The sequence below is a fragment of the Muscardinus avellanarius genome (assembly GCF_963383645.1).
Source record: "Muscardinus avellanarius genome assembly, chromosome: 6".
In the NCBI taxonomy this organism is placed as follows: Eukaryota; Metazoa; Chordata; class Mammalia; order Rodentia; family Gliridae; genus Muscardinus; species Muscardinus avellanarius.
Window position 1 is genome coordinate 44,439,204 of NC_137791.1, and position 72,089 is coordinate 44,511,292.

Consider the following 72,089-nt stretch of genomic DNA (forward strand, 5'->3'; position numbering starts at 1 on the left):
AGAGGATTTTAGTGGAGAAAGAACAAGGAAAGGAGTAATGTTCTTTGGCACCTCTTTAGCAAGCTCACTAGTGAAATCTCAGTTCCAGGGCTTGTCACCAATGAATGAAGAGCTGCAGGAAAATATATCTTTCTCAGGTTGAATTAAAAAAAAAACAGTCAAAAGGTAATACTTCATCTTTCTGATCGTTTTACACAAACTTTGGTCCACTTCTTCACTTCCCAGTCTGTTCTCCTGAAGTAAAAACAGAGCTATACCTTTGGTTACAGCATGGAATTCTTTTGGTGTGAGAGTTGGTACCTCTGTATGGCTCCTCAGGTCGATTTCTCATTATCCTCACCAATCTTCTGGACCCGTGAGTACTTTTTGCACGATGACTTGAAGCAGCCAGGAGGCCAAGACAACGGCCAGGAGAAGCAGCAAGGAATTGAGCCTTGTACATTTTTCTCAAAAAAATAAAAGATGGGGAACCACCATGCTCGAGACAAGAAATTAGTCTGTGACGAGACCTTCAAGTTCTGCAAAGGTTAGGAAAAAAGTGAAATGAGACATCTGTCAAGAGTTACCCTGCCTGTTTCTTAAGTAATTGAACATTTACTGCAACAGAGGAAGCAGAATCCTTCTCCTGAGGCAGTAGCTGCTGTCCTGTCTTTTCCTAACTGCTGTGACTCTGGTCCTTCCATGCCACAGCACCTTTCCCTCCCTGAGGTTCATGCCATTTCTTCTTCCTGCAATTCCAGTAGCAAGAGAGCCTCGGAAAGGACATGAGAGGTGCTCAGGATTAATGGTTTACAGGTAGGTAAGTGGTGAGCTTTCATGGCCAAGCAAGAGTGAGGGGAGAGCTGAGAATGCCGAAGAGATTCAAGAGGAAGGATAAAAATGTTGGCTTAGTGGTGTACAGAGATATCTAGAGGGAAATGTTAAAAAGGTGGATGAGAATGGAGTATTGTAGTTTGCAGGCAGCCTCAGCTAGTAAGGCTCTCTGCAATTCAGTAAGACCCTGTTTCAAAATAAAGAACAAAAAAAAAAAAAATAAGCTGGGCGTGGTGGTGGACACTTGTAATCCCAGCATTTGGGAGGCTGAGACAAGAGGGTCTCAGTTCGTGGACAGCCTCAGCTACTTAGTGAGGCCTTTAAAACTCAGTGAGACCCTGTTTCAAAATAAGGAATAAAAAATAGGAGTAGGGGTGTAGCCCAGAGGTGGAATGCCCCTGGGTTCAATATCCCCAGTACAAAAGAAAAGAAAAGAAAAGAAAAGAAAAGAAAAGAAAAGAAAAGAAAAGAAAAGAAGAGAAGGGTGGAACCAGGAGGTTGCAGAATAGAAAACAAAACAAGAAATAAAGGAATCCATGGAAAGGCCAAATACCAGAAGGTACCAAGAGATGGATGTAGACCCTTCCTGAATGACATATTAATTGGTCACAAATTTTCCAAACATTATATGCACCATACAACAAGGCAAAGTATTCAAAGATACGTAAGTCATGATACATAGGTCAACTCTAGTATACCGAGGTAACAAATGGAGGCTGGAAAAACAGAAGGGGAGGAGTAGGTCTACCCTGGGACCAGAGGAAGAAGATTTAGAGAAGGCTTCTAAGAAGTGGTGGAATTTGAGCAAGCTCTGCAAGAATGAATGGATGAAAGAAGGAAAGGTCATCAGGGGAAAGGAAGAAGCAGAAATAAAGATGGAAGGATAGGAGGGGAGGGCACCGTCGTCACCCATAGATGTACCAACTCCAGTGATTTCTAAGATTTTTATTATGCCTGATTTTTAAAAATAGCTGCCATCTTTTTCTCAATAGTAATTATTGAGGATAGGGAGCATGTCTTACCACTATACCACAATACTACCAAGAAGGTTCCTACACTTTAATTTAGTACATGTATTTCTTCAATTCCAGTATAAATTAGCTAAATGAGTAAAACATTGTGTTCTGGAATTATAGCTCATTTTTATCCATACATGGCATTTATATTTGTGAAGTTCTTCATTTTTGCTTTATTTTCAGAAGGAGTAATAGCTCTAATTTTAAGCAAACTGTTTAAACCACATGTCTAGATGGGTGTGATGGCACATGCTTGTAATCCCAGCACTTGGGAGGCTAAGACAGGAGGATTGCACAGGTTCAAAGCCAGCATCAGCTACTTAAGTGAGGCTCTCAGCAACTTACTAAGACCCTGTTTCCAAATAAAGTATAAAATAGGTCTGCAAGTATAGCCTGCCTGGGTTCCACCCCCAGTACCACCCCCCACAAAAAAATTAAACCACATGTCTGCCAACATAATACTGAATGGGGAAAAACTCCAATAATTTTCTCTACAAGGATGCCCACTATCACCACTCCTTTTCAATTTAGTCATCAAAACTCTTGCCACAGCAATAAAACGAGAGAAGAAAAATCAATGAAATTCAAATAGGAAGAGAGGAGTTAAAACCATCCTTATTTGCAGATGACACAATCCTTTATCTAGAAGACCCAAAGCACTCCACCAGAAGACTACTGGAGCTGATTAACCAATTCAGCAAAGTTGCAGGATACAAAATCAATCTAAAGAAATCAGTGGCTTTTCTTTATGCCAACAGTGAATCCACAATGAAAGAAAATAATTCCATTCACTATAACGCTAAAACCAATAAAATACCTAGGAATAAACCTACCCAAAGATGTAAAATACCTCTACAAGAAAACTATAAAACATAAAGAAACTGAAGAAGACCTTGGAAGATAGAAAGATCTCCCTTGCTCATAGATAGGCAGAATAAATATCATCAAAATGGCCATTCTGCCAAAAGTGATCTACAGATTCAATGCAATTCCTATCAAAATACCAATGACATTCTTCATGGACCTATAAAATCAGTCATGAATTTTATATGGAGAAAGAAAAGACCCAGAATAGCCAAAGCAACCCTCAGCAATAAGAACCAGACAGGAGGCATCACAATCCCTGACTTCAAATTATACTATAGAGCAATAGTAGTAAAAACAGCATGGTATTGACACAACAACAGGCATACAGACCAATGGAACAGAATAGAAGATACAGAAACAAACCCACACACCTATAGGCAATTGATCGTTGACAAAGGGGCCAAACTCAAATGCTAGAGAAAAGAAAGCCTTTTCAACAAATGGTGTTGGGAGAACTGGCTATCCATTTGTAGAAAGATGGAACTAAATCCTTACCTCTCACCATGCACAGGAATCAACTTGAGATGAATCAAAGACTTAGAAATTAGACCAGAGACTGTGAAGTTATTAGAGGATGGCATAGGCTCAACACTACAACATATAGGCACAGGCAGTAACTTTCTCAGCAAGACCTCCTAAGCACAGGAAATTAAAGTAAGAATTAACAAGTGTGATGGCATCAAATTAAAAAGTTTCTGCTCTTTAAGAACCATCAAGAACCTAAAGAAAAAGCCTACAGAATGGGAGAAGATCTTTACCAGCCACCACTCTGATAGAGGCCTAATATTCAGAATATACAAAGAGCTCAAAAGACTCTACACTAGCAAAACAAATAACTCAATCAAGAAATGGGCAACTGAACTGAAAAGACACTTCACAAAAGAAGAGATACAAATGGCCAATAGATACATGAAAAGATGTTCAATATCATTAGGCATTAGGGAGATGCAAATCAAAACTATGCTGAGATTCCATCTAACCCCAATCAGGGTGGCAAGCATAAAGAAATCAAATAACAAATTCTGGTGAGGATGCGGGGAAAGAGGAACTCTTTTACACTGTTGGTGGGAGTGCAAACTAGTTCATCTGCTATGGAGATCAGAGTGGAGATTCCTTACAAAACTGGGAATGGATCCACCATATTCCAAAGGGGTTGTAAACAGAGAACTACTGTAACATATGCATACCAATGTTCATAGTAGCACAATTTGTAATAGCCAAAATATGGAACCATCAAAGATGTGTGAATTCCAAACTTATGGGAAATATACACAATGGAATTCTACTCAGTTATAAAGAAGAAGAAAATCATGTCATTCGCAAGAAGATGGAAGACCTGGAGAACATTATGTTAAGTGAGATCAGCCAAGCACAGAAAAAGGACCTATGTTTTTCTCTAATATGCCCAAACTAGAGAGTATTAGAAATACCAGAGGGACTCCAGATAATGGAGGGGAAACCTCAGCAAAGCTAGAATGGAAGGATAGGAGAGGAAGAAGGCTGAGGTTGATTAAAGGAGGAGCTATATCCGAATATGTGTAAAAGTATGAAAGTAGCCTAGTTAACCTAGACACTCATTGTTGGGAGGGAGGGAGGGAAGGGAAGCGGTGGGGGGAAGAGGGCACCAAGCACAGTCTGAATGTATGCCATTTTCAATATGTTCCACATAAAAATAAAAATAAATAAAATGCCAAAAAATACAATCCAAAACAAACAAACAAAAAAAACACACATGTCTGCTGGTAACAATAGTTATTCACATGAAGCTACCTCAAACTCCAGTGTGATAAAGGGTCCTCTGAACTTACAGAAATCACTCAACAATCCTAACTCTCACCTTTTCATTGGCCATCGAGTGGTACCACCAAAACAGCCGTGTTGTGATATAGTAAGCAATGATCACATCGACAGTGTAGTGCTCGTGTGCTGCAAGGATGCAGATGATCCCGGCTGCACTCAGCAGCCAGCAGATGAGATGATACCACCAGAAGTGACGAGGTGAATCTGTGCAGCAGAGAAACCACAGTTAACGAGAATCCCACAGCCACATTTCCTCCACTTACACTTACTGTAACCCAGGGCCTCGCTATGCCCAAGAAACGCTCTATCGGTGAGTTACACCCACAGCCCCCAAGGATTAATTTAATAATTGCTATCTCCCCTAATGACCTTGAGTGGAATAATCCCAGATCAAGAAGTTACTGGAAGCCAGGCATGGTGGCGCACGCTTGTAATCCCCGCGCTTGGGAGGCGGAGACAGGAGGATCGCGCTGGTTCGAAGCCAGCCTCGCTGGCTTAAGAGACTCTGTTTCCACATAAAAATGTTAAAAAAAATAGGTCTGGGAGTGTAGTCCGTGGGAGTGTATCCCGGAGGTAGAAGGGCTTCCAGGAACCCCAGTACCACCAAAAAAAAACAAACAAAACAACAACAACAAAAAAAAAACAACAAGAAGTTACTGGAAGGAGAAAACTGATAACCTCCAATGAGTCACTATGAACTGCCTGGGATTTGCTCAGGTAGGAAGGGGGGTAGTTATTCACTTTGGGAGCTGCTGGTAACAATAGGTATTCTAGGCCAGCCATGCCCACTGCTAATAAACAGTTTAATAAAGAAGAGAACAGAATCGCTTAGCAGGTTGGCTGAAATTGGTCCATACTAGCTTATAAGTGACCCCATGTAAAAGAGAAAGAGCAGGAGTCAAGAGAGAAGGTACTTGTTTATGAAAATAAGGGGAAACATCATGGCACATGCCTATAATCCCAGTACCTGGGAGGCTAAGATAGGAGTAAGTAAATTTGAGGCCAGCATGTCAGTAACTTAGTGAGATTATCTCAAAATAATAAAAAAAAAGGTCTAGGGATTTATCTCAGTGGTAGAGTGCTCTGGGTTTAGTCACCAATAATGCCAAAAAAAAAGGGGAGGGTTTACAAAATAAAAAAGCAGGGGTAATTTTAGGTTAAACTTTAAATTCATTTTTGTTTTTCCAGGTATATATTGTGGGGGTGGGGATGGGACAGTGGCAAGCAATGTTTGACTCTGGGCACTGTGAAGCACTCCCTGTGAAAATCGTAGAATTCTTGCTGTTCACTTTTAGATTTTTAGCCTTCCTGGTGAGGCCATTTAAAAGTTCATTCTATTGATCAACTGTAAGAAGGAAACACAGCATTCATGTGGTTAAACAGGGTGGGGAAAATTTAGGGTCTTTTCACACAAGTGTAAATGACACGTACAGCTGGAACCAGTTCATCTCTAATTACTTAGTCATATGTTTTTTTCTCCTATTTTAAAGCTTTATTAACTCACAGTAAAAGTTTATTCAATGAATTGAAATTTATTTTATATTTACTTTATAGTGATGAGGTAGGATAGAAGAAATAAAGAAAAGAGACATGAAGGAAGGAAATAAAATTTGAATCCAAAAGTCCTGCATCCTTTTCCAGGCCTGTCATTCCCAGGCCTGTCACTCCAAATTCTTGAAAAATCAGTTAAGTCTTGAAATTAGCATGTCATGGTGGTACATGCTTGTATCCCAGTACTTGGGAGGCTGGGATTACAAGGAGAATCAAAAGTTCATGGCCAGCCTTAGCTACTGAGTGAGGCCTCCATAACTTAGCAAGATCCTATTTCAAAACAATTACCAAAAAATAGAGCTGGGGGTATAATAGCTCAGTGGTAGAATGCCCTAAGGCTCAATCCCAATTAACTAACTCTCTAACACTCACACTCACTCTCTCTCTCTCTCTCTCTCTCTCTCTCTCTCTCTCTCTCTCTCTCACACACACACACACACACACACACACACACACCTTGAAGTTAGCCAAAAGTCCACTCACCTGTGATAATTATTTTCTGCACTATTAATCCCATCACCCAACAAATAGTTCCCTGGGATAGTTTCTCTCATTGCTCTCTGGTCTTCAGTCCACAGGTTCTTTACTCTGACATGCAACTCTTCACCTCTTAGAAAAATTCCTTATGAAACTGGGCATGGGTGTGATGACACACACTTGTAATCCCAGTACTAGGGAGGCTGAGACAGGAAGAATGCAGGTTTGCAACCAGCTTCAGGTTCTTAGTGAGGCCCTCTGCAACTTAGTGTGACCCCATTTCAAAATAAAGAATAAAAATAGGGCTGGGGGTGTAGCTTGGAGGTAGACTGTCCCTGGGTTAAATCCCCAGTACCACACAAAAAAATTCTTTATGATCCTCAGATTAAAGAGAAGATCCTACAAACCAAAGTACCTCTGGTTTAGAAAATGACTGATCTTGTGTATAGATGGAACTTCCCTGGGCAAAAGTTGGGAGTTAGGGCAACAACATATATCTGCAGAAACACTAACAAGGTATTAGAGATGTAGTGATCACATGCAAAGAAGAAACCATTGCCTAATGTTGGTACAGAGACAGATTTAGCACACACACACACCCCTCAATAGCACAGAGTGAGTGTGTGAAAATAAGGAAAAGATGTAGAAAGCTCTCTGGCTTCGCTGTCAAGGACAACCAAGGACTCACACTTAGCAAAACACATTATGATTAATGAAAGGCCAAGAGGAAAGGTACAGCACCTCTGGCTGCAGTTCTGTGCAGACTCCCCGTCTACGTGTTCAGGGAAGAGAGCGGAGGTGAACCTCTAACACTGGTATGGTGCACCATGGACCAAAAGACGGAGGTCCATGCTGACCAATGCTGCAAATACGGATGAAGAAGCAGCGCCATTTTAAAAGGACTTGGAAGTCACGAGCACAGTGGGACCAAGCCTTGGAAACGTCTACCAGTAGATATGCTACTCTGCTAACCCAAGCACAGTGCTTGGGGTAAGTGAGTAAAACTGCATTCCTTCAGTAAGAGCTACTAGAAAACAACAAGATTTTGTATAATGAGGAATGAGAATATAAATATAGAAAGAGATTTTAATTTCATGCCTCTATGTTTCTTCTTAAGAAGAAAATGATCAATACTGGCCAAATTTTCCATCAGGCCGCCTAGCAAAGCAGGGGTGGCCAGAAAGCAGTGACACTGGAATAAAGCATGATATATAAGTGGCTTAAAGAATGTGACACTCAGAGGAATTATTTGGAATCATGGAATGGAAGTGTCAGACAAATAACCCAAAGGCCATTTACATTTAGCTTAAGAATGTGCCACTTCTTTAATGTTTAGGTTTTTAATCCTGATGTTAAGATAGCTTTTCATACCTTGAGAAGTACTAACCAAGCCAGGAGGTGTTTGAGAAGTATGATAAGTGCTAGAGAGAACACACACACACAGACATGGAGTCTTTACATCTGACTGACTCTTTCATAGCCATTAATCCCAACAATAGATTAAGGGCTCCTATCCATTTCAGGGCCTGGGGACCCTTCCACTACAGCAATCAATTCCATAGAAGTGGGCTATTACTTACATTCTTTGATGAATAAATATGTAAGTGTCAGCACAACTGTGTGACCGCTGAAGAGGAAGTCTCCGCACAAGATGTGTGACCCAGTTATGGACAATCCACCACCAGAAATCAACCGTAGGATCCGTTGTATTTTTGCCTGAGAGTCTCCATTGAGCTGAATGACACAAGAAAATTTGGAATAAGAATTACAAGATGATAAAAGCCATGTTTCTGCCTAACTGTGCCACCCAGAAGGGACACCAGGTTGTGATTCTTTTCCTTTTGATCTAAAAAGCCAAAAAGAATACAAGGGGAAGGTCCTCAAACTAGGTTCTAATCATTGTATTGGCCAGTTTTATTGACGTTTAAATTATTCAAAATGTTACTAATAATATGTTTTGGCGGTGTTGTGTCCTTGGGCAAAGCTTTTAAAAATATTAATAACCAATGACTTCACCACAGCTATGCACTAAAAAGCACATCAAAGCTACTTTCTTTCCTTTTTTCAGAAGGAAGTGAGGTTTTGGATAGCTAATGTTTGATTTAGTTGCATACCACATCACTAATATGCTCAGTACTTTGTACCTTGTGTTAAGTGGGCAACCTTGAGTGTCCATACAGCTGCATTAATGTCTGATCGAAACATTAAGGTTAAAAAAAGGAGCTGCAACACATTGGGTCATTTTAAGTATGTTTGAAAATGACAGCTTATAAGGATGTATTGGCAGATTTAAAAATGAGTAGCTTTGATTGGGAAAAACAGCCCCACAGAACCTGTATTGTGGCAGGGGGTAAGAAGCTAGGTCCCTTGGCCAAGGACATTGTACAGAAGCCCCTAGAAATCACTATGACAGCATAGGAAACAATGATGAACTAAGGCAGGAATTTCAGGCAGTGGTTAAAAGTTCATATCCTGTTGCTGGTATGGTGGTACAGCACTTGAGAGACTGGGTCAGAAGGATCACAAGTTGGAGGCCAGCCTCAGCACCTTAACCAGACCCTGTTTCAGATAAAAAGAAAAAAGGGCTGGAGGTATAGCTTGGAGGTAGAATACCCCTGGGTAAAATCCCCAGTACAAAAAACAAAACCAAAACAGTTTATACCATTTAATATTTAAACATAAAGAAAGGCCATATGGTCAAAATAGAAATTAGTAAAAATGGAAAACTGGAGTACAAAAATGCTTGGGGGTGGGGGCTGGGTGGAAGGTCAGTCTACTACAGAGCAAATGGACTTAGAAAACCAAATAATGGTACTCAAGAGATCGAGAAACAGTGTTGATGGAAGAAGTACAGAAGGACCATTGTCGACTATTCACCTGGAACCTGGAGGACAGGTGAATGACATGCTGCCTTTTGTACTCCAGGAAGATCCTTCTGAGAAACTGAACCCTGGAGCATGGCCGGCCCAGCCACCACAGTGGTTAGGCTGGTGGTGTGAACATAGTTGTGTCTTGTCACAGCTGTGTGTGTGGTAGTGAAGGAAAGTAAAACGTGTGTAGTGAAGGAAAGACAAACGTGTGCAGACGGATGGGGAGAGAGGCCAAAAATAGAGAAATTAAGTCAGTTCCCAAAGCAGGCAGAAAACCACCCGAATCAGGGCAATAAGAAACTGGGTCAAGATTCCTTGCCTAAAACATCCTTCTCAGGTAGCTAAAAATGTCCTGATTAAAATCATCTCCTGGATCTAGAAAGCCTTGTAAAAAGGCGAACAATCATGACTGCTTCGCAGTTAAGGATGAGGCACTGCATAGAAAAGGACACAAAATAAAACCAGAGACAGGCTGAGAAATGCCACTTAAGGCTTCAAAGAAACACTGCCTTCTCCGAGAGCTGGCAGACCAGTGACAGGCTCACTTCAGGCACAGCTCAGAAACAGCAGACCGCACACCACAAAATGATGAGACAGGCCCTTGACATCGAGGACAGAATCAAGCCATGCGCTTTATCAGATTGGCTAGGTCCTTCAAGAATTTCTTGTGATAAAGTTGGTACAAACAACTGTCAGCACAGGGATCAAATAAAAAGGTACATACACTCTGTTCAACCACTGTGTTCCCACTTAGAAAGGACATTGTAGTCTTCATTTCTAAACCATAACATGATTTTTCTCCACTCACCCATCACAACTCTTATTTTCTTTTTCCTTTATTATGTAACTGGGGGTTGAACTTTCAGGCATTCTGCCACTTAGCTACACTCTCTGTCTTAAAATTTTTTAGTTTGAAACACAGTCTCACTAAGTTGCTGAGGGTATTCTTGAAGCTGCGATCCTCCTGTCTCAACTTCCTAAGTACTAGATGTGTGCCACCACGCTCAGCTTCTCTTTTTGTTTCTTAATTCCTCAATCTTGTTTCTGCTAATCTAAATAATCTGATCATGCAGAGTATAAATGTTAAATAGAACTTCGGAAAGAGAAAGGAGTGTAGGAAGAGAATTGGGGAAGGAAGAGACCAATGAGTGTTTGGACAGATAGACTTTTTCCTTCTAATTCTATTCCAGTTCACTGGGGTCTTTCCATCACATATCACATAAGATTAATTTCTTTCTTTTGGACACAAATCTATGCAGTTACTGGATATGGAATTGAAGATGTATTAACCTAAGTGGGAAAGCATCAATCAAAGCAGACAGGGGCTTCAGTATTTATAAGCATTCCTCTAACTGTGACCTCCTTACACCATGTCCCACCAAAATAAATCAGACACAAGAGAGCCTAGTGTGGTCAAACAAGAAACCTTACCTCTGCGCTGTCCCTTCTCTTAAGAGAAAAGGTCCTTGGCCATCTATGCTCAGGAAAGAGCTGGCCACAGAAAATTTTCTCAGGGAAGAGAATGCCACTATCCCAGCCAAACATTCTTGGATGTGACAAAATGATTTAGAAAAACTAACTCATCTCATGTAATCATTTTATAATAACTGGGCCAAAATTTGCCTAAATAAACACTGAGGGACCCAAATCTTCTGACTTCAAACTAAAGCTTGGGTAGCTAGTTGAAGCACACTCTGACCTAAGGATTCAAAGTGAGCTGCAGGACAGACGGGGGGGACTGGAAGCCACAGATTTCAGGGTGATGAGTCTTGTGGTGACAGCGGATGGGTGGCAGGCTGTATGTGGCATCAGTTACCAGCTCAACACCCTCTACAGCGAGCGGTTTCAGTACCCGAGGCTCTGTCATTGCTCACCATAAAGTGGAAACTTACAAATCACATGCTTTCTGGACAAGGGAATGAAGCCTAACCACCACACTCTAAGCACCCTCCACACCAGCAGATGGACCAGACTGGGACACAGTTCTGACCCAGATTCCATAGCACTATATCTCTCTAGTCAGACACAGTGATCAGGGTTTGTTTTACGGAACTAGGCTCCTGGCACCTGCAGCCTGCCCTTGCTTCGGGAAGAATGCTGATAAGTGAACATGGCAGACGATTAGTTGGTTCAGGAAGTTTCTATCATGAGTGTCTGTGGCTCATTATTCCATGGCATGGTTACTGATGTGGCTTCTGAAAATTGTACCTTTTCTACAGAGGACAATCTTTAATCTGCTTTCTTTCTGTAATCATAGCAATTCATCCCTGCAAACCTCGCCCAGTACTAGGTTTGCCTTCCTTGCTGTGGCCATATCTCCAAGTACCACACTGCACTATCCCATTAGAAGTGTTTGTTGTGCCTCTGAACTCCTCCCGTGCCTTAAATTAGCTTCACTAAAAAAAATCAGCCAGTGTTTAAATTAAATATGTACACTGGTTTGGTTTAATTACAGACACTTTCTGCTTTGATGGCTTTAGAAAATTATGGCTCCTCTAAACCATGCCTATATTTGGTAAGGGAGATTGCTGGCTTCTTCAAAACAACTCTATTTTTTTCTTTACCTAGGACATCTGCTTAGTGTTCAGTAAAATATGACGTTAGACTTCATTCTCTTGTCTAGAAAGCACATGATTTGTAAGTTTCCACTTTATAAACCAGGTGTACAAGGATCCAAGATGATGAACAGCTCTCTCACAAACAGACTACAGGCAGAAACTGATTCCCTAGGCCATTTTCAACAGCCATCCTCATACTATGTCTCAGCAAAAGGCTACTCTGTCTTTTCAACTGTTAAAACCTTTAGGATCATCTATTATTTTTTTCTGTCAAACCCATCCTATTATACCTCCTTGAAAATATATCCTGACTTGAATGACTGCTGATCATTTCCATGGTCACCTCCAAGGTTTAAGTTTCCACCAAGGGCCCCAAGGTCCTCAGGAAGCTGTGGCCTGTACCACTGGCCCCAAATCCTCCCTCTTCCTTCAACCCAGGCAACTAAGATATTCTCTTGGCTGGAGCTCTTATCTCATCCATGTGGCTCACTCCTTTGCTTGGTTCCTGCCCAATGCTTTCTTAACTAAAGAGGCCTTTCCTGGACTCTATAAAATAGATCTCTACTCTCATACTGCTCTTCATGGGACAGTTGCTTGACCCATCACCACGTGATACATTGTTGCTTATTTATTATGTCTTCCCTCATTAGAACATAAACTCCAGAGGAGGGACTTTGTTTTGTTTACTACAGTGCCTGATATATAAGCTCAATACTTATAGAATGAATGCATGGATATGTAAGTAAATAGTTAAAAAGCAGAAAGTTGCTAGTCATGGTGATGTACACTTATAATCCCAGTACTTGAGAGGCTGAGGCAGGAGAAGTGCAGGTTTGAGACCAGCCTCAGCAACATAGTGAGTCTGCCAGCAACCTAGCAAGTCCTTGTTGCAAAAAAATAAAAGGGCTGGGGGTATAGTTCAGAAGTAGAATGCCCCAGGATCAATTTTTAGTACCATCCTCCCCCAAAAAACTCTAAGTCAAATGATAGAATTTTCAGTTAGCAGAAAATTAAATTTTTATATACAAAGATGTACTTTTCTTACTGAACATGTTTTAATTTCTCCCCTCAAATCTAAAGAAAAAGAAAACATGTTAGATTTTGGTCGCACCTATGGAAGTATACATATGAATACATAACAAAGTGGGTATTCAGTGACTATTTTCTTAATTTCTAAGTGGGGTTTGGGAGATGCTTACCTTTGGAGCACACTGGAAGTGCATTCCAGGCACAGGGAGAGTAGTGACATACATTGTAATACAGCGATACAAGTATAAAGTTCCAATGATAAAAAAGAATCTGCGCCCTACGATTGACCTGCAGGAGAAAAGGGATGGGGGAAAAGAAGTTTACTAGTTGGTTTTTGTTCCTTGTACAATATAAAAGTGTTTAAGAGGTTAAAGAACAATTAGGGTAGAAGAGCATTAATAAACAAAGCACAGTTTCAGAGTTTATAGGCTTAACTGTGAGCTGTAATGTCATCATGGATACCATGGTTCTATGGCAAGATGGCACTTCCTCCAGAAATGAAGACTGACTTGTGTGGGCACTGCAATAATTTTAGGTGATCCAAGGCCCAAGAAATAAGTGTGTATGGAGTAGGGAAATTAGAGTAGACTAAAAATCTACATAATCCTCTCTCTCCAAAATGCTACTCTTTGCCAGGAAATTCAGTGCATATCTCAATTGATTCACTGATTAATAAATTCCTCTCAAGGATATAACAAAGGTATAAGCAACCCATGTTCACAGAGTAATTAACTAATGAACCAGATGATATTACATAATTGGACACACAGGGAAATGTGACAGTCCATCAAACCCAAGTTATATAAACAAGGTTTATTTCATTTCATTTTATTTTATTTTTTGGTGGTACTGGAGGTGGAACCCAGAGGCTTTCTACCTCCGGGCTATACTCCCAGACCTATTTTATATTTTATTTGGAAACAGGGTCTCACTAAGTTGCTGAGAGCCTCATTAAGTAGCTGAGGCTGGCTTCGAACCCGTGTGGTCCTCCTGTCTCAGCCTCCCAAGTGCAGGGATTACAAGTGTGCGCCACCACACCCAGCTAAACAAGGTTTATTTAAGGACCATTCAAAGGTATTTTGAGTTTGGGCATGAATTATGTTCCCTAATGATTTTCAGAGAATTACATTTTGATAATGTCCAAAGTACTCCTGTACAATTAAGGACATTTAATATTGAAGCTGAAGGCAGATTGAATCGCTCATTTCATCCAATATTGATCAAAACATGAAAAAATGCATAGAATTTTCCCTTTTTTGACCAAGACTATACTCCTGTTCATTTCAGTATAGTTCACAATTACCAAGAAATGAAAACAACCTAAGAGTCCACTGATGAGAAAATGTAGTATGTGTACATAATGGAATACTATTCAGTCAAAAAAAGTATGAAATCTTATCATTTCTGACAACATGGATGGAACTGAAGATCACGTTAGGTGAAATAAACCAGGCATAGAAAGATAATACCACATGATCTCATTTAAATGTGAAATTTGCCGGGCGTGGTGGTGCATGCTTATAATACCTGCGCTTGGAAGGTGGAGACAGGAGGATCGCGCAGGTTTGAAGCCAGCCTCGCTGGCTTATGAGACCCTGTTTCCAAATAAAAATATAAAATAGGTCTGGGAGTATAGCCCAGAGGTAGAAGGGTTTCCAGGAACCCCAGTACCAACAACAAAAATAAATAAATAAACGTGAAATTTGTTTAATTTATTTAATTTTTTTTTTTGCAGGTCTGGGGATGGAACCCAGGGGCATTTGACCTCCGAGCTATACCCCCTGCCCTATTTTTTATTCTTTATTTTGAAACAGGGTCTCACTAAGTTGCAGAGGGCCTCACTAAGTAGCTGAGGCTTTCCATGAACCATGATCCTCCAGTCTCAGCCTCCTGAATGCTGGAATTACAAGCGTGTACCACCATGCCCGGCTAAACGTGAAATTTTAAAAAGTTGATATCATAAAAGCTTGGAGTAGAATGGTGGTTACCAGAGGCTGGGGAGAATAGGCAAGTGGTAGGGATGTGGAATGTCTGATCCATGGGTACTAAAAGTTAGATAGAAGCAAGAAGTTCTGGAGTGCTGCTGCGCAGTAGAATGACTAGATAATGATAATATGGCACATATTTCAGAAACTCTTGAAGAAAAGATTTTAAGTATTTCCACTATTAAGAAATCATAAGTGTTTGAAGAGGCAGGTATATTTAACCTGATTTGAAAATTATATAATGCACTGAAACATCACATGGTGCCCCACCAATATGTGCAATTTTTGGATAGGGGCATCCTACCTCCAAGCTAAACCCCCCCATATATATATATATATACATTTTTTTGTGTGGTACTGGGGTTCCTGGAAGCCCTTCGACCTCTGGGCTACCTATTTTATTTTTGGAAACAGGGTCTCTTAAGCCAGCGCAGCTGGCTTCGAACCTGCGCGATCCTCCTGTCTCTACCTCCCAAGCGCGGGGATTACAAGCGTGCGCCACCACGCCTGGCACCTTTTTATATTTTTGAAGTGGGGTCTTGCTAAGTTGCCTGAGGGTCTCCCTAAATTGTTGATGCTTGCCTTGACAGCAAGATCTTCCTGTCTCAGCCTCCTACATGCTGGGATTATAAGTGTGCACCATCATGTGCAGCTAATACATACAATTTTTTAATGTATCAGTTAAAATAAATTAAAAATTAGGCCAGAAAATAAAATACCAAAAAACCCCAGGATTCCTTTTCCACTTTATAGTTTTGGGGAAGATAGTTGTCTTGACTCGTCCCCTGAATCACTGGTCTCAGGCTGTGGTTCCTGATGGTTGACTTTTGAACACATTGCCTGTCAAAGGTAGAGGGCTCTGCCCAGGATGTGACTGCCTCGTGGACATCAGGGGACTAAAAGTCCTCTCTTCCAGCCCAAGGCAATAATCCCTTTTCTTAACAATTGTTAGTTGGGTCCATTAGCTCGGATATTGGGAATGCAAAAAACAAGTGGGATTCCATAAACCCTCTAGGACTGCTAGCTGTACCTTCTCCAGAATGTAAGACATGGGATGCCATGCCTCCCATGCTCAGAGCTCTCAGGCCTTCCAAACTAGCACTGATCAAAGGCGTCTAGAATAACATGGCAGTTTATTCCAAGACTGTGGTTCTAACATAGTTTAAGGTCTAATTCAAGTAACCACTGAGATTTCTAATTTAAAGAATTGTGTACAACTATGTATTTTAGCTGCCTGTTAACAGTAGCTATTTTAAGAATATTTCAGGGTTTCTGGGGTCAAAAATAAATAAATAAATAAACAAACAAATAAATAAATGGAATACCACATAGACTGGTGGTAAAATACTTTCATCTGAAAGTATTTCTTTATTCCAAGGCTTGCTATCCCAGCTCTGCTATTTCCGTGTTGAAAAGAAACAGATAATCAATATTGCTGTCTCTCCACATAAGAGAAAGGCAATTCACCCTCTGATTGAACCCCAGGCCCAAAAGGAGTGTTGTGCTGAATTGTGCTCCATGCTGTTGGTCAAGGAATAAGCAGAAATTACTATGAGCCAGTTGTATTCATTGCAGCACTCTGATCTAAGCTGTAGTAGGAACGGAAAACTAATGTAGGTGAAATGTACACTCTGCAGCCTTATTTAGAAAGAAAGAACTACTGCTGATGACTTTCCCTCATGACTTTGAAAGGTGATTTTGAGAGGGGAGGGAGAGGGAGAAGGAGAAGAGAGGGAGCAAGGGAGAGAGGGGGAGAAGGAGGAAGAGAGAGCGAGCTAGTGAGTGCACATCATGCAGTAAGTCAGCAAAGACTCTATTTCAAAATAAAAAATAAAAGTGGCTGGGTGTGTGACTCAAAGGTAGAATGTCACTGGGTGCAATCCCCAGTAGTGCGTGTGTGTGTGTGTGCACGCATCACACACACACACACACACACACACACACACACACACACCCCAGAGAGAGAGAGAGAGAGAGAGAGAGAGAGAGAGAGAGAGAGAGAGAGAGAGAGAAAGAGAGGGAGAGGGAGAGAACGAACACGAACAAGAACACAAGAACAAAGTAGGATTTCTTACTTAGCTGGGATACTCAAAACAAGCTCTGAGAATTATTCCACTAGTACTAAACAAACCATAATGTCCAGTAGTTCTACTTCAAAAATAAAAGGGCAAACTGGTGTGATTTATGACTGGAACAGTAAATATAAAAATGTGTGACCCAGGGATGTGCTCAGGAGTTGTGAAAAGGTGAAACCTAAGTCACATGGAGAGCCTGTTAATAACATCTAGAAATCAAATGAACTGACAACTCTACTTCAGGGTGGTGTCCATCTATTCACCAGACCATGGGAAATGTCTCTTTTCAACACGTATATGATAAAACTTTGCTGCAAACTAAAGGAGAAAGCAAACATCTGTGGGCCAAGCTGTCTGTTTATATTCAGTGTGTCAATTTCAGACAATAAAAAGAAAAACATCAACTTTGCACAAATATATTCTTTGCTTTTTAGCATAAAGTATGCCATAACAAGTGTAGAAGGAATTCACATCTCCTCAGCAAAAGACAACTGATAGCTTTTACTTAGACATATTAAGGAAACAGTTTCATTACAGAAAATGCTTAAGAATAGCTTCAATTTGTAGAATAAGTTTCCCAAACTGCAAAGCTGTATATGGGAAAGTCTTTGACAAAGACAGTCTGAATTCCTCTAATCACAAAGCAACAACTCACTGGAAAAATAATGCAGCACAAATTCTCTCTTCTATAAATGATCTTGTAAGCATTTGAAATCTTATTTGAAATCTTATTGGACTTTGAATCTCCAAGCTGTATCAACCAACTTAGCATATATTTTTAAAGCTTCACATTATGGGTGGTATTTTCATCAAACTCCTATTTTAGTTACTCAATTATTAGACTCCTAGTAGAAAGCAAACATCTGACACCTGAGATGAAAGGGAGAATTGAAGGTCCTTTGTTTATAATGGACCAGAAGTCAGAATTCAGAGAAGCAGAAATAACCACTCTGAAGCTATGTCCAATTTTAGGTTCTTCAAAGCAAAAAACCAAAAACAAACCTGGTTTACTACTTTCTGATTCCTACTGTTCCAAAACATGGGTAGGGTGGCTGGACCCAGTTGACCATGAGCTCTTTTGTGGAGGCCAAGGGGAAACCAGAAGGCAAATTTATTTTAGAAATCTAAAACCCAAGCCACAGAGACCCAGTTCTAAATTGTTTCCTAAAAAAAACCACTGGTAACTGGATGGCCAATAAGAGGGGGAAAAAATTAAAACACGAGAACTTTTGAAGAAAGGCAAACCTCAAAGCAGGCCACTGAGGGTAGGCCCATACAGTCATCTCATTATGAGTTAGGGAGGAAAGTTTCTGAGCCTACTCCTTTCCCTGCTTGTCAAGAGCTTGAAATAACACAAGCATGAGAAATGCATACCACTATTTTCCAACCTCCTGGGTTTATCATACAAATGCAATAGCGCCAGGGAGCTAGAAATCAGGAACCATGCCTTAAATTCATAAACTCTGAGTACCCACAACAGAAATGTTCACTTGCTATTTTCATATATAGTTGCTCAATAAACACAGAATAGTGACTGGCTGTATTCACTGTACTAGACCTACTTTAATCAGATGTCTGGGTATGACAAATTTATTAGAAAAAAAACAAGAAAGGCAATTTAAATTACATATCTATTCATCAAAACAAAACCAACAGCCACCCAATAAAACCAACCTACTTACTTGTATCTCAGAAACAGCCATTGGGTGATCCATAATCCAACTAGTATAATCCCATTTATTTCTGATACAGAAAATGCCCATTTCACCCGATCGATGTAATCAAAGAACTTGTCTGGAAGAGGAGGGCTGAGCTCCTTGGGAGGGACCCTCTCATGCACGACTGTGATCATGACAGTTGTCAAGACGAGGTTGAAAAGCGCGTACACAAAGGCGATGCCTGTCTTCCACCACTCCAGGGGGAACTTGTTCCTGGAGTCCGTGGGCATAGCAATCTGGATATAGTCCGGGTACTTCTTGGTGCCCTTGCGCAGCCCATTGGGTAAACTCTTAGGTTTTCCACTGCCATTTTTGTTTTCTTCTTCAACAGGCTCGGCGGGTCTCGTGTATGTGTTTGTAGCATCACTGGTTTGATTTTCCAGATGTTCTTCAAGTTTCGCGGTCTCTATGATATCCATTGTTCCCAGTCTTCAGATCAAAAATATTGAGTTCTTGTTCTTTGTAGAAACTTCTTTTAATCTTTCTATTTCCAAGACCAACATTGACTCTTATCACTGACGGAGACAATGGCCATCTGGCTAGTGCTGTGTCTGTACATCCACCACTGTGCCTTCACCACGGCCACAAAAGAAAGCCAGTTCTCCTTCCCTCCAAAAGATGTTACTTCTCACCTAAAATCAAAACAAAACTATGTTCAGAAAATAAGCTCATCCAATTACCAAATTTCCAAAACAAAAAATTCTCAAAATAAGGAAACAAATACCAATGCCATTTGCTTTAGAAAGATATTGTCAGAACATAGTTAATACTGCTGAGGCTGGATTTATTTACAAAATATTGAATTGTTTAATCATGAAGCTATTATCTGATTTTGAGCTGATGTCAGTATAAACAGAAACATTTTAACAATCAATTCCCTTTACATTTCTTTAAATATAAGACAGGCCCCAGCATTGCAAATACTCTGATAGTATTACTTGTTGCTAACCATGAAGTCATAATTAGCTAGAATCTGCCCAGAGATCACATCATTCTTTCCTAAGGCTGAATGTTTTCTATGAATCTTAAAGAAATGAAAACTCTGGCCATGTGCAGTGGCACATGCCTATAATCCCAATATTTGGGAGGCTGAGACAGAAAGACTGTAAGTCTGAAGGCCAGCATCAACAAATTAATAGGCCCCTTAGAAACTTAGTGAGATCTTGTTTCAAAGTAAAAAATAATAATAATAATAAATAAAATGAAAAGGAGCTGGGCATGGTGGCCTACAGCTTGTAATCCCAGTACTTGGGAAGCTGAGACAGGCTCTCACAGGCTCAAGGCCAGCCTAAGCTACTTAGAGAGATCCTCTGCAACTTAGTGAGATCCTGTTTCAAAATAGAGAATAAAAAAATAGGGCTGGGGTTGTAGCTTGGAGGTAGATTGCCCCTGGGTTCAATCCCCAGTACTGGAAAAGAAGGGGGGTTGCTGAGTAGGTAGCTGGGAGGTAGAATGCCCAGGGTTCAATCCCCAATACCAAAACCAAAAAAGGTTTTAAAAAAAAGGGGAGCAGCATTGGCCCTCAAAACAATTTAGTGAAAAGATACAGGAAACCTTTCTTTAGGTGTCATCCAGAAAACAAGTAAACTTTGAAGAATAAAATAATTGACAATGACTGTCATAGTAAATTAAAAACTAACAATATTTTGACACAACCATGATAGTTTCTACCAAACAGCAGAAACTAGAATCCAGAGGAGCGGCCTGGGGCACTTACCCAAGGTGACAACAAGGGGACAGGGACTCACACCTGAGCTGCACAGGTCCCGGGAGGAGCACAGACTTCTGGAGGACTGAGCTCCATCACCGCCTCTCTTATAGGAGGCAGCAACAGAGGCCCAGCTGTTCTCAATCTAGGCTAGCAGCACTTTAGTCAACAGATCTGCCACCCGAAGAGGCTTTCAAACCTTGTAATTAGCCCACGCCCTGAGTACACTGCAGGACTATGGCAGAATCCTTTGAATTCTAAAGGCTCCCCTTTCAGGGTAATTTCGGGAAAAATAAAAAGGAGGAAAAACTCAACATTAGTGACAGCTAAACCTTTATTTAATGAAAGAAAAAGAAAAATCATTCAAAGGGCACAGTTACCACATATAAATAGTATTTGTTTACAAGTATGGGTGGCAAATAGATCAATTACAAGTGCTCCTGTGCACCCAGGTACCCCAGTACTCAGGAATATGTGGGCAACATAAAAAGTAGTTTAAAAAAATGCCCCAGAACAAAATCCCTCAACATTCAGCCAAAGAGCTTGTAGTCCAACTGAAGATAAAGACCAAAGCAACAGGCTGTTGGAGAATAATGAATGGCACATTTGTCGAGGGAAGGCCAGGCCCAAACACATCTCTAGATGAAAATGTAGGTTTAGCTGGGCATGGTGGTACCTGCCTATAGTCCTAGCTATTTGGGAGGCCAACGTGGGCAACTCAGTGAGGCCCTGTCACAAAATTTAAAAAATGAAAAGGGCTAGGGATGTTGCTCAGTGGAAGAGCTAACCCTGGGTTTAATGCCCAGTACTTAAAACAAAAAGATAGGATGTTCTGGCCCCCTGACAAAAGGTGTCGCATCTTAGAAAGCAACAGCATAAGAGAGAAAGAGGAGACAAACCTGGTCGAGGGGTGTTACTAACTTACAACATCTTGCCTGCCTCTTGCCCCTTTGAAATTTCCTAGCCATTGATAGATTAAAGCAGGATGTGAAATCCCAGCTCTCCCTCTCTCTCTGGCCTAGCACATATCTCTGTGGTGCCCTCATACAATGATGTGGGAAGAATAAGTATAATCAAGAGGTGCCTTGGGAAGATATTTTCAACACAAAGCCTGCACTCCACACACTCCTCCTTCTAACGGAGGTGTTGGAGCACCAGCCAGGCCATGTCCTCTGGCTTCACACCAGCTCTCGCCCAGCCAGTAACCAAATTCTCTTCAACTTCAATACTCCACATTCACTCCTAGTCCAGTGTTCATGTGTGAGAGAAGTTTGTGATTGAAACCCTGATCCGTTCATAAACATGCAGGTGGATTTTTATCAGAGAGCCATCTAGTTCTAGAACACAGAATGTGGAACAGAAGAAAGTCCAATTAAGTCACCTTGTTTATTTACTTTTTTGTGAGGAAGTACTGAGGGACCCATCTCAGGGGATGACTGAAATAATTAATTGTGGAGAGCTTTGTGCCCCTGGGAGCAGCGGCACTCCGAGTACAATGTCTATTTATCGTCATTAGTGGTAGGACTGATATTTTCCTTGGGATTTCATTAAGAAGATTAAAGATACGCAGCACATTTGTCTTGTGTCAGACTGTCTTGGGACTCAATATTTACCATCAAAATGATGATTGCAACATACTCATTCCTAAAGTCATTCTTCCCCAGCAGTGCCTGGGAAAGTAACAAAAGCTACACTAGCTCCTCTCGATGGATGGCAGTTCCAGGAGTTCACTGGTCTCGCTTACTATGCTGGAGCAAGGAGCAAACACTGAGCATCCCACCTCCTCGGTACAGGCTCCTCTTACTTCTGAAAGTAAATGCACAACACTGACATTTTTAGTACATGAACATTGTTTTGTCAGTGTTATTTTTTAGACCAACATGTGATAGATTCCAAGGATGTAAGGAAGATTTAAAATTTACTATGGTCAGGAAGTGACCATAGTAAGCTATCTTACAAACATATGTAAAAAGAAAGGATTGATTCTCTTGAATGAAGCCAAAGGGCCTTTGGCAAAATTCAACATCCACTTCATTTTGTGGGGAAACCTATTCAGAAGTAGGAGTAGAAGTATGCAGAACTACCGGGTGTGGTGGCACATGCTTGTAATTTCCAGTTCTTGGGAGGATGAGACATGAGGCTCACAGGTTCATGGCCAGCCTCAGCTACTCAGTGAGGGCCTCCACAACTTAGTGAAACCCTGTTTCAAAATAAAGAATAAATAATAGGGTTGGGGGTGTAGCTCAGAGGTAGAATGGCCCCTAATGCCTCCCCCCCAAAAAAAGAAGGTCTGGTCCTGTTTACAAATTAAACATACATATAGATTCCATATAGAATCAATGATAACCAGTTGAAAATCTGATAAAACCAGAAACTTTGCAATTATGAGAAAAGGGGAGGGGCTTAACCATCTAACATATAAGCATTGGTAGAGACTTCCTCAACAAAGCTCAGGATATACAACTGAGAATCAATAAATGGAATGCCATCAAATTAAAAAGCTTTTGTGGAGCAAAGGATACAATCAAAAGTCTGAAGAGAAAGCCTTACAAGTAGGGAGAAAATTTTCACATCTAGAATATATAAAGAACTAAAAAAATCTAAAAACCAAAAAACAACCTATTAAAAATGGGCTACTGGAATGAATAGACATTTCTCAAAAGAAGAAATACAAATGGCCAACAAATGTATAAAAAAGTATTCAACATCATTAGCAATTCGGAAAATGAAAGTCAACACTACACTGAGATTCTACCTAACTCCAATTAGAATGACAATCATCAAAAATACAGTAAGTGTTGGTGAGGGTTTGAGGAAATAAGAACTCTTATACACTGTTGCTAATAAAATATTAGAAATAGAATCACCATATGACCCAGCTATACCACACTTTGGTATTTTTCCAAAGAAATCAAAGAATACTATAGTGATACATGCATACCCATGTTTATAGCAGCACAATTCACAATAGCCACATTATGTAACCAGTCTAGGTATCCATCAACAGAGGGATAGATGACAAAACTGTGGAATATATACACAACGAGATTTTACTCAGCCATAAAGAAGAACAAAATTAGATCATTTTCAGGAAAAGGGATGAAACTAGAGAATAATATGCTAAGTGATATCAGTTTCAGAAAGGCAAGGTCATATGTTTTCTCTCACATGTGGAAGCTAGAACAAAAATAGAAAACAAAAAGGTCTTTAGTAAAATGAGATAAAACAGTAAAATAGTGGGAGGGGGTGGAGGAGGGAGGTAGAGAGGGGAAAAACAAGGATTGAGGGAAAGGGCAGTTCAAATAAGTTTATATCCATACAAGTTTCATTACAAATCTCAATAACGTGTGGAAAGGGAGGAAGAGAAGGGAGGGGAGGGGCAGGTATGTGGAGAGAAATATACCAGTGCTGTGTGCATGCATTTGTATCATTTCAAATCTCATTATGATATATAATTACATTACACCAATAAAAGTACAAAAAAATCTAATAAAAATAATGGTCACATAACGTGATGGTTGGCTTTTTTTTTTAAACTGGGTATTGAATCTAGGGCCACTCTATCACTGACCTACACCCATACCCCTTTTGAGACAGGCTGGCCTCAAACCTGAAATCCTCCTACCTCAGCCTCCCAACTACTGGGATTAAAGTTATGCACTACCACACCCAGCATGACCACTGACTATGGATGTAGCCACTATACTAATGACAAAAATGCTTTAAATCCTAGATGTTAAAAGAAAATGCTCAAAACTTACATGAATAAAGCTATGAAAATTAACAGTAATATAAATAAAACATAAAACTATACCATATTCACAGGAGGGAAGCAACTATTTGTTAGTCATTTACTTTTAATAACCCCAGTAGGATTTTACCTGTTTTTGGACAAAAGTTCCAAAGTTCATCAGTAAGAATGGGAGTGGTGGGAGGTTTGTGCCAGTGTGCCACATTACATAACACATGCTAAGATCATAACACTTTTATCCTGTCATCCTATTTTGTGAGTTCTTCCCAAGGAAATAAGATATACATAATAAGCCAGGCATGGTGGTGCAGACTTGTAATCCCCACGCTTGGGAGGCGGAGACAGGAGGATCACACAGGTTCGAAGCCAGCCATGCTGGTTTAAGAGACCGTTTCCAAAAATAAAATAAAAAAGTAGAAAATATGTCTGGGAGTGTAGCTCGGAGGTAGAAAGGCTTCCAGGAACCCCAGTATCACACACACACACAAAAAAGATATACACAATATATTTCTATAACTGTTTTAATAGTTACTTATAAGAGAAAATGGGTAATAGCCTAATACCCAAGATAAGACTAGTTGGACAAATTATAGTTATCTTAATATTATGAAATACTGCATGGTGCCACTGATCTGACAATCCAAAATATGAAATGCTCCAAGATTCAAATTTTTTTGAGTACTGATACAATACCATGCGAGTCTGATGGGGTTTGATGTATAAAAATTTTGATTGAAACCGGGCGTAGTGGAGCATGCTTGTAATCCCAGTGCTTGGGAGGCTCAGACAGGAGGATCACACAGGTTCAAAGCCAGCCTCAGCTACTTAGTGAGACCCTGTTTCCAAATAAAGTATAAAATAGGTCTGGGAGTATAGCCTGGAGGTAGAAAAGCCCCTGGGTTCCACCCTCAGTACCTAATAAAAAAAAAAAAGAACTTTGATTGATGCACCAAAATTATTAAAACTAGTATATAAGATTACCTTTAGGCTACATGTGCAAGGTACATATGCAACATAAATGAATTTCATGTTTAGATCTGGGTTCCATCCCAAAGGTATTTCCTTATGTATATGCAAGTTTTCCAACCTTTTTTTTTTTTTTTTTGGATCAATCCCAGAGATATTCTACCTCTGAGCTACACCACTAGCCCAATTTTATTCTTTATTTTGAAAACAGGGCCTCACTAAATTACTGAGGCTGGCCAAAAACCCGCAATTCTGTCATCTAAGAATCTCAAGTACTGGGATTAAAAGTGTGGGCCACCATTCAACATTTTTCATCACAAAATCTGAAATAAAGATCCAAACATTTCAGATAAGGGATTATCAACCTTTATAGTAACTATAAAACTGCATGACAGATACATAAATTCTAAAAGAAGAACATAGTATCAAATTAAGTAGAAACTTTGGTCAGAATAGAAAATGTAGAATTTCAACAATTCATGCATGCATTCAGAGGTCATAGTTAAAAAAAATAAGTGGTAAAGGAGCCGGGCATGGTGGCACACGCTTGTAACCCCTGTGCTTGGGAGGCTGAGACAGGAGGATCACGCAGGTTCAAAGCCAGCCTCAGCTACTTAGTGAAGCTCTCAGCAACTTAGTGAGACCCTGTTTCCAAATAAAATATAAAATAGGTCTGGGAGTATAGCCTGGAGGTAGAGAGTCCCTGGGTTCCACCCCCAGTACCACCATAAATAAATAAATAAATAAGTAAATAAATAAATAAAGTATTTAATGTGTTAATAATAGTAGCTAAGCATCCATTAAAGAAAATGTATTATTATATGTACAAATTGAATTTACAAATAAAAAATTTTGTAGATTTTTGTGGTTAAAGGCTTAAGAAGAACTAAGTTTTAGCTGAGCATGGTGACACACCCAGAATTTGGGAGGCTAAGACATGAGGATTTCAAGTTGGAGATCAGCCTCAGCCTTATTAAGACCCTCAGAAACATAGAAAGACCCTGTTTCAAAACAAAAAATTTAGCCAAATGTGATTGTAATCCTAGTACTTGGGAGGCTGAGACAAGAGAATCCGGGTCCAAGGCCAGTCTCAGCTATTTAGTGAGGCCTTCTGCAACTTAGTGAGACCTTATTTCAAAAGAAAGAATAAAAAAATCAGGCTGAGGGTGTAGCTCGGAGGTAGAATGTCCCTGGATGCAATCCTAATCACCATAAATAATGATGATAATAATAATTTAAAATTTTAAAAATGTCTGGGGGCCAAGCGTGGTGGCACAGAAGTAGAATGCTCCTGGGTTCAACATCTCATACTGCAAAAATAAACAAATAAGCAAAACAAAACAAAACAGCTGGGGGTGTAGCTTGGAAATAGAATTCCCCTGGATTTAATACTACCAAAAAAATAGATAAAAAATAAGAAAGAACTAAGTCTTAAAATATAATTTTAATGAATTGGCCAGGCATGGTGGCACACGCTTGTAATCCCCGCACTTGGGAGGTGGAGACAGGAGGATCACGCTGGTTCAAAGCCAGCCGCGCTGGTTTAAGAGACCCTGTTTCCAAATAAAAATATTAAAAAATAGGTCTGGGAGTGTAGCTCAGAGGTAGAACGGTTTCCAGGAACCCCAGTATCACCAATAAATAAATAAATAAATAAATAAATAATTTTAATGAATTGAATATTAGTTTAAACAAACAGCTGATGAGTATGTATGTATTTATTTATTTATTTATTTTTGTGGGTCTGGGGATGGAACCCAGGGGCATTTGAACTCTGAGCTACATCCCCTACCCTATTTTTTATTCTTTATTTTGAAACAGGGTCTCACTAAGTTGCAGAGGGCCTAAGTAGCTGAGGCTGTCTGCGAACCACGATCCTCTGGTTTCAGCCTCCGGAATAGCTGGGATTACAAGCATACGCCGCCATGCCCGGAAGCTGATGAGTGTTTAAACAGACACAAAAGCTTTCTTTTTTTCTTACAAAAAAGAAAGCTGCCTTATAATCCCAGTATTTGAGAGGCTCAGACAGGAGGATCTGGGTTTGCTGCCAGCCTCAATTGTTTAGTAAGGCCCTCTACAACTCAGTGAGACCCTGTTTCAAAATAAAGAATAAAAATAGGACTGAGGATGTAGCTCAGAAGTAGAATGCCCCCGTACCACCCCCCAACACGCCAGTTACTACCATAAAGCTATTAAAAATTAATTTGGCCAGGCATGGTAGCACATGCCTCTATACTTGGGAGGCTGAGATAAAAGGATCACAGGCTCAAAGTCAGCCTTGGCAACTTACTGCGATGCAGTGAGACCCTGTTTCAAGATAAAATAGTAAGCCAGGCATGGTGGTGCATACCTATAATTCCAGTACTTGGGAGGCTGAGACAGGAGGATTACAGATTCAAACCAGCCTTGGCAATTTATTGAGACCCAGTGAGACCCTGTTTCAAGATAAAATAGTAAGCCAAGTGTGGTGGCACACACCTATAATCTCAGTACTTGGAAGGCTGAGACAGTAGGATCTTGTCAACTTAGCAAGACCCTATTTCCAAATAAGAAATAAAATCAGGTCAAGCCGGGCGTGGTGGCGCACGCTTGTAATCCCCGCGCTTGGGTGGCAGAGACAGGAGGATCGCGCAGGTTTGAAGCCAGCTACACGCGCTGGCTTAAGAGACCCTGTTTCCAAATAAAAATGTAAAAATATGTCTGGGAGTGTAGCCCGGAGGTAGAAGGGCTTCCAGAAACCCCAGTACCACCACCAAAAAAAAAAAAAAAAAAAAAGAAAGAAAGAAAGAAAGAAAGAAAGAAAGAAAGAAAGAAAGAAAGAAAATCAGGTTAGGGGTATAGCTCAAAGGTAAAATGCCTCTAAGTTTAACTGCCAGTACCACAAAGAATAAAAAATAAATAAAATGAAATAGAAAGTAAAATAAGTATAGGAGAATAGCTCAGAGGTAGAATGCCCCTGGGTTTAGTCCCCAGTCCACAAAAAGTTGTAGAATGAAACAGCTACAAAATGATAGTTCTCAGCAAATGTTACTGAGGTAATGTACTTATGCAGCGACTGTTCCTCCTAAAATCCTAGAAAATATTACTAGACAAATGGAGAGAAAGTAAGTTATGCAAGGTCAGATAGATAGGAAATAACAAAGCCTACATTTAAACCAGGGATTTGACGCCAGGAGTTCCTACTCTTAAATGACAAACTACCACCTCTAGTATGTGAAACTTTTAATAGGTGAACAGTGTAGTCAGTAAAGAAGATTAAGAGACAATCAATTATGAACTTTTTTTGAAGGCAATACTATGTACATGGAAAAGTCCTTTAGATAGCATTACATGAGTCTTTGCAATCTTGAAAAAATCAATATAAACTTAGAGGGCTGGGATATAGCTCAGTGTTTGAGTCCTTGCCAAGCATATGACGTCCTGGGTTAGATTCTCAGTACTGGAGAAAAATCTACTGATTGAAATACACCTTGCTGGGCGTGGTGGTGCACCTGTAATCCCAGCATTTGGGAGGCTGAGACAGGAGGATCATGGTTCAAGGACAGCTTCAGCTACTTAGTGAAGCATGTTGCAATTCAGTTAGACCCTGTTTAATAATAAAGAGTAAAAAATAGGGATGGTGGTGTAGCTCAGAGGTAGAATGGGTTTCATCCCCAGTACTGCAAAAAAAACAAAAACCATTCCTTCCTACCTCCCTCCCTGTAGTGCTAGGGATAATACTGAAAGCCTAGATCCCCAGCCTTTTTTATTTTGAAACACAGTCTTGCTAAGTTGCCCGGGCTGGTCTTGATTTGCAACTCTCTTGACTCAACCTCAGAAAAAAAAAATTTTTTTTTTTTTGGTGGTGCTGGGGGTGGAACCCAGGGGCTTTCTACCTCTGAACTATACTCCCAGACCTATTTTATATTTTATTTGGAAACAGCGTCTCACTAAGTTGCTAAGAGCTTCACTAAGTAGCTGAGGCTGGCTTTGAACTTGCGCAATCCTCCTGTCTCAGCCTCCCAAGCTTGGGGATTACAAGCGTGTGCCACCATGCCCGGCTCAGAAAAATTATAAATATATAACTCATCCCTTTTTGGTGGAGAAAAAAGAGCCTGCTTTGTTTTCCTGATTCCCCATATTTGCCAATTAATTATAGTAAGCGTAGCTGGGCATGGTGGAACATGCTTGTAATCCCAGTACTTGGGAGGCTGAGACAGAAGAATCACAGGTTTGAGTACAGCCTCAGCAAGTAATGAGACACCCATCAACCTAGGGAGATCCTGTTTCAAAATAAAAATAAAATAGGGCTGGAGTGTAGCTCAGAGGTAGAGTGTCCATGGGTTCAATCTTCAGTACTACAAAAAATAATTATAGCAACTATTATTAATAAACCACCAAATTAAAGTTATAATATATATATTATTTTATATTAATAGGATCCAATGTGGCTGAGAAATCTCATGACCATAATTTTTTCTTAAAGACCAAGACATCTTAGCTTTTTCTTATGAAAAGCCTTATAGCTTAACTTGTTGGGAAAATATTCCCAACTAAAATGGTCAGGTACAAATACCCTATGGGTGTGAGGGTGCTTTGTGAGAAAATTTTGAATTATTCTTACTAACCAGTTTTTGTTCTTTTGGGGGGAGTGGAGAATGAATCCAGTTCATTCTCTGAACTACCCCCCCAGCCCTATTTTTTATTTTTATCTTGAAATGATCTCCCTAGGTTAATGAGTCTAACTACTTGCTAAGGCTATCCTTGAACTTGTGATCCTCCTGTCTCAGCCTCCCAAGTACTGGGATTACAAGTGGGTGCCACCACACTTGGCTTTTTAATTTTATTTATTAATTTTTTGTGGTATCAGGGGTGGAACACAGGGTCCTTCTACTTCTGGGATATACCACCAGGATGTTTTATTTTTTATTTGGAAATAGGGTCTTGCTAAGTTGCTGAGAGCCTAAATTGCTGAGGCTGACTTCAAACCTGCAATCCTCCTGTCTCAAGACTCCCAAGTACTAAGATTATAGGTATGTGCCACATGCCTGAATACTAACAAATTCTTTAAAACTAAAATGAAGACCCACTGCTTACTAAAAATTACCACATATTTATAAAATGCTTTCTCAACAGAACATGGAAGTGTCCTTGTCAGATCAGAAATTTTTATACTGTCACTAAGTCCAATCTTTTTTTAAAAATAACAACATTTAAATTAGGAAAGTTGTCTGACTTATAAGTCTGAGAATTGCTTGGGTAAGACCTTTATACAATGTAAAACATCTAATTGAGAAACAGCCAGCCAATGCTTATACTTCTGAACTTTGGGGAAGCAGATATGCATGTTAGAGGAGAAATGTTTTGATTTCTGGTACTTATTTGCCATCCTATATTAAGGTAGAGACTATCTTAGTTCTTTATCTAGTTGTTTTAGGAGAAAGGTTAGCCTGTTAATAGGTTGGAAAGTAACTGGTGGTCAGCTGGAACTGCAGGTGGGAATCAGGAGTGACTGCAAAGAGGCAGAAGTTGTTCTCTGTGGTGGAGGGAGCATTGTAAAATTAAGACAGTGCAGGGGCTGGTGGAACATGCCTGTAATCCCAGTACGCTGAGATGAGAGGATCATAGGTTTGAGGCCAGCCTCAGAAACTTGAGTGAGATTCTGTTTCAAAATAAAAAAATAAAATAGGGCTAGGAGGTTAGCTTAGAGGTAGAATTCCCTATGTTCAATCCCCAGTATCACAGTAAAATAAGATAGTGATGTCTGCACAATTTGGTAAAAGTACTAAACACTTTAATTTACACTTAAATGAATTTTATGATTTTGAGTTATAAATCAGTTTGGCTATTTAAAAAAAAGGTATAGCCCATCAGGATAAACAATTTCTGAATAACTAGAAAACCAAAGAATATTCTACACCATTCATAACTTCCAGGCTCACTTATTCTTTACAGTGTTGTACTTAGCGGCTGAGTACTTCTGTAGCAGTGATTCTTAAAATAACACATATTCCTAAGTTTTCTATAGACAAGACCAAGAACTAGCCAATGAACAGTAAACTGTTTAACAAAATTTATGTAAACTGTGCTCCAAAAATAAACTTATAACTAAACAATGTGAAGTGACAAAAAACAGGTGAGTTTTCTAAAAGATTTATCAAAATTTACTAAGTAAGATTACTAAGCTTTTTTATTTTCCCCCCAGGGCTAAGGTCTCACTTATGTTAAGCAACTCATCTACCTCTGAGATATACACTAGTCCATATGAGTCAGATTAAAAGGGAAAAATAAAGGTTTTACACACACACACACACACACACACACACACACACACACGTTGTCACTTTAAATGGCTGAAATGAATACTTGCCCAGAGCAAATATTTGCTGTGTAAGTTTGAAAACAGTAAATTATGGGACTGACAGTATTTCAAAAGAAGGGAACATATACAGTTCGGACTGCAGTACAGGCAGGGTGAAGCCCTGCTCGCTGGTATCAGCTGTTCCTGCCTTAGCAGGGTTGATACTGCTAAGTGTCTTCCACGAGATTTGACTTTCAAAGGGACCCCATAAAACATGACTTCTTTTCATAGACTGTTTCTTGCCTGTGCATCTTTCTAGGGTGACTGGAGAATTCTGACCATCAGATTTTATTCTAGTGTGTTTTGGAGAAAGAAAACCATATCCTGGAATTGTGAGACTGAAGCTCTTTTCTTTTTCTTTCTTCTTTTCTTTTCTTTCTTTTTCTTTTCTTTTTCCTTTCTTTCTTTCTTTCTTTCTTTCTTTCTTTCTTTCTTTCTTTCTTTCTTTTTTTTTTTCTTGTGTGTGTGTGTGGTACAGGGATGGAACCCAGAGGCATTGTACCTCCAAGCTATACCCCCAGCCCTATTTTTTGTCTTTTGATTTTTGAAACAGGGTCTCACTGAGTTGCAAAGGGCCTTGCTAAGTACCTGAGGCTGTCTGTGAACCGAGATCCTCTGGTCTCAGCCTCCTGAATGCTGGGATTACATGTATACACCATCACGCCAGGGAGGTAAAGTCACAGGGTAACAGGACCCCTGGTATCACATGGAGCATAGATAAGGTGAATAACAGATGGCTAGATTAGATAGGTAAACAGGTAGACAGAGAGCACACAGGGTTGGCTACTCACATCTGGTAAAAGAAGGGTAAAAATAAGGCCAAATACATTTAAAATAATCCTTTAGCTAGGTGTGGTATCACACATCTGTAATCCCAACACTTGGTAGGCTGAGTTAGAAGGATTGTAGGATACAGGCCAGACTCAGCAACTTAACAAGACCCTGTTTCAAAATAAAACATAAAATAGGGCAGGGGGCCTAACTTGGAGGTAGAATGTCTCTGGGTTCAATCCCCAGTACAAAAACAAATAAAAAAAGAGGTGTGGTAGTACACACTTGTAATCCCAGTACTTGGGAGCCTGAGACAGGAGGATCACACATTCCAGGCCAGCCTCAACTTGAATGTCCCTGGGTTCAATACTCAATACTACAAAATAAAAATCCTTTAATTTTCACTTCAGACATAGACTAAATCAGAGGTCTGCAAAGTTAAGGGATGGGACTAGGGGACATATCAGACACTGGAGGTGCTTTTCTGCAGTGATGCAAAGTCGTGGCTTATGCTTATCCCAATCCCCTCCTGGCACATCTTGTCGACTTTCTGGAAGGTGGAGATGGGAAGACTCCCCAGGTGGAATCCTCTTCCTTTCTCTAGCTATTTTCAGCACTTAGTACATAGAACTAGGCTGATTTTCTACTTCCTACTCCCTTCTGATCTAACCGCCAGTGAAGTGTGATATACAAATGGCCTCAGAGAATTGGGTAGAAGGGCTTGTTTCTGTGTTAAAATGCTTATCTTTTTTAGCAAGTGCACAAAGGAAGTACCACCAACATAAAAAAACAAAACAAAAAAAAACTATAACTATGTGGCACTGATGGCTATCCAATAATCTGGACTCTAATTTTATCAGTTTACAAAGAAGCCACATAGGAGGGACACTTGTTCACTAGGATCAGTCTATGCAACTGGCATTAGTGCTCCATGTTCCTTAGTAAAAGAAAAAAAAGTAGTCAGTATTTGTTTACAAAAACATCCTCAGGCATTATCAGGAAGGTTAAATCTAACATCACAACTGAACAACAGTGATAATTATATGCTGCTACATTCCCAGCTTTCCTTATATACCCCAAAGATTTATTTACCTCGAAACTCATTCCCTTGGGTGTTAATATTTATTACTCTGTAACAGGAAGATACACAGATTAGTTATTAAAGTGAGAGGTATTTGAGAAGTACTTTTAATCCCAGTTAATATTCTTTTTTTTTTTTTTTGCAGTACTAGGGATGGAACCCAGGGGCATTCTACATCCTAGCTACCCCTAGCCCTATTTTTTATTCTTTATTTTGAAGCAGGGTCTCACTGAGTTGCAAAGGACTTCACTAAGTAGCTGAAGCTGGCTGTGAACCACAATCCTCCTATCTCAACTTCCCAAAGGCTAGGATTACAAGCATGAACCACCACACCCAGCTTCCAGTTAATATTCTTGAAAGGTATTTAAGTCTAGTATAGTTGCTAATATGTTGTCCTTAGAGGCTGGTCTAAGGAAAAGAAAAGCAGAAGCTAGCTAACTCTAATAGCTTAACAATGCACTCCCAAAACCCCATTGCTCTTTCTAAATGATAGGCGTCACATTCTAGGTAACTTCATCAAAACCAACAGCATGTTTCCTAGTCAATGGTAAGAAGCTTTGTTAGACCTGGATGCATAATCTTACTGAAGGAGAATAAGAATAAGAAATGAGAAATGAAAGATCAGTATTATTTTAAAATAATTTTATACTTCAACTTTAATACAGCTCCTTTATTGAATGTCCTTTAGATATTTTAGAAACCTACCCATTAATTTCCATCATGGTGACCAAATTATATATATTTTATACATTTCAAAAAAGGTAGTAGAATAATAAAAGCAGGCTACGGAAATGAAGATTTTAAATGCCTCCTGGAAGCACTACTCTCAGTTTACTATTGCATTAGAAGAGAATTTTGTCACTTTGTTTCGAGAGGTAAGGGAAGTGACCTTTAGGAAAAAATCTACACAAACAGTGAGCCTAGCTGGTGGCAAATCCCTGTAATCCCAGCACCTGGAAGGCACAGGCAGGAGAATTGCAGGTTCAAGGCCAGTGTGTGGTAAATTAACTAGACCCTGTTTCAAAATAAAAAATGGAAAGGGTTGGGGGTGTAACTTAGAGGCAGGATGTCCCTGCATTCAATCCCCAGTACGGGGGGTGGGGGGGTGGGAAGAATCTACAGAACAGAAAAGAGTTCAATAATCCTGCTGTAGTATGGAGGTAAGGCAGAGACTTGAGAAAAGACTTCATCTAACCTGGCACTTGTGGTCAGCACATTTAATGGTTGTGGCAGAGTACACACCCGGGAACAGGAAGCTTACTCAATCTCACTCGATGCTGTAAAAAACGACACTTAGATGCACCTTGACGTAACTTCCTTGTAAATGTGTACAATCTAGAACTAGACATATTGATATTACTTTAATACAATGGATTACTGGTTATTTTATTTGTGCTTAGGGCTCTGTGCCAGCAAAATGAGTCCAAGAGATGGCTTGAGGGATTTAGGGGAGACGTTCCTTTGGCAAGAATGAAGCACTGGATAATTAAGATGGAAGGTCCTAGAATCTGCATCACCAGCTCGTTGGTCCCATCTGCTTCTGCACTCGCTGTGGTGTTGCTCAGGCCGTGTTAGGGGGACACTGTCCAGCTTAGTATCTTCAAGTCCTGTGCTTCGGCCCACCAGGATACCTCAAGGTATTTTACTATTAGGAAAGTAATCATCAGCAAAAAAAAGAGAGAGAGAGAGAAAGAGAGAAACCATGGAAGATCCAGAAAACACCGTAAACCCTGCATTTCTTAATCTTTTGCCAACCACAAAAGAAGAATAAATGTAGACTATTCAAAAATGGTCTACACTAGTTTCAACTTAATTAAAAAATGCAGGGGTATGGTGGTGCACACCTATTATCTGAGTACTTGATAGGATGAGACAGGAGGATCTCAGATTCAAGGGCAGCCTCAGTAACACAGAGTGAGGCACTCAGCAACTTAGCGAGACCCTGTTTCAAAAAAAAAAAAAAAAGATGGCTGGGAATGTAGCTCAAAGGTCAAATACTCCTAGGTTTCTTTTTTTTTTTTTTTTGGTGGTGGTACTGGAGGTGGAACCCAGGGGCTTTCAACCTCTGGGTTACACTCCCAAACCTATTTTATATTTTACTTGGAAACAGGGTCTCACTGAGTTGCTGAGATCCTCACTAAGTAGCTGAGGCTGGCTTCAAACCTGTGTGATCCTCCTTTCTCAGCCTCCCAAGCGTGGGGATTACAAGCGTGCACCACCATGCCCAGCAACTAGGATTATTTCTCAGTCAGTACTAAAAAATAAAATATAGGAAGAAAGGACGAAAAAAAGAGATTAAATTTACCTAAAAATTAAAACCCTGAATCTAATTGAATGCTATTTGGTTAATTTTGAGGAATATATTGGTATTTGGTATATACCTATAAAATATTTCTCTGTTAAATTATCATTTATTCTAATACGTAAATGAAGAAAGTGCTATAAAATATAAATTTACAAAATTTTCACTGGGAAGTCTATATATTGAAAAGAAATTCACTTAAAGAAATCAAAGAAGTTTGATCTGGTTATCATATTTATTGTTTTAGGAATTATTAATGGTTAAGTTTTTAATTATTCAGAATGACTGCCAATAGGAGATATTCTCCTAGGGGACCATGAAGTTCTTTGAACTCAACCCTTTTATTTTTTAGTTCTGGAGCAACTGATACAGTACCCTTCAGGAATGATCCATTTCATTCAAAACAGGCAGAACAGCTCACTTAAGACTTATTTCCATTTGTGACTAAATGTGCAAAGCAAAGTTTCTGGTAGAGAAATGTGTCCCTTGAGGCTGGCTCCACTAAATCTCTCCTATACAAAGCCAGAGCAATTTGCCACAAGGGGTAGGCTGCTTTAGTCTAACAACTATGATACCATGTATTTGCACACCTTTGATTTTATAGTGATTCCTAGCCAAGTGCTTGTTTCCCTTTTGCAGAAACCTAGTATAGGATACATCTCTTATTTTGCATATTTTTAAGAATATCATAACATCCATAACATCAGACATTTATGTCCAAAATACTCAGCAGACAATTAGATAAAAGAGGGAAAATACTTGGTAAAAGAAAAGGGATAGCTAGGAGTGACGGGGTATGCCTATAATACTATTACTTAGGAGGCTGAGACAGATGGATCACAGGTTCAAGGCCAGTCTCAGCAACTTAGATCCTGGGCAATTTAGTGATATCCTGTTTTTCAAAATAAAAAGTCATAGGGTGTAGTTTGGAAGTAGAATGCTCCTGGGTTCAACACCCAGTACACCCACTCCCCCCAACAAAAAGTAACCCAGGTACACAAACTGAAACACTCCTACCATTGCAAGAGTAAACACAGCCACAATTAAAATTAACTTAGTATGTGAAAGGCCAGACACTACTTAACTAGCAGGATCTGTTAGCTATTATATGGGAATAAAATCTATAATTATAACATTAATTCCATGTAAATAATACATAAATATGAGTATTTACTGATCAAGGCTTTCACCTGGGGCCCTGCACTCATCTCTCTTTGATTTATCGCTTTTCACCTGGGGCTCTGCACTCATCTCTGATTAATCGCTTTTCCTTTTCATACTCCTCAGAGGGCAGGTGGTTTCAGGAACTTAACTTTTGAAGCCCATCCACAGATGCCATTGGTAAGAAATGGAAAGAGATCAGAGGAACACAGAGTAACTTCTGCTGTGGTACTCACACTTTCACAGTGAATGGAGAAACAGGAGTAGAGAATAGAGCCGAGGAGGCCCCGCCCCCAGCCTCATCCCATTTTCCTTACTTTCCATCTGGAGCTGATCCCTCTTATACCTCCTCTGACAAATATTAGGTAAGAAAGTTCCAGTGACTAAGTATCTCCCAACTAATTACAAGAACTTCCTACAGAATGTCTCATTGACAAATTAACACATAAGCATCTGTCCTATTGTGACTCATAGATATGGAACACCAGAAAGGAAATTCACCTTGAAACAAAGTCCACTCAAAAGGGGATTTAAGCTGTAACCAGAAAGGAACACAAGAACTGCAGTGAATTGTTGGTAAAATCAGAAATTCATATAATTATTTTTACTGGGAATTGAATCCAGGGGCTTTCTACCTCGAGCTATACCCCCAGCCTTATTTTTTATTATTTATTTTAAAACAAGTTCTCACTAAGTGGCAGAGGCCTAAGTAGCTGAGGCTGGCCACAAACCTGCAATCCTCCTGTCTCAGCCTTCCAGTACTGGGATTATAAGGGTGTGCCACCACGCCGGCTCATATAGTTCCTTTGAACATCTATTTTTAAAAACATAATGAGTTTAAAAATGCTTCTATCTCTTGAAACAGTAGCTCAACTACTGTGAATCTGTTTTGGAACAAACATTAAATACAGAAAACAATATCTCCTTGCCCAAAAAATTCAGTGAAACATTAAAAAAACTTAATTGTCTACAGTTGGAGACAGAGCATCCATAAAAACCAATAAACTTCTTTTAAAACATAACTATTCTTATTTTCATAAAAAAGTATATACATACATATAAAACCCCAAATTAAGAAATACATAAGAGCTGGGCATGGTGGTGCATGCCTGTAATCTTGCCTGTAATCTCAGTATTTGAAAGGCTGAGACAGGAGGATCTACAAGGATCTTCAAGGACAGGCTTGCAATTAAGACTCTCAGCAATCTAGCCAGACCCTTTTTCAAACAAAGGGGGAGGAGCTGGGCTCAAAGGTAGAATGCCTCTGGGTTCAATCCCTAGTAACAACAACAAATAAATAGAAACACAAAAAAGAATATCAAACATGAATGTACTCGTTATCTTAATTTCTTCTGTACTTACGCTTTCTTAAAAAGGTCTGCAATGAAAGTATTTATTGTGTATCTAAATACAAAAAGTACTTTTACTTTTTTTTTTGTTTGGCGGTTCTGAAGGAGGTTCGCAGGTTTGAGGGCAGCCTCAGCAATGATGGTATACTCAGAAACCTAGGGAAATTATATTCCAAAACAAATCACAAAAAGGCTGGGGATGTAGCTCAGAAGTAGAGTATTTATTTATTTATTTTGATGGTACTGGGGTTCCTGGAAACCCTTCTACCTCCGGGCTACACTCTCAGACCCATTTTTATATTTTTATTTGGAAACAGAGTCTCTTAAGCCAGCTCTGCTGGCTTCGAACCTGCGCGATCCTCCTGTCTCCACTTCCCAAGCACAGGGATTACAAGCGTGCGTCACCACGCCCGGCTTATTTTTTTTTTATTTTTATTTTTTGCGGGTCTGGGGATGGAACCCAGGGGCATTCGACCTCCGAGCTATATCCCCAGCCCTATTTTTTATTCTTTATTTTGAAACCGAGTCTCACTGAGTTGCAGAAGCTATCCTCGAACCACGATCCTCTTGTCTCAGCCTCCCAAATGCTGGGATTACAAGCATGCGCCACCACGCCCAGCTAGTATTTTTAAATACTGTATACATGTTGGACAATTGCATCACCATTGTGATCATGCAAAGCTAAATTATTTATCACTATTATGCTATATTCTTTCCACCAAGTAAAAAATGTTTCTGAGATTTCTGGAGTCTTGACATGTTGTCCAGGCTAGTTACAGACTCCTGGGCTTAAAGGAGCTTTCTGCTTCAACCTCCCAGGTAGCTTGAGACTATAGGTGCAAACTACCACATCCAGCCTGAAAACTGTTTTTGTTGTGGTTGTTGTTGTTGTTTGGTTGTTTTTGTTTGTGGATAGAACCAAGGTTTTTCACATGCTAAACAAGCACTCTTGTCATCAAGCTACATTCTCAGCCCCGAAAAATACATATATTTTTAATTTTAGTTTGACAAAAATATATTGGAATATTTATACTTGGGAGGTTGAGACAGGAGGATCACAGGTTCAAGACCAGCCTCAGCAACTGAAACTCTCAGCAACCTAGCAAGACACTATTTCAAAATAAAAAAATAAAATTATTTTATTAGGCCAAGGGTATAGCTCAAAGGTTATGTCCCTAGGGTCAATCTTCAGTGCCATAGTAAATAAATAAGTAAAATAAATAAGTGGCCAGGAATAGAGTAGCGCAGAGGTAGAATGCCTTTGGGTTCAATCCTGAGACACACACACACACACACACACACACACACACACACACACACAATTAATGATTTAATTTTATATTGTCTAGATTTATGAATAAGAGCTTCAGCACTTACCTATTACTTACTGTTGTTCACTACTTATTTAATCTTCACCACAACTCTACCAGGTGTGTTAGTATTGTGACCCTTCTTTTCCTGATGAGCACAGTGATAAGTGAATTGCCCAAGGTCACCAGCAAAGTAAACAGCAGAGCTGGCACTGGGTATTTTGCATGTCATTCTATTACTGTTTGGGAATATCTACAAATGACCACACAGGTTCAATTAGAAAAGAAAATGGGATACCCTGTTCTTGGCATGCCAGAAGAACCAATTCTCATAGCCAAAAGTCCCCTGCTCTTCCTCCTGCCATAGAGTAAAAATGTTGCAGAATTAACTGGGAAATGTTTTTGTAACAGTCTCATTATATCTGTCATTCCTAGGCTGGGCCAATTTACCTCCCCTAGTTTTTTTCACTTATATTCACTTTTAAATAAAGGGGATAGAAATGTCCAACACTGCAGAACTAATCACATTTAGTTTGTGGTGCTAAGGAGGTGAAGGAATGAGGGAAGGGCCACACACTGTGCCTTTTTTGTGAGTTGAGGGGAAAGTGAGGTTAATCAGTGGAAAAGCTGCATTTGAATATGTGTATACATGTTAACCTGGACACTCAGTATTGGGAGGCAAGACAGTGTCTTCGGGAGACCATGGGGGCATTTCCAGGCCACCATCTTGTTTTAACATGCAGAGCTCTGCCTTCCTACTCTTACCCAAACTCTCATCTGATATATGGCTTCCATGGCTAGAAAAGTTAGAAAATGAATAGCTTCTTGGCAAGGCTGTTCTGGTCCAGAAATCAAAAGGACCAGAATCCTTATTTCAATTTTTACTATGTCTTATTTCAATTTTTAATTTATTTTATTGATTCATTCTAGTCTCACATCATAATGTGGATCATTCTGACAATGGCATATATTCACACAGTACTTGGTAATCTCCCCCTTCCTCTTTTCCTTGCCTCCCAATACTGAGTGTCCAGGTTAACATGTATACACATATTCAAATGCAGCTTTTCCACTGATTAACCTCAGCCTTCTTCCTCCCCTACCCTTCCTTTCTGGATTTGCTGAGGTTTCCCTTCCATCATCCAGAGTCCCTCTGATATCCCTAATACTCCCTAACTTGAGTGTATTAGAGAAAACATATGTCACTTTTCTCTTTCTGTGCTTGGCTGATCTCACTTAACATAATGTTCTCCAGGTCTTTCCATCTTCTTGCAAATGACATGATTTTGTTCTCCTTTATTGCTGAGTAGAATTCCATTGTGTGTATTTCCCATAATTTTACAATCCATTCATCTGTTGATGGTTCCATATTTTGGCTATTGCAAGTTATATATAGCTACTGCTAAAAACATGGGTATGCAAATATTACTGTAGTTTTCTGATTTCAACCCCTTTGGAAAGATACCCAGGAGTGGTATAGCCAGATCATACAACAAGCAAGCAATGACTTATTTGGGGTAGGTAATTTAACAGCCTTGGGTTTCAGTTTTCTCATTTAGTATGACTCCATTATTTTATAGATTCCTTAGACACTTATTCATATTTATAAGCAAGTAAATTTTATAATAACAAGAGAAAGATATATTACTAGTTTTACCAAAGGCAGCTGAAGAAGGCAAACAAAAATTTTACTTCTCACAGAAAGAAAAGAAGTAGGGTAAAGTAACATATTTGCAGATGATACTACTGATCAGATAGTCCAGGTACATCCTATTAGTGCTCAGAAAACAACAGGAGATTGACCCAGTGATTTGACATATTGATATCCTCCACAAAGACTTTACAAAAAATGGTGGTACTATTTGGCTTGATGTAGAAAATTTATGGATAAACAGGTTCATATGGGTTTATTAAGACAACGAACAACCAAAATTTACTTAACTATAGCTCCTACATCAGGGCTTTGCTAATCTCAGAGGTAAGTTAAACACAAACAGATTTGCACAATAACATCTTAGAATCCCACATCTGGTTTATAATCCTGACTTCACCACTTGATGGAGATTAAAGTCATCTCTTTGGTCCTCAGTTTTCTCTGCCTTACTTCAAATAAGGAACAATGTGCCAGGCATCATGACACACACCTAGAATCCCAGTACCTGGGAGCTGAGACAAGAAGATTGCAGGTTGGCAGCAAACTTCAGCAACCATGTGAGGCCCTTCACAACTTAGTGAGATCCTGTTCAAAATATAAAATAAAATAAAATAAAATTAAATTAAATTAAATAGAGTAGGGGTGTGGCTCAGAAGTAGACTACCCCTGGTCTCAATCCCCAGTGCCATACAAGTCATTTTGTTGCAGGTCTGGGGATGGAATCCAGGGGCATTTGACCTCCAAGCCACACCCCCTGCCCTATTTTTTTTTTTCTTTATTTTGAAACCAGGTCTCACTGAGTTGCAGAGGGCCTCACTAAGTAGCTGAGGCTGTCCACGAACCGCGATCCTCTGGTCTCAGCCTCCGGAATGCTGGGATTACAAGAGGGCGCCACCACACCGGGCTCCTATTATATTTTTATTTATTTTTTTATTTTTTTGCAGTACTTGGGATAGAACCCAGGGGCATTCTCCCTCCAAGCTAAACCCCCAGCCCTATTTATTATTCTTTATTTTGAAACAGGGTCTCACTGAGTTGCAGAAAGCCTTACTAAGTAGTTGAGGCTATCTGTGAACCACAATCCTCCTGTGTCAGCCTCCCAAATTCTGGGATTACAAGCGTTCACCACCAAGCCCAGCTCTATTTTTTATTTTGAAATGGGGGTCTCATAAATTGCTTAGGCTGGCCTCAAACCTACAATTCTCCTGTCTCAGCCTCCCAAGTACTGGGATTTTAGGTGTGCATCACCATGCCCCACACCCAGTATCCCATATTCTATCATACATATACACATACAAACATACATATATACATACATACATATAAAAAGGGCAGAGGATGTAGCTCAGCAGTAGAATGCCCTTGGGTTTAATCCCCAGTATTTCTCCCCGAATCTCTCTTCCCCCCTCCCCCCCAACTCTCAGACACAGAAACACACACGGACAATGTTAAACAATTAACCATTGACTTATTAAGTTTTCTTTCTTTTTGGTGCTGGGTATTGAACCCACAGGTGCTCTTCCAATTAGCTGCATCTTGAGCTCCTTTATTTTGAGCCAGGGTCTTGCTAAATTAGCTGGCCTCAAACTTGCAATCTTCCTGCCTTTGCCTCCTGAGTAGCTGTTATTATAAGAATATGCCATCATGCTTGGATTATTACAATTTAAAAGCATAAGTTATCTTATATTTTTATTCTACATGTAATCACATTGAGAACAGACCACATGAGAAGAGAAATCAGTCATGAAGAATCAGGGCACCTAAGCATCTGAATGGAGCAAGAAAGAGACTGTTTTTGAAGGCCTGATACAGAACCCCCTTTCTCACCAGGACTGAAAACAATTAAATAAGATTGTCAGGAAGAGACCTTGATTCAGTTTCATGAGACAAGAAATATGGGATTAACACTAAACAAAATAATTTCATAAGGTTGAGGATAAAAGGTCATATCCTTCAGAATAAGACATGGTTAACTTGAAGCAAGTTAAACAATGTAAATTTACTGGGTGAGCTGAGAGGCCAACCCCAGAGGACAGAAATTATAAGGTACTATCTTATAAGTGGCCATCATATGGATGCAGATATTTAATAAATAATAATACTAATTAGCACAAACTGTGTTTAAGATAGCTGTTGTTTAAAAAGTCTCTCTGAAACATTTAAGACTGGGAAATAAAAATATTCCAAGGAATCTGCATATTGCATATCTTGATTTAAGGAATCCATCTATGTCACTAACACTGATATTTAAAGGCAGAATTTATAGTATCAAACAAGACTAGACCTCTCTGATAAGGAACTTGCTATTCTAGATTTGATCTTTTGCTCCAGATGGTAGACTATTCCAGCTTTAGCCCAGACATCCCCCCTGCCACACACACACCTGGGCCAAGTAACTTTGGAAATGTAGCTGGTCAAATGTTAGAACTTTTGGGAACAAATAAATATAAACAAATTAGGTGAATACTGTCAAAGTTTATATATTTGAATCATCTGAAACATTTCATATGGCTTCTGTTATATTTGCTCAGGAATAGTTTATGAATAATGGTTAATACAGTTTTCTGTCAAGTAACAAAAACTGATTCTTGAATGAATCTAAACTCATGTAAATAATATTAAAAGATGAGAAAATTCTAGAGTCTTAGTAAAATAAATCGAACTTTAGATCATCTTCCTCAGATCAACACTATACATATGTATAAAGAGTTACTCAAGGTATAATAAGCCTGCCTGTAAAGCAGGGGCTCCACCTTCAATGTTAAATTTAGTGAAGCTCTATTTATTGTGACTTCAAGAAAAGTCAGAACATTTTATGGCTCAGTGTTTATTTTCCTCTTACTTTTTGTAAAGATCCAAAAGTTAAACTCAAGTTAACTTGCTAATAAAGGACTCTATATGCTGTTGTATACCTTAAATGTCTATAATTTCCATGTTTTGATTTAAAATATTTTCTCAGGATGATGGTGTGCTCAGTGATAGAGTGCATGCTAGGTAGGTGCAAGGCCCTGGGTTCAATCACCAAGACCAAATAAATAAATAAATATTTTTAAAAGAAATCTTGTGGTTATTGAATAAAAAGATGTTATCACTGACTAGGGTTTATAATTAACTCAAATTAACAATGATGATTAGTTTGGGATGACCCTGAAAGCCCGTCTCTCTAAATCCTTTCCTCTTCTGGATTTTAGCACCCACCACGGCAATGGAAACACCCCCACCCATCAGCGGTCTGCCCTGACTTGGAGCTCCGGAAGAAGAGCTCTGATTGCCTACCTTTTCTTGCTTTCAGCTTTCCAAGCCATGTTTAATCGCAACATAACATCACCCAGGCACTGGTGAACTAGCCCAACGTGTAGGCCCATGTTCTCCCACCATTCCTGAACATTCTGACCTTCCCTCAAAGAATAAATCCAAGAGAAGTCAGATTGGGATTCAACGCTGTCACTCTCTGCCACACAACTGTGGAGTTGACTGCTTGCACAGGGCTATCTCTTCTGCTGTTATGAGCTGTGGGGACAGAGTCCAAGTCTTACGTGTGTTGGTGTTGCTGGCCCCAAGCCAAATGCCTATCATTCAGGCTCTAGAATGGCTGCTGAATGACTGCTTAACCCACACACTCAAAGACACCAGAATTATCTCACCTCTTCCCAAAGAACCTCCAGTTCCCTTCCTTTCTAAATGAATCAGTCATGTGTCTGAATTACTGCATACCTAACAAATAGAAGGCCTCCCAATTTTTACCTGATTTACTGTGGGTTACCTTGTGTGATTGCACTTATTATAGATTATCTGGCATAAAAGGTCAGATATAATTTAAGAACAGAAAAACAAAAACTCAACTCTAGAGCCAGGCATGATGGCACACACTTGTAATCCCAGTACTTGCAAGGCTGAGGCAACAGGACTGCATATTCTCAGTCAGCCTCAGCTTTTTAGTAAAGTCCTCTGAAACTTGGTGAGACCCTGTTCCACAATAAAAGAATAAAAAATAGGGCTAGAGGTGTAGCTCAGAGGTAGAATGCCCCTAGGTTCAATTCTCCGTACTGCAAAACAAACAAACACACAAACAAACAAACACACAAACAAACAAACACATCTCTAGCTTCAAAACATCACAAATACTTTGGAATTCCAAAGCAATTCTCCATGCTCACAATCCTGATGTAGTTTCCAATGTATGTATGATTTTCAAAGTATGTAATTCTGAAAATCCCTAGCATTTTCTTAAATGGTTTGTAGTTACAATTTTTTTAATAATAATAATAATAATAATAATAATAATAATAATAATAATAAACCAGAGATTGCATCCTCAGGGATATTCTACCTCTGAGCTACACTTCCAGCCCTATTTTATTTTTTAGTTTGAAACAGGGTCTAAGTTGCTGAAGACCTTGCTAAAATGCAGATGCTGACCTTAAACTTGTGACCCTCCTCTCCCAGCTGCCCAAGTGCTGGGATTACAGGCATGTGTCACCACATGCAGGTTATTTGTATAATTATATTACTCAACATCATAAAATAATAACTAAAATCTTAGAAAAGGTCCTGCTTATCTTGGTGTTTTTCTTTATTCCTTCATAATTGACTCCCTACATTACTGTTCCCATCCAAGGTATGAGAAGGGAGATTCAGAAATCCAGAAAGTGGCAAACTGGGATTTGAATCCAGGTAGTGTGGATCCATAGTCACTCTCTGAGCCACTATGTTATACTGTCACTTTTCGGGGATTGGGGCTATCTTTATACTTAGGAATATGCTATTTTCTTCCCCTACAACCAATAGATCCCTTTGTGAATCCTTCTGGGGAGAGGCTGCACATCTCAGCTCTTACTCATGGTGGTTACCATAGAGGAACAGTCAGTGTCTGCCTGGTGAGGTGACATCATCCCAAGGGTTAGCTGGCTTCACCTTCTGACACACAGCTACAAGCTCTAGGTCATCAGACACCCTGGGTACCTGTGAGAATGTTTATCCAGCTCCCCGGTGCCTCAGAAGAGAGGCATTTCCTGGAAATACTGAAGTTGGACATTTCATTGTAGTGTGGTGGTTAGAGTGTGAATCACTCCTGTTGCCTAGTAACATGTTTGTGTTTGGTGACTCAGGCACAGGTATGGTCAGATGTGGTGACAATGTTTATTCAGCAGCCTCTTCCCAGCACTAGGCTAGCTAACACCCTTCTTCTCACTTCCTTACTGGTAGTAGACTCTATCAATCATTCTATTTAAGTCAGGAAAACTCAAAAGGTACTGTGCTATGCATAGGATCAACAGATTCCAGCTGAAATAAAGGCAACATTGTTTTTCCTATGGAGTTCCCCAGAAAAGCTTTAAAACAAAAGGGTCATGCAGGTGTGGTGGTGCATGTTTTTAATTCCCCGCTCTTGGGAGACAGAGACAGGAGGATCGCGCTGGTTCGGAGCCAGCCTCGCTGGCTTAAGAGACCCTGTTTCCACATAAAAAAGTTAAAAAATAGGTCTGGGAGTGTAGCCCGTGGGAGTGTATCCCGGAGGTAGAAGGGCTTCCAGGAACCCCAGTACCACCAAAAAAAAAAAAAAAAAAAAAAAAAAAAAAATATATATATATATATATATATATATATATATATATATATAATAGGAGTTTTACATATACAAGGGAACTGGAATTGCAGTGTTATCAATGTTACTTGCCATCCTTACAGGAATGAGTTCTCTTATGAATTCACAGTTAAGCAAAACTAACATACTCCTAACAGCAATGAGTCACTGATTCTAACCTCAGAGCCAAGGAAAATTTTGTTTGCTTTGTTTTGTTTTTAGGTAACAAGAAGTTTGACTCATTTAGTGGGCTACATTCCAGGAAAGGAAAACTGTTATACATATTTTTCTGCTTATTCTTCTTATAATAAAAGAATTAATGAGCAACATATATACAGCTTCGGAATTGAGGAAATTCACCTAATACTGTAATAATTAGAAATTAATGGCTAACCAAAGGTCACCTTACAAATCTTTGTCTTCAACTTTAAGATAGCCTGTGTACCTGGGGAACTGCAGTAGCCAAAAATCTAAAATAAAACACTGGACTCACATCCACTGAAAGTCTCCAACAGTTACTGTTCTTGCCCTAAAGTCTTAATGCTTCACCACTTTCCTACTCATTTATGTACATTAAATATTCAAAGGAAGAAAAGCATGTGTGTGTGTGTGTGTGTGTGTGTGTGTGTGTGTGTGTGTGTGTGTTTTGCTGAGGATTGAACCCAGGGGCATTCTACCTCTGAGCTCCACCCCCAGCCCAATTATTTATTCTTTATTTTGAAACAAGGCCTCACTAAGTAGCTGAGGCTGCCTGCAAACCTGATCCTCATGTTTCAACCTCCCAAATACTGGGATTACAAGTGTGCACACCACGCCTGGCTGAAAAGCAGCTTTTTTTTTTTTTTAAGCCACATATACATATCCATATCAGACAGAAGATTGGGGTCTTTAGTTTGCCTTTTTGGTTTGTTTAAATGTTTTTTTATTTTCAGGGAACATACCTGCTGTAGACATAAGAAAGTTAGGATGTAATAGCATACCTAAATGTTACTTCTAATCTTGGAAAGTCCTGGATCCTAAATTTACTTAATAATTTTGTAATAAAAGATACAAAAATGCTGGATGTGGTGGCGCACGCTTGTAATACCCGCGCTTGAGAGGCAGAGACAGGAGGATCGCACAGGTTTGAAGCCAGCCTCACTGGCTTAAGAGACCCTGTTTCCAAATAAAAAATATAAAAATGGGTGGTCTGGGAGTGTATCTTGGAGGTAGAAGGGTTTCCAGGAACCCCAGTACCACCCAAAAAAAAAAAGATACAAAAATAATTTTAGAGATTTTTCTTGTCTTTTCATTACAAAATATTCATTATTAGGTTTTCAGTATGCCTGATATCTGTTAAGTAAAACTCAGAGATAATATGAATCTTACTTTGTTTTTACAGGTATAAATATGTTTACATAGTAATTTTTATCTTAAATACATTAAAAACTTATCTTTTCCAATTTTTCCCCTCACACTCACACACATTTTTTTTTTTCAGTACAGGAGATGGAACCCAGAGGCATTTTACCTCCGAGCTATACACCCAGAACTATTTTTATTCTTTATTTTGAAACAGGGTCTCACTAAGTTGCAGAGGGCCTCACTAAGTAGCTGAGACTGGCCACGAACCTGTGCAATCCTCCTGTCTCAGCCTCCCAAGTACTGGGATTACAAGCATGTGCCACCACATTTGGCTCTTACACTTTTCAAAAAGAAAAATATTACTTGGGCATGGTGGTATATACCTGTAATCCCAGTACTCGAGACACTGAGACACAGAATCACAAATTTGAAGCTAGCTTCAGCAACTTAGCAAGACTCTGTTTCAAAAATAAAAGATAGCTGGGCGTAGTGGCACACACCTGTAAACCAGTACTTGGGAGACTGAGACAGAAGGACAACAGGTTTGAGGCCAACCTTAGCAAATTTAGGTCCTCAGTGACTTAATGTGACTGTTTCAAAATAAAGAATAAAATATGACTTGGGGTGTAGATCAGAAATAGAATGTGCCTGGGTTCAATCCTCAGTACCACACACACACAAAATCCAATTTGGGGTTCATAATTGATAGACAGTGTTCTTGAAGCCCTAAAAACTGTTTGAGCTTGTATATGTAACTGGGAGTGAAAGATCAGTTCCTCACATGTTCAAATAGAGTTTTAGCCTTGGGAAATGAATTGCCAGCCGTAGCTAAGGATATAAGGTCAGAAATCTGTCACTGACTACCTGCTTATTACACATTTAGTAAAAGGCAAATACTTGTTCCCATACTGAAGATTTCTGACCATTAATTGGTAATAGAGCCCCAACTATGACAGTGAGCAAGTATATTGCACTTTTGTACCGAGAGCTAAATTACCACTAACTGTCTCACATTTTCAAAATGTAGTAGACTTTCATTTAAATATCATCTGTGAAGGCCAGGTAGACAAGACAGACCTTGGCCCTGATATCACAGGGCCTGCAAACTAGTCAGAGAAACAAATCACACACAGAGTAAATGGAAAATTTAAAGTTCAGGACTACAGGAATACAGTGCCAAGGTACACAACACAGTCCGGCTAGTTCAGAGAAGTCTTCTTGGAAGAAAACTCTCTAAACTCAGATCTGAAAGATGAAGAGGAGTCAGCCAAGTTTGGATCAACTAAGGCAGAAGGGATGGTGGCTGCAAAGGCCAAGGAGCAACAGGGATATGGTTTGATTGCTTACAAATGGAAAGAAAGTCAGCTTGTTTAAACTGGAGAAAGGTTGGCTTATTTTATTTTAGTACTGGAAATTGAATACAGGTGCCTTCTACCTCTGAGCTACACCCCCAGCTCTTTTTCTTTGTGGTATTAGGGATTAAACCCAGGGGTGCTCTACCTCTGAGCTACCCTTCCCCAGCCTTATTTTATTTTTCATTTTAAACAGAGTCTCACTAAGTTGCAGACCAACTTAGTGACCTCACTAAGTTGCTGAGGCTGACCATGATCCAGCAATCCACCTGTTTCAGGTTCCTAAATCCTGGGATTAGAGGCATGTGTCAAAGTGCTTGGTTTGAAAGCTTGGCTCTTGGACAGCCTGGTAAGACCTGGTTGTGACATTAAAGCTTTGCCTGAGGATAAATGTAATCAGAGAGTTACATGCTCAGTTTTGTGTTTTGTAAGAACCCCACCTATGATTTCTTATGCTCAACTGCAAATGATGAGATCATCCCTGTACCCAAGGGTATGAGAGATAATTCTCTTATAATAGAGTATAAGAGTCTCTACTTAACAGATTTTCCATAGCACCAGTGAGATGTTACCATGTGACCCAGGAAAGGATAGTGGTTAAAAGCTCAGCCTGTGAAGAGGAATGGCATGAATTCAAATTCTAGTTCCACCACATTTTAGCAAATCACTTAGCATGGGAAAGTCACTTGAAGTCTCTAAGCTTCCAAACAGAGCTAACTGCAGCAACCTCGTAAGGCTGTTATGAAAACTGAAGTGCTGAGAATAGTGGCTCCAGAGTCATGTGGTATCCACTACTATCAAACACAAACCAGTTGACTCCGAGCATTAAGAAATATTGCTCCTGACTATACTTAACACTTAAAAACTATAAACACATACATTATTGAGGTTGGGGATATAGTGCAGTGGCAGATTGGTGCTTAGCATGCATGAGGCCCTGGCTTTGATCTTCAATGTCAAATAAAATAAATGCAAACATTTATTGTTAGAAGCTATCAATCTTCCTTAGGAACAGTAGCTTAAATAAACCTTTATGTTTAACTTTTTTTTTTTTTTTTTGTGGTACTGGGGATGAAACCCTGCAGCATTGTTCCTCTGAGCTACATCCCCCAGCCTTGTTTTTTAGTCCATGTATGTATGTATGTATGTATGTATGTATGTATTTATTTTGGTGGAACCCAGGGGCTTTCTACCTCCAGGCTATACTCCCAGACCAGACCTATTTTATATTTTATTTTGGAAACAGGGTCTCACTAAATTGCTGAGAGCCTCACTAAGTAGCTGAGGCTGGCTTCGTATCTGTGTGATCCTCCTGTCTCAGGCTCCCAAGCGCGGAGATTACAAGCCTGCACCACCACGCCCGGCCTTAGTCTTTTTATTTTTGAAACAGGTTCTCACTGAATTGCAAAGGGCCTTGCTAAGTAGCTGAGGCTGTCCAAAACCAATTCTCTGGTCTCTGCCTCTGAATGCTGATATTACAAATATGCACTAGCACGCCTGGCTATGTTTAACATTTTAAACATTTTTCTATCTGAATATTTTGAAATTTTAAATGAAATGCTAATATAATCAAATTATACAGAAATAAAGCCTTATTTTAGTCTTTGGGCCTTATGCCATATTTGGTTAAAAATTTCTGCTGTCCTGCAAATAAGTAATCAGAAATTTTGATGGGCCAAAAGGTACCCCTAACCTACAGTTTCTAGGACTACTAATTTCTAGATAAGCTTTAGAATTGAAACATAATTTAGAAATCAGACTAAGTTTAGAAAACTAAAGTTTTCACTAAAACTCTGTAGCTATGAATACAAAGAAAACCATTTAAAATTATAAAAAAACTAAAGCAAAAAGTTTATAAGCCTAAATACAAACATTAAGATGACCATAGAACCAGTTACATGCATTCACAATTAAGCAAACAACCTTTCTCCAATACCCAGGGCAGCCTTCTTGCTAACTACTCTAAATGCTAAATCACTGTTCAAAAATCTGAAAAACTACACATTTTATAATAAAACAGATTACAAGTTCAGACATACTGATAAAAGTCAGTTAATTATGTGCTAACATATTTGTGACCCTCACACTAATACTGCAGACAGACAGAATATTAAGGTCTTTGCAATACTGTCTTGAGGCCCATGATTATCCTCAGGTTGATGACTCACTAGGGGGGGCCTCAAAGAGCTCAGCATATGGTAGTACTCATGGCTATGATTTATTACTGCAAGGGATACAAAGCAAATATAAAGTAAAAAGGCATCAGGCAAGACTGGAGAAAACCAGGCGGAGGCACTCCTGAGTCCTCTGCCATGAGCTCTCATGGGCGCACTTCATTCATTCAACAGGTGTGAAGGTGCAAAGTGTGGCAGAGTAGGGAGCTTATCAGAGATTCAATACCTAAGGCTTCTAAGGCTCATTCATGCCCACTGGCAGACACAAACCCAGATTCCATACACACAGCAGGAAAGCAGCTGCTTAACATATACTTTAGCTAGGTGTGGTGGTCAACGCTTACTTGTAATGCCAGTACTTGGGAAGCTGAGACTAGAGATTGCAGGTTCTTGGCTAGCCTCAACTACTTAGTGAGGTCCTCCCCAACTTAGTGAAATCCTGTTTCAAAAATAAAGGATAAAAAACAAGGCTGGGGATGTAGCTCAGAGGTAGAATGCCCCTGGGTTCCATCCCCAGAACCACAAAACAAAACCAAAAACATATACTTTAATTTTTACACAGTGTAGGTACAATGAACTACCTCCAGCATCACAAGTTTGAAGCCAGCCTCATAACTTAGTGATGAGGAGGTAAAAAGGAAGTAGGCAGGTAGCCTCGGTAGAAAAGCTTAATTTCCTGAGGGGCAACGAATACTAATTAACTTCCAAGGCTCCAAAAAGAGACCAGCTCTTCCAAGGTTCAGAGATAAGAATGACCAAAGCTTCACAAAACCATCTGTTTACTAATCAACAAACCCAGGAGACATCCCTGAAGCAAGCCTGACACCTCTACTGAAAGGAAACCCCTCAAAGGACATGCAAATATCCTATGCAAATTTTAAGAACTGCCTCCCAGACTCCAACCAACAAAGGACATGCAGAGATATATAAACCCCTAGACCAGTCACCAGGATGGTTACCCACTCTGGGAACCCCTCCCCGTTGGGGAGCTTTCTCTCTCTCTCACAGGTCACGTTAGCTTTGAGAGAAGGTGGGGTGCAATTGAAGGCACTTGGCCCAGGTTACACTCGGGTAGTAACCTGAAGGCCTCTGCTAGACATCAAGGCCAACCAGGGCCCCTAGGGGTGACCAGCACTTCTTTTCTGGCAGATCACGTGGACTTTGGGAGAAAGCAGTTTGCAACTGAAGGCATTTGGCTTGGGCTACCCTCAAGTATTGTCCTGAAGGCAGCTGCTGGACACCAGAGTCCTGACAGCCCTTAGGGGTGTTAGGCCACTTTTCCTATTCTTTTCTGGCAGATCACGTGGACTTTGGGAGAAAGCAGCTTGCAACTGAAGGCTTGGGTTAACCTCAAGTATTGTCCTGAAGGCAGCTGCTAGACATCATAGTCCTGACAGCCCTTAGGGGTGTTGGGCCACTTTTCCCTATTCCCTGCTGCTTCCAATAAACCTTTTACTCACCTTCCTGCCATCTGCGGGTGTCATTTTTTGCTCGCCGCAGACAAGAATCTGGTAAAGAAACGCCGTGTTTCTTCTCAAGAAACCCCGTTTCAGTGAGACCCTCAGCACTTAGTGAGACCCTGTTTCTAAATAAAAAATAAAATAGGCCTTTGGGTCTAGCTGAGAGGTAGAATGCTCCTGGGTTCAATTCCCAGCACCAAAATCAAACAAGCAAACATAGAAAACATCATCCAAAGTTACATAATAAAAAAATATAAACAGTTGTTGGTAGACCTTTTTAAAAAATTACCCCAGCCAGGCACAGTGATGCATACCTCTAATTTAATTCCAGAGACTCAAGAGGCTGAGGTAGTACAACCTTTTGTCCAAGATCAGCCTGAGTAACTTTCAATAACTTGTCTCAAAAAAAAAAAAAAAAATAACCGAGCGTGGTGGCTCACTTGTAATACCAGCATTTGGGAGGCTGAGACAGGAGGATCAAGGTTCGAGGACAGCCTCAGCTACCTAGTGAGGCCCTCAGAAACTTAGTAAGACCCTGTTTCAAAATAAAGAATAAAAAATAGGGCTGGGGGTGTAGTTTGGAGGTAGAATGCCCCTGCGTTCAATTCCTAGTTCCTAGAAAGAAAGAAAGAAAGAAAGAAAGAAAGAAAGAAAGAAAGAAAGAAAGAAAGAAAGAAAAGCTCAGTTATATTCCTGTTTCTTTTTCTGAGCATTTTCTCTTAAAAATCTCTTAAAAATACCACTGAAATCTCATTTCTTATTAATTTAGTGTTACTAAATAGAAACTATATTGGGACACTATTTCACCTATCAGGATTGGCAAAAACAAACAAAAATAAACCCAGACTCTCAGAACAGGTACTATCATTAGTTTCTGGTAGAAATGTGCTAAGAAACCCCACTCTGTAAGGTGTTTTAATGGTATTTGTCAAAATTACACCTATACCTTATGGTCTGCAATTCTACTTTGCAAGTTTATACAAGTATAATTACATACATGCAAAATAACATATGTATAGTTACTTACTGAAATGTTATTTAAAAGCCAATGATTTGCTACAACCCAAATATCCATTAATGGGTCGTTATTTATTTATTTAATTTATTTGGTATTGAGGATGGAATCTAGGGGTGTTCTACCTGAGCTACACCTCATTTTCTATTTTGTTTTATTTATTTTTAAATTATATTTTTTATTTTGAAGCAGGGTCTAAGCTGCTGCGTGTTTTGCTAAGTTGCTGAGGCTGAACTGGTACCTGAGATCTTCCTGTTTCATCCTCCCTGCAATCCTCCTGTCTCAGGCACCCAGAGATCTTCCTATCTTAGCCTCCCAAATACTGGGGTAATAGGCCTGCCTCACCACACTGGCTAACAGTCACTATTTAAATTATGGTATATCGCTACAATGGACAACTGTGTAAATGCCTTAACATAAATGAGGAAGCTCTCTTAGTACTGATTTGTTAAACTCTCTCAGATATATTGTTAGGAGAAAATTAAATATGGTGGAGAAGTACAGTTTTATTCTATTCTATTTATAAGTTATCTTTTATAAGGCAAAAGATTTAATTTATCTATTTATTTATTTATTTTTCAGTACTGGGGAATAGAACCCAGGGGTTTCTACCTCCAAGCTATATCCCCAGCCCTATTTTTTATTCTTTATTTTGAAACAAGGTCTCACTAAGTTGCAAAGGGCCTCATTAAGTAGTAGCTGAGGCTGTCCTTGAACTGCAATCCTCCTGTCTCAGCCTCCCAAATAAATGCTGGGATTACAAGCATATGCCACCACACCCAGCTATTTATTTATTTTGTTGTACTTAGGATTGAACCCAGGGGATTCTACCTCCGAGCTATACCCCCAGCCCTATTTTGTTTTCTTTATTTTGAAACAGGATCTAAGTTGCAGAGGTCCTCACTAAGTACCTGAGGCTGACTGCGAACCTGTAAGCCTCCTGTCTCAGCCTACCAAGTACTGAGATTACAAGCATGCGCCATCACGTCTGGCTAAAGCGAAAGATCTATATACTCTGGAGAACACCCACCATATTGTATATATATACATGTGCTCTTTTTTAGATTATGAAAAGGAAAATATAAATGCGTACTATGATTTGCTTGTTTGTGCATGAAGGAATTCTGGAAGGAGCATCAGCCCTAACATCAGAGGTAGGTAATGGGGATAGAGTGCTTCAGCAGGCAACACTCCCAGTCTTGTAGCAGACTCTTCCCAAGAAGAGTGGTGAAGAGCCAGAGGATGACAGCTCTATGAAGAAGTTAAAAAATCAAATTAAGAATGGCATTCCTTTGCTAAGCTTTTTGGTGTTCCAATGGAGGGGAAATGAAGGAGGATCATGGTTCGAGGACAGCCTCATCTACCTAGTGAGGCCCTCTGCAACTCAGTGAGACACAGTTTCAAAATAAAGAATAAAAAAAAAAGGGCAGGGGATGTAGCTTGGAGGTCAAATGCCCCTGGGTTTCATCCCCAGACCCGCTCCCCCCCCCAAAAAAAATATATATATATACATATATATACACACTGCTGAGCCAGGGGTAGTGATACAAATAAATAAATAAGAAATATACACAAATGCTAAAATCTTTGTGGAGAGAGAGAGAGAGAGAGAGAGAGAGAGAGAGAGAGAGAGAGACAGTGTGTGTGTGTGTGTGTGTGTGTGTGTGTGTTGGGGGGGGGGTGCCGGGCATTGAACCCAGGGGACATTCTACCTTTGAGCTACATTACAGTCCTTTTTTTTTTGTTTTGAAACAGAGGTTCACTAAGTTGCTGAGGGCCTCATTAAGTTGCTGAGATTGTCCACAAACCTGCGATGTCCCTGTCTCAGCCTTCTAAGTACTGGGAGTACAGATGTGTACCATCACACCTGGATTTGTGGGTGGAAGTAAAGTATTTGCCACTGGCCAGAGGCCTAGAATTCATGGGATCACATTGTAAATGGCATAAGAATTCAACCTTGAGCCAGGCATAATGGCACATGCCTGTAATTCCAGTAATTGGGAGGCAAGGTTTGAAGTCAGGCTCAGCAACTTAGTGAGGCTCTCAGGAAAAAAAAAAAAATGTAGCCTTAAGAATACTAAACTGCATCTGTATATGATTTGATAATTTATGTATGTATCTTTTAACAACCTAGCAAATTTTATTAGAATCTATGTTTAACCAAAGGATCTGCATTCATCTGCAACCAAAACTGGTTTTCAGTTGGGATACCTTCATCAATAATTCTCAGACTCTTGGAAGAGACTCATGAATGAATATGTCACTCTTCACTGTTTACCCAAGGAAAATGTGAACACCAGTCCACACGAAAATTATGTAGAAAAATGTTCACAGCAGCATTATTCATAAGAGCAATAAACCAAATGTCCACCAACTACTAAATGGAGAAAAACTGTAGTATATACATGCAATAAATTATATTTTAAATTTTTATTATTTTCGCCAGGCGTGGTGGCACACGCTTGTAATCCCCACGCTTGGGAGGCGGAGAGAGGAGGATTGCGCAGGTTCGAAGCCAGCCTTGCTGGCTTAAAAGACCCTGTTTCCAAATAAAAATATAAAATAGGTCTGGGAGTGTAGCCTGGAGGTAGAAGGGTTTCGGGGAACCCCAGTACCACCAAAAACTAAAAAATTATTATTTTCATAATTTATTACTATTTAATATTTTATTAAATTTTTTTTGCAGTACTAGAGATGAAACCCAGGGGCATTCTACCTCTGAGCTACACCCCCAACCCTATTTTTTATTCTTTATTTTGAAACAGGGTCTGAGTTGCAAAGGGCCTAAGTAGCTGAGGCTGTTTACAAACCATGATCCTCCTGTCTCAGCCTCCCAAATGCACTGAAATCTACCATGCCCAGTTTATTAAATATTCTTATTATTTAATATTTTCTTATTTTTTATTTTTATTTTTAAAAAAGAATGTAGGGCCGGCATGGTGGTGCATGCTTGTAATCCCTGCGCTTGGGAGGCTGAGACAGGAGGATCACACGGGTTCGAAACCAGCCTCAGCTACTTAACGAGGCTCTCAGCAACTTAGTGAGACCCTGGTTCCAAATAAAATATAAGATAGGTTTGGGAGTATAGCCTGGAGGTAGAAAGCCCCTGGGTTCCACCCCCAGTACCACAAAAAAGAATTTTAAAAAAATGTAGCAGTATATGCTTTGACATAGATTGACCTTGACATCATTCTAAATAAAAGAAGCCAGTCACAAAAGACAAAATTCTCCTAAAGTATATTTAGGAGAATGAATTTTATAGGATGTAAATTATATCTCAATAAGCCTGTTAGCAAAATAAAAGAATGAAAGTATATTTGAAATGCTCTGTAGAAATGAAATAAATTTCAACGGGCAAAAAAAAAAAAAAAGTTCCTCTGGAGCAGGCTGGTAAGGGGTGAGTGACTGTTTCACACTTCAGGCATCATACTCCACTCTCTGCTTCTCCACCTGAGGAAGAACACCCTATCCTTGGATGCTATTTTTCTCCTCTTATCTAAAACTTTACTCCAGCTCTTCCCCTCTCTTCTGACTATACCTACCACCACCACCCACCTGACCCTACACCCCCCCCACCATGTTTACCCTGGAATATCATCTCTTTATGAGTCTTATTTTTTTTTTTCTATACTAGAGGGCTTGAACCCAAAGATATACTACCTCCAAGCCTATATCCCAACCCTATTTTTTATTCTTTATTTTGAAACAAGGGTCTCACTAAATTGCAGTGAGCAAAACAAAAGTTAAAAAAGGACTGGGAATGTAGCTCAGAGGTAAAATGCCCCTCGGTTCAATCCCTAGCACACCGCCCACAACACACACACAAAGGGTTTTCTTGTAGAGAATAAAACACCCATTTCCTCTCCTTATAATATATACAATATGGACTCTCTCTGTTCAAAAAATTGCACATATGTGTTTTACTTTTTTACTTTCTTTTATTTTTTTTATTTTTATGAGGGCAGGGAGGTGCTCTGTGGTGGAGTGTGTGCTAGCAGGTGTGAGGGCCCTGGGTTCCATCCCCAGTACTAGTATGCTAGGCAAGGAGTAGTGAAGTCCAGGAAGGCCAGTGTGTGCTGCTCTGTGTTTTTTTTTTTTTTTTTTTTTTTTTTTTTTTTTTTGTGTGTGTGTGTGTGTGTGTGTGTGGGTCTGGGGATGGAACCCAAGTACATTTGACCTCCGAGTTACACCCCCGCCCTATTTTGTATTCTTTATTTTGAACAGGGTCTCACTAAGTTGCAGAGGGCCTCATTAAGTAGTTGAGGCTGGCTGCAAACCGCAATCCTCCTGTCTCAGTCTCCCAAATGCTGGGATTACAAGCATGTGCCACTACACCCTGCTCTCTGTGATCTTTTTTATTGATTCCTTCTGTGAATTCCAGAGCAGAACCCTGGAGCTTCTCTAGTAGGAAGTCAATGCAATGCAACCTACACACCGGCTCTGATGGTCTGCTCTTCAGGGATATCACTGCTCCAGATATCCCCAGTCTCTCTCCTTTCCTACCCATAGTCATGCTTCCGATGGTCAGGGCTGAGGAAGAGACCCTGCCAGTCTATGGAATAAATTTCCTAACATCAGCACATGGCCAAAATAAGCCACATGAAAATATTAAGAAACCCGATGCGATGAAAAGTATCTGTTTGAAGTTTAATGGGGCTTGGAGTCACCATCTGGCAGAAGAGCCATGCTCATTTCAGGGGACTGAACTACTAGAAAGTACAGTCCTATTTGTCATAAAAATTTGAGGCTCTCCGGTATTGTGGTTAAATATTGGACAACAGACGAATTTTCCTTAAAAGACTAGTTACTAGAGAGCAAACCTTAGCTAAAAGACCTGTGTTACTCCAGAGTCCCACACTGTGTATGAACAATGACTGAACTTCCACGGCTCCAGTGTCCTGTGGATGAGCCTGTGGCCCAGGAATTTGTCGTCACCTTTTCTTCATCCTGCAAAGTATGCTGTTCTGGTGCTAATTATTAAAGAATTTTCCTTTAGCCAGGTGTGGTGGTGCATGGCTGTAATCCCAGTATTTGGGAGACTCAGACAGGAGGATGTCAGGCTTTAGACCACTACACAGTAACTTAGGGAGACCTTGTTTCAAAATTAAAAAAAAATTACAATGGGCTGGGGTTGTACGCACCTAGATACAATCCCCAGTAAACCTCTCCCCAAATATCCAGGCCTTGGCTAAAGAAATTCAGATATAATTGGTTTGGGTTGAGGCTGGGACATCATTTTCAGAATAAATAAATCATGTACTTTCAGTTTGCAGGCAATAAGTACAGCACTCTACAAAGAAAGGGCAGCATTCACGATCAACCCCTGTTCATCCATGGACAAATGCAGCTGCCTTAGGGAAGCCTTTCTTAACTCTTCTGAACTGGATTAGGCTTCCTTTCACTCATCTAATATTATTCTATGCTTTTGCTCCATCAAATTAGTTTGTTGCCGGGCACGCTTGTAATCCCCACACTTGGGAAGCAGAGACAGGAAGATGGCGCAGGTTCGAAGCCAGCCTTGGTGGCTTAAGAGACCCTGTTTCCAAATAAAAAATATAAAATAGGTCTGGGAGTGTAGCCAGGAGGCAGAAGGGTTTCCAGGAACTCCAGTACCACCAAAGGAAAAAGAAATGAGTTTGCTGACTGCAATTTTTAGTCAATTATTAGAAAAGATTTACTTGTCTCCTTCTGTCTGAGTGTAAACTTCGTGAGGGAAGGGACTTTGTCTGCTGGGGTCTCTGCTGTCTTCCAGGCATGCAGCCTGCCCAAGTGGACTGCCGTGCCTCAGTATTTGTTCAAAATACTCCCCATCTAAGAGTCACATGTCAGCTCCAGGCCAGGGTGGCAAGGAAGTCACTGAAATAATCTTGCAAGTCAGGGAAGCGAAAGCCTTTCTCTATCATGACTGATGCTCTGAAGAGTTTCAGAGGCAGTGTACATGGGTGCCTGTGGAAGAAAGGAAGCGTGGAGGAATGATCCACTAGTACAGATGGGAGCCTTCAGGGTAAAATCTTGTGATACAAACTCAAGGAATACTTTCTAATTATAGATTCTTAAATCTAAAATACCTTGAAAGGTTACTCGGTACTTCTAATGCAGACTGCATTCAAACATCTCAAATACAGGAGCCTTTTTTTTTTTTTAAACCCAGAGAAGGAAGGTTGAACAAACTGAAAAGCCCTGTGTCTCACAACCTCTGCTGTTACATCCTCCAGGGCTCAGCCAACCAGCCATTTGGTTCTTCCTCTAGGACACAAAGTTGTTATTGTTACACCCAAACTTCTAAAATCCTAAGAGTAAAAGTCATAGGAAATCACAAGAAAGTCACATAGTGTAACAGTAAATATTCCTTTTTTTTTTTTTTTTTTTGGTACTTGAGGTTGAACCCAGATGCATTTTACCTATGAACCACACCCCCAGTCCTACTTTTTTATTGTGGTACTGGGGATGGAATCCAGGGACATTCTACCTCCAAGCTACACCCTGAGCCGTGTTTTTTTATTCTTTATTTTGAAACAAGGTCTCAGTAGCTGAGGCTGTCTGCTACCTGCGATCCTCCTGTTTTAGCCTCTCAAATGCTGGGATTACAAGCGTGCACCACCACTCCTGGCTCAATCCCTAGCTCTTCTTATTTGAAATAGGTTCTCATTCAATTGTTGAGGCTGGCCTGGAACCTGTAATCCTCCTCTCCTGACCTCCTAAGTACCAGGATTACAGAAGAGTGCAACCACACCCAGCTAAATATTAAATACTTTTTAATGTTAACAAATCTTCTATAGCACAAGAAAAATAGCCCCTTTACATTTTAACATTGAATAAAATCGTTGAACCAACCTTACTACTGAGCAAAGACACTCAGAGAGAAACAAAAAAAACCACCACTTTTTTTTTTGGCAGTACTGGGGATGGGAATACAGGGGCATTCTACCTCCAAGCTATACCCCTGGCCTATTTTTTATTATATATTTTGAAACAGGGTCTCACTGAGTTGCAAAGGGCCTTATTAAGTAGCTGGGGTTGGCCATGAACCATGATCCTCCTGTCTCAGCCTTCCAAATATTGGTATTAAAAGTGTGAGCCACCATGCCTGGCTACCACTTTTTTACATATCAAATTACCTGCCATAAAATAAAAACTAGCTTTATGAAGCTGCTCTCCAGGACTATTGTAAAAATACATTTCTCAGATTTATTTAAGAATGTGAACAGATTTAACTTTAAGTGTTTTAACCATGATACTGGTTTTTTTGTTTGTTTTTTGTGGGTCTGCGAATGGAACCCAGGGGCATTCAACCTCCGAGCTACATCCCCTACCCAATTTTTATTATTTTGAAACAGGGTCTCACTAAGTTGTGGAGGGCCTCACTAAGTAGCTGAGGCTGTCCACAAACCATTATCATCTGGTCTCAGCCTCTCGAATGGATTACAAGCATGTGCCACCACCCCTGGCTTAACCATGATATTGTTAATGACAGTGAAAAACAACTTGAGTGTAATAAGTATACGAAACTGCTTAAATAAATTGTGATGAACACAATCGAAGGAGGAAGTAATTCTTTACCATGTTTAGTGAGAAGAGACAATAGGTTCATGACATATTCATAGCAGATGACCTTACTTATCCAGGCATTCAATTTCCCTAAACATGGATTACTCTATAATTAAAAAGTAAAAGTAAAAATATGAGACTAAAACTTCCAAAAGAAATCCCCAAAAAAGTTTATTATGATAAGCACATGCTCTGTTTAATATCATATTTACTAAGGATAACAATAGTAAAATTCAATTTTCTTTACGGTTACTGTGTATGGGAGGGTTGGTAACAAAAATATTCAGTCCTAGGATCTTAAAATTTTTCTTTTTAGCAAGAAGTCACTTGCGGTGATACACCACAAGTAGTAAAGAGGCCAGGCTCTCTGATTAAATATTGCCTAATTATATAGTTGACAAAATTAGAGCTAAATGTGCATATTCACTACGATTGCTACTCTTGCTCAAATAAAATCTTCCTTTGAAAATAGAAATGAAAACAAGAAACTGAATTTATAAATATAAATTTAGAAGAAAATTTGTTTGAGGGGCCTGGAGGTAGGTATCACCCAGAAGCTACCAGAAAATGTTAACCTCTGCTCAGGTGAAGAAGGCACTTGTTGAGGGGTGACGCCTCAGGGTATATGGCAATACTGCACAACCATAAGCCTCTTAGTGTGTATACCTGAGTAGGCTAAAAGAATAAGCAAAGCAAGTACTCCTGAGTGACTAAAGAAATCTAAGGTACACTATCAAGGAAGGTAGTATTTTGTTTTTTTTACTTATTCATTTATTTACTTATGTATTTTTTTAATACTGAGAATTGAATCTAGAGGCATCCTACCTAGGAGCTACAGTCTCAGCCCTTTTTATTCTTTATTTTGAAACAGGGTCTTGCTAGGTGACTGAGGGTCTCACTAAGTTCCTGAGGCTGGTTTGAAGCTTGTGATCCTCCTGTCTCAGCCTCCCAAGTACTGGGACTGCAGGCGTGCACCATCATACACCTGACTGGTACTTTCTCCTTCAGATTCCCAGCCATTTGACACTCTTGGTAGACTGGATGGAAATTACCTGCTAGCAATCCATTTACTGTCCGTTTTTTCTCTTTTTCTCTTTTCTTGTTCTTGCTTTTGAGATTCCTAAGAGGTTGTTCACTCTAGGCTTCCCAGGAGTCATCAGTAGACTGCTCCTTTTGCAAGAAACTGTTTCCCAAAAATGAACGGATCTGTCCTTGTAACCCTGTCATACAGAGCTCATCTGATTTGCCATGTGGGCCAGGCCCATCCCAGCCATCTATGCCTCAAGTTTCCAACAATCCCAGCATTCAGGAGGCTGAGACTGGAGGATTGTGGTTCACGGACAGCCTCAGCTACTTAGTGAGGCCCTCTGTAATTCGGTGAGACCTGTTTCAAAATAAAGGAAAAAAAAAAAAATAGGGCTGAGGGTGTAGCTCGGAGGTAGAATGCCCCTGGGTTCCAAGCCTAGGGCTGAAAAAAAAAGTTTCCAACATTCCTCCAAAGCAACCCCAAAACAAATTGTATATTAGTATATTTATACAAACCTTATCTCATCAGAAAATCTTTCATCTTTTTTTTGTGCGTGTGTGGTACTGGGGGTGGAACACAGAGGCATTCTACCTCCGGGCTATATTCCCAGACCTAGTTTTTATTTTTATTTGGAAACAGGATCTCACTAAGTAGTTGAGGCTGGCTTCAAACCTGTGTGATCCTCCTGTCTCAGCCTCCTAAGCGCAAGGATTACAAGCATGCACCACCACGCCCGGCTTCATCTCTTCTTTAAAGTCTTAGAGGAAGGATGTATTTAGAGACCTTGTGAGCCAAGACATTAAGTCCTCAGGATTGCCCACATTGGAAGAGATTGTTGAAGCAGTAAGAGTGGATTGACAAAGGGGAGAAAGAGGGAAGGGAGATGAAGGACACATCTGTGGAAATATTTGCTAAAACTTTATTTTAAGCAAGAGAAAGAAGATGAAGTATCTGGAAGTCTAGAAGGATGAACACATCTTGGAGGTGGGGGCAGTGGAAGGGTGCATCAAGATTCGGGGAGGCACTGCTAGGGGAATCGAGGCACCACTTAAGTCCTATGGGGCTACTTAAGTTTAAGTTAAAGTTAGTTAAAATTAAAAATTCATGAACTTCCGGGAAGATGGCGACAGAGAAAAGCGGGGCTTACGAGCTCTGCTAACAACCAATCTCTATTACTACAAAATCAGCGCCTTTCGTAGTCAGAAAACACAATCAGCAGAGAAACAAAAAATGTAATTACAAGGGACAGAGAAAAAGAGGGCTGGAAAAACGAGACACCAGAAAGAAACCAGACCGCAGTGCTGTGGCTGGAGCCGCGGTGCGGAGCGGTGGGCACCATCTTTCCTTGCAGCACCAGGCCCCAGAGAGGAGGGGGACTCAGAACAGAGCTCAGAGCCACAGAGAAGATATGCCGGCCTCACGCCCAAGGACGTGGAAGCAGCGCCTTACTGCCAGCAGCAGCGGCGAGTTCACCGGACGGCACCAGACCAACACACTCAACAGCCCACCAGGCTCCAGAGAGGAGCGGCGGACAGCGAGCCGAGGTGAGCCACTGCAGAAGAGCCAGGAGGAATTTGACAGATTTCTCGGTGCAGAGAGCATCTAAAGCTCCCAGGGACTGGGCTCAGCACACCCTGCAGGGACTCAGAGCAGAGCTCAAAACCAGAGAAGAAATACGCCAGCCTCGCGGCTGAGGCTGTGGCAGTGGCGTCATATTGCCACCTGCGGCAACAGCAGCGAATTCACCGAGTCCACTACAGCTCCATCGGTGCACTCTTCAACAGTAAGTCAAATTGCGACCCTAGAGGAGAAATCCCAGTACAGCACTCCCAGGGACTTGACCCAGTGGGGAATTGGCGGTGGCAGAGATATCACACCATAGGAGAACACCCAACCTGGCACCCCCCATGGTCTAAAGCAGCCTCATTTGACTCCCTGGGTCTGAGACTCTGCGATACAACCTAATAAAGGAATAGTAGGGACTGAAATCCAGAGCACCTTAAGTGAAGTCTTAGTGACCCAAGGGAAAAACCCAGAGAAGGCACAAACTTCCGAAATCATGGGAAAGAGGAATAACAATGGAGCAATGAATGCCCACCACCCCACAACATCAGACCCCAATAAAACAGAAATTCAGAGATTTCTAGAAGATCAAATCAGGAAAATAACTGTAGAAATAATAGAGCTGTTTCGAAAAGATTTCAGAGAGAGCCAAAAAGAGATAAAGGATGCAATTAATGAAGTAAAGGCCTCAATTCAAAGTACAAACAACTGATTAGACCACATGGAGAATAGAATCTCACTCTTAGAAGATGAGCAATCCAAAAATGAATGCATAGTTTCTAACTTAGAAAAAAAATTTGACAGCAGGAATCTGATATTGAAGAAATATGGGCCCATTTTAAGAGAGCTAACCTAAGAATAATTGGAATAGAGGAGGGAAAAGAAAGTGAAACCAAAGGGATCAACAATCTCTTCAAGGAAGTAATAGCAGAAAAATTTCCAAACATAGAGCAAGAGGTTGATACACAGGTCCAGGAAACTTATAGAACCCCCATTAGACAGGATCGGAGAAGAGGATCCCCACGCCACATAATTGTCAAAATGACCAATGTGGAAGCCAAGCAGAGAATCTTAAAGGCAACAAAAACAAAGGGCCAAGTGACATTCAGAGGCAAACCAATTAGAATCACTCCAGACTTCCCAAACCAAGTCATGAGAGCCAGAAGGGCTTGGAGTAACATATTCCAAACTCTGAAAGAAAACAACTTCCAGCCAAAAATTTCCTACCCAGCAAAACTTTCTATCAAATTAGATGGGGAAAATAAGAAGCTTCCATGACAAACAGAAACTGAAGGAATTTATGTCTTCAAAACCAGTGCTAGAGAAAATACTCAAAGAGATTAACTACAAAGAAGAAATAGGTAACACACACCAGAACCAGAGAAACAAGATTTTCCATCCAAAAGACAACGAAGATTGGTTATCTGTGGGGACTCATTATTTATGTTAGTCTTTTACATATCTCTAAATTGTATTGTTTGCTTTTATTGATGCTAATTTTTAGGATTTCTAGTTGGAATATTAATATACCTTCAGATATAGCATTTGGAAATACTTTATCCCATTCTATCAGTAACTTTTAAGTCTGTTTACATTGTCTTTGGATATACAGTATTTTTTTTTAATTTTTAGGGAGTTTGTTTACCCTCCTGTTGCTTGTGCCATTGAAATCATATCCAAGAAATCACTGCCAATTTCAATGTTGTGAGGTTTAATGACCCAGATTTTCTTCTAAAAGTTTATAGTATTAAGATTTATATTTAGGTCTTTTATCTATTTTGAGTTAATATTTGTATATGGTGTTAGGTAAGGGTCCAATTTTATTCTTTTTCATGTAATTATTATTTTTCAACAATATTTAGTCAAAAGATTATTATTTCCTCCACCAAATGTTTGTGAAAACCTTGTCAAAAATAACTTGACAATATAGGGAAGAATTTATCTCTAGGCTTTTATTTAACTCCAATGGTTTATATATCTGCCTTTAGAACAGTACTACACTGTTTCAATTATTGTAGCTTTATATGGTTTGAAATCAGAAAATATACATCTTCTAGCTTTGTTCTTTTTCGAGATTGTTTTGGGTATCTAGAGTCCATATTCCATATTAGGATAGATTTTTTTCTGAAAAATAAATAAACGTATGATAGTTTCACCTAAAAAAAATTCTCTGGTAAGAAAGAAAGCAAAAAGAAATATTGAAATGTTATCTTTAAGTCATCAAAAGGACTTCTGGGAAGATGGTGACCGAGAAAAGCAGGGCTTAAGAGCCCCGCTAACAACCAATCTCCATTACCAAAAAATCAGCGCCTTTCATAGCCAGAAAACACCATCACCAGAGAAACAAAAAAATCACCAGGCTCCAGAGAGAAAGCGGACTGAGAACAGAGCTCAGAGCCACAGAGGAGATACACCGGCCTCACGCCTGAGGACGCGGCAGCAGCGCCATACTGCCGGCGGCAGCGGCGAGTTCACCGGGTGGCTACAGCAAGCCGAGGTGAGCCGCTGCGGAACAGCCAGGCGGGATCTTTTGGCGCAGGAAGCATCTAAAGCTCCCAGTGGCTGAGCTCAGCACACGCCGCAGGGATTCAGAGTGGAAATCAAAACCAGAGAAGAAAAAATACGCCAGCCTCACGGCCGAGGGCGTATCAGCAGTGCCATATTGCCACTGGCGGCAGCAGCAGTGAATTCACCGAGTCCAGTACAGCTACATCTGCATACTCAAGAACAGTGACTCAAATTGCGGGCCACAGAGCAGAAATCCCAGTACTGTACTCCCTGGGACTTGACCCAGTGGGGGAGGGGCGGTGGCAGAGATATCACACCATAGGAGAACGTGCAACCTGGCACCCCCCACAGTTGAAAGCAGCCTGTATCGACTCCCTGGGTCGGAGACTCTGTGATACAACCCAGTAAAGGAGTATTGGGGACCAAGATACCACAGACTCGAGATCCAGAGCACTTTAAGTGAAGTCGTAGTGACCCAAGGGAAGAACCCAGAGAAGGCACAAACTTCTGAAATCATGGGAAAGAGGAATAATACTGGAGCAATGAATGCCCACAACCCCACAACATCAGAACCCGATAAAACAGAAAATCAGAGATTTCTAGAAGATCAAATCAGGAAAATAACTGTAGAAATATAGAGGTGCTTCGAAAAGAATTCAGAGAGAGCCAAAAAGAGATAAAGGATGCAATTAATGAAGTAAAGGCCTCAATTCAAAGTACAAACAACCAATTAGACCACATGGAGAACAGAATCTTGCTCTTAGAAGATGATCATTCCAAAAATGAACGCATAGTTTCTAATCTAGAAAAAAAGTATCCGACAGCAGGAATCTGATATTGAAGAAATATGGGCCCATTTTAAGAGAGCTAACCTAAGAATAATTGGAATAGAGGAGGGAAAAGAAAGTGAAACCAAAGGGATCAACAATCTCTTCAAGGAAGTAATAGCAGAAAATTTTCCAAACATAGAGCAAGAGGTTGATACACAGGTCCAGGAAACTTATAGAACCCCCATTAGACAGGATCGGAGAAGAGGATCCCCACGCCACATAATTGTCAAAATGACCAATGTGGAAGCCAAGCAGAGAATCTTAAAGGCAACAAAAACAAAGGGCCAAGTGACATTCAGAGGCAAACCAATTAGAATCACTCCAGACTTCCCAAACCAAGTCATGAGAGCCAGAAGGGCTTGGAGTAACATATTCCAAACTCTGAAAGAAAACAACTTCCAGCCAAAAATTTTCTACCCAGCAAAACTTTCTATCAAATTAGATGGAGAAATAAGAAGCTTCCATGACAAACAGAAACTGAAGGAATTTATGTCTTCAAAACCAGCGCTAGAAAGAAGAAATAGGTAATACACACCAGAACCAGAGAAACAAGATTTTCCATCCAACAGACAACTAAGATTGGTTATCTTTGAAGATTCATTTTTTATGTTAGTCTTTTGCCTATCTCTAAATGGTACTGTTTGCCTTTATTGTTGTTAATTTTTAGGATTTCTAGTTGGAATATTAATATACCTTCAGATATAGCATCTGGAAATATTTTATCCCTTTCTATTAGTAACTTTTAACTCTGTTTACATTGTCTTTGGATATACAATATTTTTTTATTTTTTAGGGAGTTTGTATACTCTTCTGTTGCCTGTGCCATTGAAATCATATCCAAGAAATCACTGCCAATTTCAATGTTGTGATGTTTTATGACCCATTTTTTCTTCTAAAAGTTTATGGTATTAAGATTTATATTTAGTTCTTTTATCTATTTTGAGTTAATATTTGTATATGGGATTAGGTAAGGGTCCAATTTTATTCTTTTCCATGTAATTATTATTTTTCAGCAATATTTAGTTAAAAGATTATTATTTCACCACCAAATGTTTGTGGAAACCTTGTCAAAAATAACTTAACAATATAGGGAAGAATTTAGCTCTAGGCTTTTATTTAACTCCAATGGTTTATACATCTGCCTTTAGAACAGTACTACACTGTTTCAATTATTGTAGCTTTATATGGTTTGAAATCAGAAAATATAAAAAATAAATAAATAAATAATAAAAAAATCAAAAAATCAAAAAAACAGGAGGTACATAAACATATGTATCAAAGTTAATCACCAAACAAGCATGGGCTCGAGGGAGGTGGAGGTAATGGGATGGGGGCTGGATGAGGGCTAATTGGATGATGTGTGCTTGTATATCCTCTCAAGTCTTGTATTCCAATGTGATGTATGATTACAATGCACCAATAAAAATAAATTTTAAAAAATTATAAAAAAGAAAAAAAGTCATCAAAAGATTGGTATCAGACAAATGAAACTGTTCTGTGAGATTATCATTGTTAATTTTGGATAAATTGCTATAAATAAAAAAAAAATTCAGTTCCATAGTTACTGTAGGACACTTTGCTGAATAGGACTGTTCTAGTGTATGGGGAAGATATGGCTCCTATTCCATGAAACTTTATGAGATATTCACAAGGAAATGCATGCAGGAATAAGCATTCCTTCAGAGTACTGAAATGTTTTACTGCATCTTGGACTGAGAGTATAGCTGAGTGGTAATGCATTTGCCTAATGTGCGCAAAACCCTGGGTTCAAGCCCTAGCACCACACACATAAAAAAGTACTGCTTCTCAGGACAGTCTTCAACAAATTTTGCTGGATCAACTGGACATCTACATACAAAATATAAATAAGTATAGATACTGATTTAGCAGGTAAGATATGAAAAATCTATGTGATCCTGGGTTTAGCTACACACAAGGTTTTTATAATTTTTAAGAAATTTTTATTATTACAGAGGTAGAAAGAAGGGACAGAATACTAAAGCACTACATCAGAGGGACGTAGTGGGATGCCTTGAAAATAAGACACTTGCCGGGCGTGGTGGCGCACACTTGTAATCCCCACACTTGAGAGGTGGAGACAGGAAGATCGCGCAGGTTCGAAGCCAAAATATACACAAAATATACACAGAAGTTTTAAGACTTAAGAAACGAAAGAGCCTAACTTAAAAGTAGGCATAAAATCTGGATAGATACTTAAAGTCAATATATAGATTACAAATTACCATAACGAAAAATACTCCATACTATAAGTCATTAGGGAGCTGAAATGTATGTATGTATCTATGTATGTATTTATTGCAATACTGGACTTAAACTCAGGAGCATTCCATCTCCAAGCTATACCATCAGCTCTATCCTTTATTCTTTATTTATTTTGAAACAAGCTCTCACTGAGTTGCAGAGGGCCTCACTAAGTAGCTGAGGCTGGCTGTGAACCTGTGATCCTCCCGTCTCAGCCTCCCAAGTACTGGGATTATAAGCATGTGCCACCACACCTGGCTTATTTTTTATATTTTTATTTTTCTTTATTTATATTCTTTTAGTGTATTTCAATTATATACATCATAGTGAGGTTCAATGTGATACAAATAGACATGTATGAAGTTGTTGGTATATTTCCCTCCATATCTTACCCACTCCCCAATCCTCCCTTCCTCATACATTTTATTTTATCTAGTTTATTTTTGTGGTGCTAAGGATTGATCCTAGGGGCATTCTACATCTGAGCTATGTCTCCAATCATATTTTATTATATTTGGAAACAAGATCTCACTAAATTGATAGGGGCCTCACTGAATTGCTAAGGTTGACTTCAAACCCGCAATCCTCCTGTCTCAGCCTCCCGAGTACTGAGATTACAGGTGTGTACAACCAAGCCTGGCTTCCTCATACATTTTACTAAAATTGGTAGTAATATCTTCATATATTGCCATAGTATTATTTGAAAAGTTACATTCCTCAATCCTCCTTTTGGAGCTGAAATTTAAAACACTAATGAGATAATACTACACACAATAACTAAAATCCAAAGCACTAAACACTACCAAATGCTGTTAAGGATGTGAAGCAACAGAAACTTTATCAAACTCATTGTTTGTGAAAATGAAATATGATAAAACCACTTTGGAAGACAGTTTGGCAATTCTGTATCGAATAGTCTTGCCATGTAGCAAGGCAATAGTAGTTCTTGCTATTTACCAAATGAATTAAAAATTTATGTTAACACAGAAAAACCATACAGCAAAGTTTATAGTGACTTTATTCATAATTGCCCCAAACTGGAAGTAACCAAGATATCCTTCAATAGGTAAAATGTGAAAACTATGGTATATCATACAACAGAATGTTATTCAGGGCAGAAAAAGATTATCTATCTCAAGGCCATGAAACCATGAAGGAACATTAAATGCAAATTTCTAAAGAAGCTAATCTGATAAAGACTCCATCCTGTGTGAGTTCAACTCTATGACATTCTGGACACAAAGCAAAAGTATGGAGATAGTAAGAAAGATCAGTGGTTGAGAGAGGACAGGTGTGAGGGTAGAAGAATGGGGGAGAACAGAGACTTTTAGGGCAGTGAGTACAATGCTGTGATGGTAGATACATATCATTGTAGATTTTTATTTTCTTTTTTGTTTTTTGTGGTACTGAGGGTGGAACCTAGGGGCTTTCTACCTCCAGGCTATACTCCCAGACCTAATTATATATATGTATATGTATATTATATGTATATATATATATGTGTGTGTGTGTGTGTGTGTGTGTGTGTGTGTGTGTATGTGGGTCTGGGGATGGAACCCAGGGGCATTTGACCTCCGAGCTACACCCCCTGCCCTTTATTTATTTATTTTTTATTTTGATAACGGGTCTCACTGAATTGCAGAGGGCCTCACTAAGTAGCTGAGGCTGTCCGCGAACCGTGATCCTCCGGTCTCAGCCTCCAGAATGCTGGGATTACAAGCGTGCACCACCACGCCCAACTCTATTTTATATTTTTATTTGGAAACAGGGTCTCACTAAGTTGCTGAGAGCCTCATTAAGTGGCTGAGGCTGGCTTTGAACCATGTGATCCTCCTGTCTTAGCCTCCCAAGCGCAGGGATTACAAGCGTGTGCCACCACACCTGGCCTTCATTGTAGATTTTTCAAAACCCCTGAATTATACTAAGAACAAACTCTAAACTATGGACTTGGGCTAATAATAATATATTAAATTAGTTCATTAATTGAAGAATAAGGCATTAATGTGTTGGAAACAGGGGTGAGGGACATAGAATATGGGAATCTCTCTGGTTTCTGCTCAATTTTTCTGTAAACATAAAACTGTTCTAAAAATAAAGCCTACCAATTTATGAAAAAGTACTTCACAGAATTAGCTATAACTCTTAGCAATATTTAAGATAGTAACAGTTTTTCAACATTAATAACACTCCAACTGTTGATTTAAGCTATAAAGCAATACTCCATATTAAAAACCAACCCTCAGTAATATTCTTTAAGAACAATGACAATTTGT

At 39.7% G+C, this 72,089-nt stretch overlaps 1 protein-coding gene across 1 annotated transcript; it reads right to left on the bottom strand.

The window, feature by feature from the left end:
* Positions 1-314: 314 nt before the first annotated feature.
* SGMS2 (sphingomyelin synthase 2) lies at positions 315-19,178 on the bottom strand (the record flags this gene model as incomplete). The annotated part of the gene is made up of 5 exons (XM_080697105.1): positions 315-518; positions 4,534-4,700; positions 8,105-8,258; positions 13,152-13,269; positions 18,724-19,178. The coding sequence occupies 5 exons, from the start codon at positions 19,176-19,178 to the stop codon at positions 315-317; spliced, it is 1,098 nt and encodes a 365-aa protein (XP_080553231.1).
* Between the last annotated feature and the right edge of the window lie 52,911 nt (positions 19,179-72,089).